This window comes from Arachis stenosperma, chromosome 2, assembly GCF_014773155.1.
Source record: "Arachis stenosperma cultivar V10309 chromosome 2, arast.V10309.gnm1.PFL2, whole genome shotgun sequence".
Lineage (NCBI taxonomy): Eukaryota > Viridiplantae > Streptophyta > Magnoliopsida > Fabales > Fabaceae > Arachis > Arachis stenosperma.
Genome location: NC_080378.1, coordinates 5350083 through 5411030, shown reverse-complemented (window position 1 = coordinate 5411030; position 60948 = coordinate 5350083). Strand labels below are relative to the sequence as shown.

At 32.9% G+C, this 60948-nt stretch overlaps 6 protein-coding genes and 1 pseudogene across 8 annotated transcripts; 4 read left to right on the top strand and 3 right to left on the bottom strand.

Annotated features, from left to right (window-relative positions):
- The first annotated feature begins 237 nt into the window (after positions 1–237).
- On the top strand, positions 238–2817 carry LOC130962132 (uncharacterized). 2 transcript variants are annotated; one of them, XM_057888232.1, is made up of 3 exons: positions 238–1037; positions 1146–2111; positions 2272–2817. In XM_057888232.1, the coding sequence occupies exons 1-3, from the start codon at positions 336–338 to the stop codon at positions 2629–2631; spliced, it is 2028 nt and encodes a 675-aa protein (XP_057744215.1). In that variant the 5' UTR covers positions 238–335; the 3' UTR covers positions 2632–2817. The 2 variants fall into 2 exon arrangements, with proteins under 2 accessions (XP_057744215.1, XP_057744214.1); XM_057888231.1 differs by having other exon boundaries at positions 1146–2174.
- A 5806-nt stretch (positions 2818–8623) lies between these two features.
- Positions 8624–10835, bottom strand: LOC130962430 (uncharacterized). Its single transcript, XM_057888647.1, has 6 exons — positions 10597–10835; positions 9635–9699; positions 9351–9390; positions 9138–9163; positions 8909–9054; positions 8624–8794 (listed from the first exon to the last, which is right to left on the bottom strand). Exons 1-6 carry the CDS (start codon positions 10641–10643, stop codon positions 8624–8626), a joined length of 495 nt encoding a protein of 164 aa, XP_057744630.1. The 5' UTR covers positions 10644–10835.
- A 9625-nt stretch (positions 10836–20460) lies between these two features.
- LOC130960473 (vacuolar-sorting protein BRO1-like) lies at positions 20461–22932 on the bottom strand. Its single transcript, XM_057885873.1, has 3 exons — positions 22177–22932; positions 21088–22092; positions 20461–20991 (listed from the first exon to the last, which is right to left on the bottom strand). The coding sequence occupies exons 1-3, from the start codon at positions 22873–22875 to the stop codon at positions 20659–20661; spliced, it is 2037 nt and encodes a 678-aa protein (XP_057741856.1). The 5' UTR covers positions 22876–22932; the 3' UTR covers positions 20461–20658.
- Positions 22933–29934: 7002 nt separating this feature from the next.
- On the top strand, positions 29935–37513 carry LOC130962180 (disease resistance protein RGA2-like). 2 transcript variants are annotated; one of them, XM_057888307.1, is made up of 4 exons: positions 29935–30082; positions 30286–30297; positions 33795–36218; positions 37286–37513. In XM_057888307.1, the coding sequence occupies exons 3-4, from the start codon at positions 33816–33818 to the stop codon at positions 37373–37375; spliced, it is 2493 nt and encodes an 830-aa protein (XP_057744290.1). In that variant the 5' UTR covers positions 29935–30082; positions 30286–30297; positions 33795–33815; the 3' UTR covers positions 37376–37513. The 2 variants fall into 2 exon arrangements, with proteins under 2 accessions (XP_057744290.1, XP_057744289.1); XM_057888306.1 differs by having other exon boundaries at positions 29959–30297.
- A 9040-nt stretch (positions 37514–46553) lies between these two features.
- LOC130962429 (putative disease resistance protein RGA1) lies at positions 46554–48313 on the top strand (annotated as a pseudogene).
- Positions 48314–49390, top strand: LOC130962427 (disease resistance protein RPV1-like). Its single transcript, XM_057888646.1, has one exon. The coding sequence runs from the start codon at positions 48314–48316 to the stop codon at positions 49388–49390; it is 1077 nt and encodes a 358-aa protein (XP_057744629.1).
- A 1080-nt stretch (positions 49391–50470) lies between these two features.
- On the bottom strand, positions 50471–53468 carry LOC130962426 (uncharacterized). The gene is made up of 8 exons (XM_057888645.1): positions 53433–53468; positions 53294–53333; positions 52436–52805; positions 52284–52349; positions 52053–52186; positions 51753–51856; positions 51401–51501; positions 50471–50557 (listed from the first exon to the last, which is right to left on the bottom strand). The coding sequence occupies exons 3-8, from the start codon at positions 52598–52600 to the stop codon at positions 50471–50473; spliced, it is 657 nt and encodes a 218-aa protein (XP_057744628.1). The 5' UTR covers positions 52601–52805; positions 53294–53333; positions 53433–53468.
- Positions 53469–60948: the final 7480 nt, after the last annotated feature.

Below are 60948 nucleotides of genomic sequence, written 5' to 3'. Positions count from 1 at the left end.
GCCTCGAAGACTCTTTTTATGTTTCTAGTGGATTACATTTTTGTTGGGCAATGATTATCCATTCGAAGGTGCGTCTTTAGGCCCGTTTATTAAGCAGAGAGAAATAATTTGTTGTTGGACAACTTAGGAAGAAGAAAAAGGGTCTGACCAAGAAAACAAAAGAGGAAAAAGGGAGAAAAAAGAAGAGGAAAGTGGAAAAGGTAAAAAAACCTTGAATAGGTTAAAGTGTTAAACCGTTAAAAGGGGAATGAGAGGGTGCGGAATTTACAAATCCAATTCCGTTTTTGATCGATTTTCTGATTCCTAATCTTACCCCATCCTGATTCGCCGTCGCCATGAGCAACGATAATCAGAGGTTGTTGAACCCGAACCCGAACCCGAATCCAGAAAGGGTGCTGGCAATCCCAGTGAAGAAGAGTAATCCGGTGGAGCTGTACCGGCCGTTACGTAAGTTGGTAGAAACAAAATACTCAGAGAGCCATGCAGAGAAAGTTGAAAGCGTTCTGGAAACCCTAAACAAATGCCGCAGCGACATGGTGAAGCGAGGGGACCTCTCCCTTCCCGAGCTCCGTGACTGCCTCATCCACTACTTCAAATGCCTCTGCATGGTTGAGCCACTCTTCACCGCTATCTCCTCCGACTCCGAACCTATCAACTTTGTCTGGTACGACGCCTTCTACTCTGAGCATAACAATGGAGTCAGCTCGCAGCCCAACAGCATCCAATTGGAGATGGCTGCTGTTGTCTTCAACCTTGGCGCCGTATGCAGCCAGATTGGGGCCTCTTCCGACCGCACCACCGCCCTTGGTCGTCACCTTGCAATGGACGCCTTCAATGCCGCCGCCATATTCTTCTTGAAACTCTGGAAGGATCTCGCCAAGGACGTCTCCGCCACCCTCGACTTGACTTTCCTCTTCGCCGAGAGTCTTCACTGCCTCTTCTCCGCTCAGGCTTTGGAGCTCAAATCACAGCAACAACTCAAAGACAACAGCAGTTCGGCTTTCGAAAAATATAGATGTGCCGTTTCGTTTAAATCGGTCAGTTTTGCCCCTAGACTGATTTTACATTTTATTTTTTTTTTATTTTAGATTTTCAATATGATGATGATGATGATGATGATGATGATGATGATGATGATGATGTAGGCTTCTGAGCATTATCAGAGAGCGTATGATCTGATAGTAGGTGATTCGGTTGCAACCGAGCATGTCCACAAATTTGACCAAACCTGGATAACTCATCTTCATCAGAAGAAGGAATTCTTTCAAGTGGAGGCACGTCAGAGGCTATCATCCGTCCAACCCATATCCCAGCCACTTAGATCATTCTCATCTATCTGTGCTCTTGATCATGATGCAGAATCTGTCAATGAAAAATTAGTTAGAGCGATTTGCTGGCGTGTGGACCTGTGGATGCCCAAGCTAGAAGGAGTATACCTTGACCTCGTCCTTTCCGAGGACAGCCCTTTCAAGATTATGGATGGTGGAAAGCTGGTGGCTAACCCATGGGACATGCCTCCTCCTTATCCAACATATGTTGCAATCCCCTCATCTTCGTCTTCGTCTTCGTCACATATTCTGGCATTGCCTTTGAAGAAGAGTGAGCCGTTGGACCTCTACGAGTCCTTGCGCAATTACTTTGTCCTCAAATACTCTGAGAGTGTGGCAAAGAGTGTAGAAGGCCTTCTCGAATTGCTAAACAAATTGCGTAGTGAAATGCTGCGTGATGACCTCTCTCTACCCTTGCGCCGTGACTGCCTCATCCGCTATTACAAATGCCTTTGCATGATTGAGCCTTTGTTCCCCATGACTTCCTCATCCAACCCACCTATCTTTGTTTGGTACAATGCCTTCAACCCACAACAGAACTCTTCTCAGCACAACATCCATTTGGAGAAGGCCTCTGTTCTCTTCAACCTGGGAGCCCTCGGCTCCCACATTGCTCTCTCCTGCGATCTCACCACCATCCAAGGCCAGCGCATTGCCATAGACGCCTTACATGATGCTTCATATTGGTTCTTAATACTAACGCATGAGGCTGAGAAGGCATCTGCCACCATTGACTTGTCAATAAGCTGCACCCAGATGCTGCACGAGATAATAAGCGCGCAGGTTGCTGACTTGGAATGCAATTTTCCTCAAATCCGTTATGTATCAGTTTGTGGTGGATGTCCTGTATGAATCGTCATCTACCTTTTCGGTTGATCTTTTCTTACCGCATTTTATTTTTGTCAATCTTGATTTCTTGAATTGTTTGATTGGGATAATGTAGGTTTTTGTGCTTTATCGGAAAGCTTTTGACATGTCGACATTGGGGCCTTTAGCTGAGACTCGTGTTCAATCCTTGATAGCTCAACATCTTCTGTCGATTATGAGAACCTGCGTTATTGAATTTGCTCCTAGTGATGTCACTGAACAATTTCTTGTAGGATATTGTAAGGCTGCACAATTTCTTACAGGGTATCGTATTCCAGTGGGATGTCAACCACCATGCTTGGACCTTCTCTCCAAGACTGGCCCTGTCATGATTAAGGATGGAAATCTTGTGGCCAACCTTAGTGGCAGTGACATTCGCATTGGAGGAGATGGTCTCCCAGGAGACCACAGTAACATGGCCATAGACCAAAACTGAACAATCTTGTTGATGTGTGAATACTGAATAGATTCCTTCTTATTCTTCACTAATTTGTAGTGATTTGTATGCCTCTGATTTCGTAGCCTTTGTTCGTTAGGTAGATAGAAGGTATCAAATTTTGTGACATGTGGTAGTAAAGGGAGTGATTTATTCTTTTCTTTTATTTTAATAATGTATTTATTTTGCTTGGTTCTCCACGAATTTTCAATCAAATACTTTGGTCATAATAAATTTTTATTATTTCAAAAAAATTTTATAATTATTCTTGTCAGACAAATTTATCTTCCCATTACTTTTAAAGTCTTTGAAAACCAGTGTTTCCTTTGAACCAAAATTTGGTGGATTATTCTTGTTTTGCAAATAAAACAGTTGTGAAATTACTGTGAAGAGAAGGAATAGTCTCTCACCCTTTCTCTAATTTATTTTCTATTTTTTCCTTTGGAAAATAGCAAATTAGGTATTTCTTTTGTTTGGAATGTGGAAGAGAATACATTTGTGTGGTTTTATTCTTTATTATAACAAATTTTCTCGTGTTCTTGTTTGAGAATTGAGATCAATTAATCATTTTTGTTCAAAACTATTGCTTCTATTGTTATTCAAATCCTTCAAAATTTATTGTTTGTATCTACACAATTTTTCTGATGTGCTGCTATCAGATCCATTGATGAGTTCGGCATTGTTCATTGTGATTTTCTTACCTAACCAGGTTGAAGGTTCACTGGTCATTTTGTATTGTTGGTAAACTAGTCATGATTAAATTAGTTTGATGTCATCTGGTAGAGTCATTTCTTTTCTGATGATATCTATTTGTATAAGAACCTGGGTAGTCCCAAATTCAAAGTAAAAAAAACGAAAAAAAAGAAGAGGAATTTCTTCTTTGGTATTAAATGATTTTCTTGTTAGTTTTTTTTTTTTTTTTATATGTACAAAATCCAATCTTATTGTGTGTGGATGCACATAATTTCTTCTACTTTTTGGGATTTCCCACTTAGTCTTTCCGATTGTATTTTGTAAAGCAATTGCCATTCTCTGGATGATGATGAGATTAACAATGATATTGATGGATCATGATTAGTCAATTCAAACTTTTTTTGGCTTTAATTCACTTCAGTAAATTGTTCGGTTCATGGTTTACACTCAAATTTATAAAATATAATTGAACTAAGAATCTCTTTTGTTGGCTCCTCATTAGAGTTGTTATTAACTATAATATCTTTTTGTTTTAGCCTTCTTATTATTCATTATCTGCAACCTTATATAAAAATTCATAATGAATTTCTTTATAATTCTATTTTGTAGATCCCTCTTTTATTCTAAATGGTTAATTATCAAATCTAATGTCCATTTTTTATAAATAAATATATGACCCCTTAAATGTACCCAACTCATTCTTTAGCAAGCATGTATAATAGAAGGTGAATTTGGTAATATTCTAGATAAATAAATAAAATAAGTCAATTTGATTAGATTTTATTATTGTTGTGGCATTGTTGATTGTTCTCTCCATTTTTTTTTTTTTGTGGCAAACAGCATACTCAATTTTTTTTGCTTTTGGGAAGTAATATTAACTAGTGTATAATCTATTCTTAATATATAAAAGTAGATGGATAAGTTTTTTCACACTATTTTTAAGATATGTTTTTTTTTTCTACTAATGCCATGTCAGCAACATTGTTTACTTGGCAAAATTTTAGAAACAACCATTCAATTATTATTTCCAAATCAGCAAAAAAATAAAATATACAAAAAAAACTAAAAAACACCAATAATTAGAAATTAATAGTGTCGGACCAAATTTGTAACCTACAAAGACATTGAATCCATATTCTTATATTTATTATATCTTATCGTTATAAACAATACAATAAATTTATAACCTAATAATTAATTTCTATAAATAACTTATTAAATGTAATAAATATCCATATTACAAATGTCATAATAATATTATTAATCATAATAAATTTTACGTTTTAAATATTCAAATTTCATACTATTTGACCTACTTATATAAGTCTCTTATCACCGTTCCTTTAAATAACATCAAATTTAACACAAAAAATTTATTTCTGAAATACACAACATCTCAAATTTACTCGAGCATCATTCTTTGGACAATATCACCAAACAAACCGACGATTTATTTATCAAAGTTTGCATGGTTCGTCTATGGAAAACATTAACACCCACTAATGAAGAGGAGCCTCTTTGCTTAGAAATGATTATATTAGATGAAAAGGAGACAACTATATTTGTGGCACATATAATCAAACACCACAATTGTGGCACACTAAAAAAAATTGTTGAGCACAATTGCTTCAAATCTAATGACACTCTAGAAAAATTTGTGCAACCTCACACTTATATTTGAAAATTATGGACGACCTTATCCTTTTTTGCAGAGGCTTCAGTTGGACAGGCTGAGATTATTAATAAAGTGTTAACTGCCTTTTGTGATAGCTCTGGCCAAAAAGTAAATAAGGAGAAGACTCATATTTTCTTTTCCGAAAATATTGATCACACTGTCAATGATGACATTAGGAGGGTCCTCCAATTCTCTATCATGCAGGACTTGGGAAAATATCTGGGAGTTCCGATCATTCACTCCAGAGTCACAAAAAATACTTATAATGATATCATCATCAAGCTTCAATTGCGCTTGAACAATTGGAAGGCATCTTCCCTCTCCTTGGTAGGGAGGTCAACCCTGGTGAAATCTGTGCTTACTTCCTTGCCTAGTTATACTATGCAAATTGCCTTTCTACCTGTCTCTACTTGTAATATGATTGATTCCAAATGCAGAAACTTTCTATGGGGGAAAACAGAGAATGTCAAAAAGGTTCACCTGGTTAGCTGGAAGAAAGTTAACATGCCGAAAGTAAAAGGCGGCATGGGTATCAGGCATGCAAGAACCTTAAATCATACTTTCATGATGAAGGTTGGCTGGGGTTTGGTTGAGAGAAGAGATAGTCTTTGGTCCAAGGTGTTGAGGACTAAATACAAATGCGGTAACGACATCATGCCTAACATCAGGAGGAGAACCAAGCATTCAAATATATGGAAAGGGGTCTATTCAACTTGGAAAGATGTCGAGAGCAACACGACTTGGCATATTGGAGATGGTGCAAGCATAAACTTTTGAAACCACAATTGGATGGCAAAAGCAGGACCTTTGGACCAATACTCAAAAAAGATAATTAACCCAAATGATTATAAACGGATGTTACATGATTTCCTCCTTGTTTTAGGTGATTGGGACTTGGAAAAGATTCGTGAATGGATCCTGGAGGACTGGGTCTCTAAGATTGCTGCCATGGCCCCTTTATCCCCGTGGAAGAATGCTGATCAGGCTGCCTGGGATCCTAGTACAGATGGAATGTTTACTGTGAAATCAGCTTATGAAACTTTGAATACGGACCTCACTGAAAATGATCACGTGTTTCGGTTTATTTGGGACTGGAAAGGGCCCGAGAGGATTAGAACTTTTTTGTGGCTACTGGCTAATGATGCTCTTCTTACTAATCACAACCAACGAAGGAGGAACTTGACTAGTGAAGCAAATTGCCCAAGATGCAATTCCAATGAGGAAACTGTCTTACATGCGGTCAGGGATTGCCCTACAGTAAGGTTAGTTTGGCGAGCTCTTCTATCCCACCAGAGAAATCAACACTTCTTCAGCTTGGATATTCGTGATTGGTTATGCTCAAACCTAGAAGCTAAGGACTCCTGGCCCATTACCTTCGGTGTTGGAGTTTCCTCCCTTTGGTATCTCCGGAACAAGTTTGTTTTTGAAGGTTCATTCACTATGCCAAAAGATTTTGCTACCTCTATTATGATTCGTGCCAAAGAGATTTCGAACTGGTGCCGAAAAAAGTCATCCCACGCTCGATTAACACCAACTCTAAGTTATGCATTAGATGGATTCCTCCTGATGAGGGTATTATTAAAATAAATGTGGATGGTTCGGTTTTTGCTCAGACAAATATTGCTATGTATGGGGGAGTGTTCAGAGATTTTATGGGAACTTGCTTCATGAGTTTCTCATGTAATCTTGGAACTTGCTCGATCATGCACGCCGAACTTTGGGCTATTATTAAAGGTCTCCAAATTGCAGCTGCTAATGAGATGAATGATGTGATTATAGAATCAGACTCGCAAATGGCAATTAAGCTCGTCTAAGAAGGTTGCCCTCTGTTGCACCCGTGCTATTCCCTACTGCAAGACACTAATATTCTGGTCCGACGAATCCATCACGTGAGTATGTGCCATACCCTCCGTGAAGCAAACTTTTGTGCGGATGTCATGGCCAAGAAGGGACATCAACTTGGAATTGGTTTGCATTTATTTGATCATCCTATTTCTGAGCTCTATCTTCCTATGCTATTTGATTGTGCGGGATCTTATAGGTTTAGAGGCTCTGCGTAGTCGGGTTCTGTTTTCTGGTTTTCGGGGTCCTGACCCCTCCCCCCACACCAAAAAAAAAATATTTGAAAATTGTTGAGCACAATTGCTTCAAATCTAATGACACTCCAGAAAAATTTGTGCAACCTCACACTTATATTTGAAGTCAAAATAAATGATTTTAATCGAAAAAAAAATTCAATAATACACTGTTGCCAAGACATCATTTTTATTTCTAATTTAAATTATTCAGTGATTATAAAAACCAACTTCGCCAACACTAATATTATCAAGCGAATATCACATACCCATCAAGGGATTAAGGAGAAAGAAAATCATACAAATTCAAGACACACATTCGGAAAAAGAACATACATGCAATGATAGAACAAACAACACAATAAAAAGTGCATACAACTTAACAATTCATAAATAACATCCCTTTATAAGAACATACGACAAAAAGCAAAAAATAACTCTAATAACAACCAATAATAAAGAAAAAGGAAGACGAGCTCCACATAAGAAGACTAAGTCCATCAACTAAATAAATGCAAAAATCAAACCACCAAATAAAAGTGTCACTTTGTACAACTCCAACGTCCAAATCTTTTGTATTACAAATTATTTTAAATAAAACATATTTTAAATTTAACTTTAGTTTACACATATTTAATTTAATTCTACAAAATATAACAATTTTTAATATTTATTATATATTATCATTAATTTACTGCCCCACGCATCGCGCGCAGGTCTCATTTTAGTTAAGTAAACTATTGTAGTTTTTCCTACAAAGTTTATTGTTAGGCTGTTAAATATTTTATTTTAGTTAGTATTCAATTTTGTGTATCTTTTTTAACATTTTATGATGTTTGGATATAAGACATTCTTTTTAACTATTTATAAGACTAAAAACTTTATACATATGCTAGAACTTTAAAGACTTAAATTAGCCTCAGGGCCATATTAGAAATATTAAGATTTGATATATATATATATATATATAGAGAGAGAGAGAGAGAGAGAAAGATAAATAATCTCTAATTAATCAAATTTAGTTACAAATAAATCTATCATTTTTTTAAATACAGAATACATAGGACTTCTATAAATTATTACCTCCATTTTTCTATTTATAATGGTTTTAAAAAGATAATTTTCATAAATAAATCATTTGCACACAAATATTACCCAAATGTCTTAAAACGAATTGCACTACAAGTTTGTTCCCAATAGATTTAAGAGTTACAGGAGTATCAAAGCTTATAACTTTCTTATATACCAAAAGTACCAAGAAACTGGCAACATAGACACAATGGAGTTAAATCATCCAAAAAAGAAAAAATACGACATAACCTCCATGTCCATCATCATTTCCCTATACAAAACCCAAAGCAAGAACATATTATGAGCCAGTTTAGGAGAACCCTTTGTATAGAGAGACCCTTATGTACCTATCAAGATATCAAAGCTGAAGCAATGGTAATACACTCATGCCATTACAACCCCAAAGATGGACAACAGTAATAACATCATCCGGGCTGGGAATGGTTGCTTTCCGTTTTTCTTACAACCTTCAACTGCTCTACTCTTTTGTGCCTTCTTCCTTAGAATTTGAACCCTTCTCCAAAAGAGCCTTTGAACTTGTGTCGCCGGGCTCCGCTTCTGATGCCTGCTCGGGAGAAACTTGTTGAGAAAGCTGCTGCTCCTGGTTGTACTTCTTCACATACTTAGGAACATTTTCCTGAATATTGCCCTGCATGGAAAAATTATCAAAACAAGGGGCGTTAATGGCGAAAGTGGGATACAAATTGTAGAGACATTGCTAAATTCTATCGTGATTCATGAAAGGATAATGCAATAGACTGACTTGCAATTGAAAGAAAGGGAAGATCTTGCTAAACGCTGCTTCCCAGTGGTGGTGGTGTTTATACTGCCGATGGTTGGGCTGTTGTCCATAAAGAATGAAGTGCAAGAACACACTATGCCTAGCTCTGATTTGGTGAGGCAAGACAACTATCTTCCAAAGAAAGAAGTATGACAAGAAATGGAAAGAATTAGAATTTGATTAGAATACGAAGAAGATACAACGTACTCACCATGAATGAAAGAATCCCCAAGCATGCTGCATTCGTAAATTAGAAAGTTCAGTATAGACCATCAGAAAGCTGTATAAAACAGTTATCAAACATCTACTATTACTATCAGATACAAGCTACTTGTGTAAAAGGAAATAACCACAATCCAAACGTTAAACCATAAGATTAAAAAACAAATCACATCCAGAACTTCATAACTGGAATCAATCTGACCTTGCAAAAGACCACATAGGATTCCAACCTTCAGGATGAACTGCAGCGGCAACAAGACACAGAAATATTAAATCAAAACCAGTATCTCATACTGTAAATTGACTTGTGCTATATCAGATAAAAGAACTTATAATCACTCAGATAAACAAATCTTTTTCTGCGTCAAGAACCGTCCATTAGGTTATAGTCATGCTACAATATAGAAAGCACACATTGAGTCGATATCATGATAAAACACATTTGGAAATGAGAATTGACAAGCATACAGTAGCAAGAAGGATCACCTGATTCCAGGAGGCTTATATGGGTATTCCGGAGGAAACTTGATTTTTTCCGTAGTAATGTCCGCCTAACAAGAGGAAAACATAACTAAGAATTGATAGCAATACATAAGCTTGGACATTTTTGAAATAACAAATCTCAAGAAACACAGGGAACACAAAAATGTTACAAATGTTGGTAGTAGGTTCTAAGGAAGACAAAGCACACAGAGATAATAACTCACTTCATCACATATCTAAAATTTCTTCAACCAGCTTGTGTCTCTACCCACTGAAAAGAAAATGGGACTTTTTCTTTTAGAGCTCTGTGAGAGTTATGCAAGAAACAAAGTCCCAGATTTGAGAGTGATAAGAAAAGAAAAAACAGGGATGTGTTTAATGATAAGGCTTTCAATTGGAAGCTTGAATGATTTTTATATCTCATAGCTATAATTTGAGTTGTTTATCATGGGTTATCGTGCATGGATTGGACATCTATATGAATAATTCTTCATGGCCATGAATCGTTGAGATTTTTCTGAGACCTCACTGTGGCTTAATACCCCCTTGACAAGTTGATGTGAGTTGACCAACCCCTTTAAGGCTCACAGTACCTTCCTGGCCAGTTCACAAACTCTCATTCTCTAAATTGAGACATCAAAACAAATTCAATAAAATGTTCACTTAGCATAAAAGATGAGCGTAAACTTACATTTGCAAAAGTAAACATAAAGAAATTGATGAATGACGATTAAAAAATGCTCAGCTCCCAAATCAAAAGGGCTTCTTCCTTTTTCTTTCATTTATGACTTCTTCGTTCAGTCACAAGCTAAAAGGCATCTTTCAATAACATATCACAATGATCAAACACACTAATTGTCCAAGAACCATTTCCAACAAACTAAAATCACATATTTATAGAATTTCTAATCAAACTAATACTCTGAAGAAAATTTATTCATTGTCCATTTGGAAAACGGCTTTACCTTAACATATCCAATTGTTGAGTCCGTTTCTGCTTTGCTTTCCTCATAATCAGGCTCCGGATCGGTAAAATTAAAATCACCACCTATTTGGATTTTCTCCTTTTGTTGTATAGCCCTCCACTTCAGCAGTTCTTTCACCCCGAGTCCCCTGTGTTTACTCTTCATCATCATCTCACGAAAATTCAAATTCATATTCAAATGTAACTTGTATTTTCTATCCAACTACAAAATTGATTATTCTACAAATAAAATAAAATAAAATAAAGATTGTGCTACGCTGCAAGACATGCATCAACCAAGTAAAAATAATCTTGTCCTCATGTTTTAATCCCAGCTACAATAGATGATCAATTCTAACAATTCAACCACCCCAAAGAACAAAAAGGACAGAGAGAAAAATTCATTCTTGAGTACTGGTGCGGAATTTACAACCCACACTACTTACCGGCAAGTGCACCAGGTCGTACCAAGTAATACCTTACGTGAGTAAGGGTCGATCTCACGAGAATTGATGGATCAAGCAACAATGATTGATTGATTGGTTTAGTTAGACAAGCAAAAATTGGTTTTGAGATGTTCAAAAGATTTAAGTTTGAATTCAAAATATTAAAAGTATAAACAATTAAATAAATTGGGAATAAAATATGGATAAACAGTTAAGGCTTTAGAGTTATCTATTTTTTCGGATTAACTTTTTTTACTAACTATTTTAACTATGTAGGATTTAATTTATGGCAAACTATATGTGACTAGACCCTAATTCCTTAGACCTTTCTAGTCTCCTCTAAAGTTTATCAACGGCCAATTCCTTGGTCAATTAATTCCAATTAGAGGGTAAAAATCAATTTTCAGTTTTCATGCCACAAAAACTCTAATTACCCAAAAATAAGGGGATTATATGTCACGTATCCCATTAAATCCAAATAATTAAAATTTAGGAGAATATGTTTTCAAGCTGTTGTTCAAGTATAGAGCTTTTCCAAGTTATACAAGAACTCAAATAGAAAGAGGGTCATACTTCCGTTCCACCCAAATTCATAAAATAAAGAGCGAAAACAATTCTTAAATTATAAATCCATACATAAATTAAAATAGAAAAAGTAATAAAATTAATCCATAGAAATAGACAGAACTTCTAACCTTAACAATGGAGGATTAGTTGTTCATGGAATATAGAATGTAAATTTGTATAGAATTTCCTGATGGAATTCCTCTAATCTAATGTTGTACCTAATAGAAGAGAAGTCTCCCCTTTTTATAACTAATCCTAATTAATTTAAAATCTAATTATTTAAAAATAAAAATAATATCTTTTCCTAAAAGATAAGATTTGAATTTAAATTCGAATTAATTAATAGATCTTCAGTTGATGGGTGGGGACCACTTGCTTTGTCCATTCTGCAACTTCTAATCTGTATTTTCTGGGCTGGAAAATGGGTCAAAAACAGCCCAGAAGTCGTAACCAGCATTTTCTGTATTATTGCAGATCGCGCATGTGACGCGTCCGCGTCGTCCACGCGCTCGCGTCATTTGTGCAGATTCCAGTCCACGCGTTCGCGTCAGGCACGCGATCGCGTCATTGCAATTTCTCCATTCCGCGCGGTCGCGTGAGCCATGCGTCCGCGTCGGTCTTCACTGGTTATCTCTTTGGTTTCTTCTTCTTCTCTGCAGAAACTTCATCAAATTCCTCCGAATGCTACCTAAAATAAATAAAATTTCACAAAACTCAAAATAGCATCCATAGTGGCTAAAATATAATTAATTCTAAATTAAACTCAACAATTTAGATACAAATTCACTAGAAAAAGATAGACAAGATGCTCACGCATCACAACCCCAAACTTAAACTGTTGCTTGTCCTCAAGCAACCAAAACTAATATAGGCTTAGGATGTGAATTTGCATGAGAATGAGAGTTCGATTAAGCTCATGTCTCTTTTTATAGTGGGTTTTATAACTGTAATCCTGAATAGGTTTGGCATCTCACTCTCCTTTGAATCAAGAATGTTATTGTTATTCAGAATTAGAATCCGGATGATATTATGAATTCTCTGATCTTTACATTTCAGTTTAATCCTTGGACACAACAACATTTACTTTAATTTATTTTTCTTTGGTGCTTTGCACCTTAAGCCTAGCCGTGACTTTAAATGTTTTGTCTCAAGAGTTACTTGACACAGAAACACCACAAGCACTTAACTGGGGAACTCCCTTTGAGTTCTGATTTTTCTTTCAATTACTCCCAGACAGTGGTGCTCAAAGCCTTTGGCATACTCTGTTAAACGCAATTGATCTCGACTCTAAGTGTTTTGTCTCAAGGATTACTTGACACAGTCACACCACAAGCATATGACTAGGAAAATAACTCTTTGAGCTTTTAATCATGTCTGACCTCCTTAGTCATTGATGCTCAGAGTCTTGGACCTTGCTTTTATTTTATTTTATTTTATTTTTCGCTATTTCTTTTGCTTCAAGGATTAAATTTTTATTTATTTCAGAGAAGGCATAATAATTCTCTAAATTCCTATTCCTTATACATCAACATCTCTTGATTCAAATTCAAATATACACTGTTCATATCATGCATTCAAAAATCACAGAAAATACCACCACATTTAAGTAAATAAGACTATTCTTAGAATTAAACTCAATTTCTCATGCAATACATCACTTCTTTTTTTTTTTTTAGATTCAAGTTCAGTGAGTGGTACATGAAACATCTTTTCAGCATATTCAAAAAAGGAAACTAAACTAGTCCTAGGATTCTAACTAATAAAAGATCATGCAACAAACAAAGCAAAATAGCAGAAAGCCAGAACATAACATAGAAAAAAAGAGGGGAGGAATAAAAATGAAAGGAACTCAACCACCTTAGTTATCCTAGCGGTCGCTTTCTTCTTCAGGTTGTGCTCCTCCGTGAAGATGATTCACCTCCCTTTTGTGTTTTAGAAAACCCATAAGCGCAGCGTCAACACCAAACTTAAAGGTTTGCTTGTCCTCAAGCAAATAAGAACCGAAAATAGAAAGAGATAAATATGATGAGAAAAAAAAAGAAAAATAAAAGGATAAAAGGACAAGAGAGAATTAGGATTGGGAGAGAGAGAGAGAAAGAAAACTGGGCGGCGCAAGCGACGCGGACGCGTGCAGCACGCGTTCGCGTGGGCCGCGAGATTTCCATAATGACGCGTAAGCGTCGGGCACGCGTCCACGTGCCCTGAGTTTTGTGCGATTCGCGCAAAGCCAGCCGCGCGCCCGCGCGACTTTCTTTTCAAATGGCTTGGGAGCCAATTATTCATACGACGCATTCGCGTCATGCATGCGAACGCGTGGATGGCCTTATGTGCAATTGACGCGGACGCGTCAGTCACGCGTCCGCGTGACCAAATTTGTGCTTCTAGCACACTTCCTGCCCCAAGCCAGTACAACTCTCTGCCCAAACACTCTTTTACGTCGAATTTGCAGGTCACGTGTTCGCGTCAGTGACGCGCTCGCGTGGATGGCGAAAATCACAAACGACGCGAACGCGTGGGGTACGCGATCGCGTGGGCTTGTTTGTGCGAAAGGCTCCATTCTTGCGCCACTCCCGCGCAACTCTCTGTTCATTTTTCTTTTTCACGCACACCCATCTGACGCGTACACATCAGCGACGCTTGCGCGTCGTGTGCACGCTTTTTTTTTTTTAGCTTGAGGTGTTCGGTTCCTGTGATAAAATAGCTGCATGATCAGAAAATTAGTAAGAACTCAATAAAAATAAAATAAATGAGAAAATAACTAAGGATACGAAAAAGAACGATCATACCACGGTGGGTTGTCTCCCACCAAGCACTTTTAGTTAAAGTCCTTAAGTTGGACATGTGGTGAGCTCCTTGTCATGGTGGCTTGTGCTTGTACTGATCCAGGAATCCCCACCAATGTTTGTAATTCCAATGGCTACCGGGATCCCAAACCAGGCGTATAACGCCTTTGAGCAAATTGAAACAAATGACAAGGCCCCAAGAGAGTTGATTGTGAAAATGAATTCCAGGGTCCCAAATCTTGCTTTTACGTCCGTCTTCTTGTGGATCACCATTATTTCCACCTGGTGACAAGCAATCTGAATTCTCACAGAGACATCCAAACAACCTTCTAGACCCATTTAAGTGAGCTCTGCACTAATCCTTGTACTTCAATTTGGAGCATGCAACCATATTGAATCTTGCTTGACATCCCTTGTCACGAACCATCTTCCTCTTGCTCTTAATGCCACAAAGAGCTCTAAGTTGACCATCCGTCTCTAGTAACCCATATTCAAGTGGGAAAGTAAGGATTAAGGATAGGAATTTTACCCACTTGAATGTTGTATTGGATGGTGATGGCTTTGGAAGAGGTCTTGCAAGCTCCACTCCCTTGTGTTCTTCTTTGAATTCTTCCACCTCTTTGCAAGCTTTCTCAATTTCAACCTCTTCCTCTTGGTAGCTGTCTTTTTCAACTAACTCTTCATTGACCTTGGTCTCAGAGCCAGCTACTTTACCACTTTTCAGTTGAATAACCTTGCACTCTTCTCTTAGGTTCACCATTGTATCACTTGAAAATGCACTTGCAGACCTCTCAAGTAATTGCTTGCTCATTTGGTCCATTTGCATTTCCAAATTTCTAATGGAGGCTCTGGTTTCCTGCATAAAACTCATCATCATCTCCCAATTAGGATCTTCTTGGGATTTAGAGTTTGCCTGCTGAGTTGGTTGAAACTGGTGGTTATTAAAATTATTCTGTTGAAAACTACCCTGAGCACTATGATTAAAATTTTGTGGCCTCTGAGGTTGCTCTCTCCACTCAAAATTTGGGTGTTGGGTGTTGATAGTTGGGACTTGCATGCCACTCATCTGTTGAGTAAGTAGACTTAATTGCTGAGTCATAAGCTTGTTCTGGGTAAGGATAGCATTAAGAGTTTCTACTTCCATAACACTCTTCTTCTGAGAAGTCTCAATATCTGATGGTGGCTCTTGATATGGGTAGAAAGATGATGGTTCTTGGTAGTTGGAACATGGAGCATTGAAGTTTCTTTGGTTTTGGCTTTGTCAACCAAAATTTTGATAGTTCCTCCATCCACCATAATATGAATCACTACTCGGGTGTGAGTAGTAACCCATGTGATTTCTCTCCATTATTTTTCCTCAGCACAAAACACCAAACAGGATTAAATGCACCATGTGGTTAACAAGCAAGCAAAGAAGAAAGAACAGAATTCTAAAAATTAAAATAAAATTAATTGGGGAACATCAAACTTAAATTCAGAAATTAAAAAAATATTAGTACTATTTATTTATTAATTTTTTTTAAATATATATATTTTTAAATTATAAAAATAAAGGAAAGAAAAAAAAAGGTACGGCGTGAGAAAAAGGGGGGGGGGAGTAAACGAAAAATAACGTAAAAGAGAAAAGAAAAAAAATAACGTAAATGAAAAAAAATACCGTCAAAATATTTTTTTTTTTAAATTCAAAGCAATTTTTATTTTAATAAAATTAAAACTAAAACGCCTAATCTAAACAATCAAACAACTAATAGTTGTCAATCATAATCAATTCCGGCAACGGCGTCAAAAATTTGGTGCGGAATTTACAACTCACACTACTTACCGGTAAGTGCACCGGGTCGTACAAAGTAATACTTTACGTGAGTAAGGGTCGATCCCACGAGAATTGATGGATCAAGCAATAATGATTGATTGATTGGTTTAGTTAGACAAGCAAAAATTGGTTTTGAGATGTTCAAAAGATTTAAGTTTGAATTCAAAATATCAAAAGTATAGGCAATTAAATAAATTGGGAATAAAATATGGATAAACAGTTAAGGCTTCAGAGTTATCTATTTTTTCGGATTAACTTTTCTTACTAACTATTTTAACTATGTAGGATTTAATTTATGGCAAACTATATGTGAATAGACCCTAATTCCTTAGACCTTTCTAGTCTCATCTAAAGTTCATCAACTGCCAATTCCTTGGTCAATTAATTCCAATTAGAGGGTAAAAATCAATTTTCAGTTTTCATGCCACAAAAACTCTAATTACCCAAAAATAAGGGGATTATATGTCATGTATCCCATTAAATCCAAATAATTAAAATTTAGGAGAATATGTTTTCAAGCTGTTGTTCAAGTATAGAGCTTTTCCAAGTTATACAAGAACTCAAATAGAAAGAGGGTCATACTTCCGTTCCACCCAAATTCATAAAATAAAGAGCGAAAACAATTCTTAAATTATAAATCCATACATAAATTAAAATAGAAAAAGCAATAAAATTAATCCATAGAAATAGACAGAGCTCCTAACCTTAACAATGGAGGATTAGTTGCTCATGGAATGTAGAATGTAAATTTGTATAGAATTTCCTTATGGAATTCCTCTAATCTAATGTTGTACCTAATAGAAGAGAAGTCTCCCCTTTTTATAACTAATTCTAATTAATTTAAAATCTAATTATTTAAAAATAAAAATAATATCTTTTCCTAAAAGATAAGATTTGAATTTAAATTCGAATTAATTAACAGATCTTTCAGTTGATGGGTGGGGACCACTTGCTTTGTCCATTCTGCAGCTTCTAATCTGTATTTTCTGGGCTGGAAACTGGGTCAAAAACAGTCCAGAAGTCGTAACCAGCATTTTCTGTATTATTGCAGATCGCGCATGTGACGCGTCCGCGTCGTCCACGTGCTCGCGTCATTTGTGCAGATTCCAGTCCACGCGTTCGCGTCAGGCACGCGATCGCGTCTTTGCGATTTCTCCATTCCGCGCGGTCGCGTGAGCCATGCGTCCGCGTCGGTCTTCACTGGTTATCTATTTGGTTTCTTCTTCTTCTCTGCAGAAACTTCATTAAATTCCTCCGAATGCTACCTAAAATAAATAAAATTTCACAAAACTCAAAACAGCATCCATAGTGGCTAAAATATAATTAATTCTAAATTAAACTCAACAATTTAGATACAAATTCACTAGGAAAAGATAGACAAAATGCTCACGTATCAAGTACCATAAAAGGGATTAGCATATACCTTATTTTGTTTATAGACCATCTTCATTGCTTTCATAGATCATACAAAAGCCAATTAGGAAAGTATCCAGCTTTAATCATGAGAAGAATATGGCGACCAAGACCTAGCCAATAAGGCAGGTCATAACCACGTGACGGGAAGTGCAAATCAAAAGATACTCTTGATGTTGGAAAGAAAAAGAAGATAACACAAGTAGGCAAGCTAGCATTTACAAAGATATCCAAATGCTATAGCTACCCCAGCATGGCCCTACTAAATAGTTACAAATGGCCATATATACATATAAATTGTTAAAATAAGTAATCATCGCAACATATTCTAGAATCAGATCAAGGAACTAAAGAAAATATATATTTCTTACACTCATGAATGAGACAGAAGCAACAAATTTATAAATCAATAAGCTTAAACTCTTGTAATTGTACATTAGCAGGGGTGTAAAGCTTTTAATGACAATATATTTAGGTGTAGGTGTTAATTCGTTATTATAATTGATATAAACTTGGTCAAAGGGTGGTTATAAGATTTGTAGGTTATCCTAAATAATAGGATGCATTGTCTTTAGATAATCAGGCCACTTTAGAGCAAGTGCAAACTGCATATATCATAATAGAACAGCTGGCATTAGAAGTTAAAATAACCAGACCAAAAGAAAATAGTCAAAATACAAAGCTAAGTAACTAACCATCGCAACAGCAGACAAATAACATCTCATGATCCTAAATATGAAACCCTCAAAAGAAGAAGGGGGGGGGGGGGGGGGGAATGTGGGATTCTATAGTAATTCGCTTGGTTTCCTTGTTCTATAGCAAATATATAAATCTTAAATTCTACTGGTCAAAAAACTTACCACCCCTGAACATGTTAAAACCTGCCCTAAGTAAACTCTTTATCATAATTCATCTCCACTTCATGTTGGATTTGTTAGTAATGCAAAATTTGCATATACTATTTAATATAACTAAAAATAGAAGCAATAAAGTAATCAAAATGAAAGTTTAGGTCCACTATGTTCAGTAAATCCTAGATATGTTAGTTAATCTTCTGGCTACAACGAATACATTCCCCCTGGTCATGAAAAGGTCTATACAATGAAGTTATCGTCAATACCACGTTTCAAGCATCCTAGCAGACATAATAAAGCGTATAATATGAAGGAATACATTGAAACGTTCTATCTACCAATACGCAACAAAAACTAACAATGGCTACGAGATCAGAGGCATACAAATTAGTGAGGAATATTATGGAATACATTCACACATCAACAAACAAAATTACGAGTATAATATAGGAAGGTTTTCACATATACCAGTATAGTTGACTGGTATATTGGTATCTATCGATTTTGGACTGTTGAAATATTGTATAAAATATGTGGAAGGCTCAGATGTTGCAGAATAATTTCAGCGTGCCATTAGCATTGTTAAGAGTAGGGTGAGGAAATAACGGGATGTCCCCTTAACCGAAGAATGAATTTTAGAAATTGTAGAACCATGCCCTTAGTATAGGTACCCTACCATAGCGGCTTAATCGCTCTCTGTAGGCAGCTTCGTTGTAATTGCAGGGCCTGCCCCGTGTGACTTAGGTGCGGAATTAACGGACCATAGTAATTAAGCCAGAATTACGAAATAAATTACAGCAGTAGGAAGACCTAATAATTTTTTCATTTTTTTCAGATTAGGGATTAGCCACCTCAATTCTCCTTCCCCTATAAGTGAACCTCCCACTTACTTACACAGTTACACTATCTAATACCCCTTTTACCAGGCACCGACTCCAATTTTAGGAATAGCAAAATATCTGCACTATTAAATGATTTTAATAATAAAATATATTTGTAATTTTTTTAATAATTATTAAATAGTTTTATTTAATTTTTATTATTAATTAATTTTTCATATATGATTTAATTTTAAAATTTATTTTTTATTTTATAAATTATCATTGTTTCATCAATCATTATCTATCCTATTTTTAGAATTATATTGTTAAGTTAGCACATTGAATAATTAAAAATTAAATTAATGATAAATTAAAAAAATTAGTAATTTTAAGATAAAAAAAAATAAGATTAGTTTTCAAATTAAAATATAATTAAAAAATTAAAATAAATATTAATAGAACTTAATGATAGAAATCTAAAAATAAAATAAATGATAGTTGATGAGTTATAAAATAATAATTTATAAAATAATGGATAAATTTTAAAATTAAATAATATATAAATAATTAATTAATAATTAAAATTAAATAAAAATTATTTATAATAATTAAAAAATTTAAAAATATATATTTTATTATTAGAAGCATTTAATAGTCTAAACAATTTGAAATCATCTAATCATTTGTTTTGGCTTCCTCCTCCCTTCTTCCTTTGCCACGTCTTTATCTCCGATAGTCGAAATTCTCTATCATTGTTTCGTATTTGCCACCTTATGACCATACCAAAATTTTGACCTTTTATTTTTTTTTTCCTATTTCTTTTGAAAATACATGCTTTCTTCCCTTAATCACAAACCCTTATTCAGTTCTTCGTCCTCATTTTTTTTATCAGGGTGAGAGATTAGAGATTTTGTAACATCATAGCTCAGAGTGTGGTTTAAGAACCCTAATCCTCATTAAACAATATAAAAAAACTTCGAATATAATTCATCCGAATTTCGGTCCAACTTTGTCATTCTCCATATTTTGAAACTACCCGAACCAATAAGCCCATCAGCTCCAAGCCATTCAAAGTTGTCGCCGATCAACCACGTAACAATATTTATCCAAATAGTCGATGCTTTTTCACTATACTTTTGGTTATTTTACTTACTTTTTATGGGATTGTTTCGGAATTTTATGTCACAAAACAAGACAAAAATTTTACTGGGTACCGTGTCGTACATGACATATCGCTGTACCATTAAAGCAAATGGTATATGTGAAAATTTTCCTATAATATATTCACAAAGAGTTCTAGTATCAACGAACAAAATTCCAACATCCATCTTAAAAAAGAAAATAAAAAGTTCATTCCTAAACTTGTTTAGTTTTCCTCCATGGGAGTGTTCCCGGACAAGTTCATCTCCTCCAATGCCGATGTTACTGCCTCTAAAATTGGCCACAGTATTCCATCCGTAATCTTGTCAGGGCCAACCTCGGAGAGAAGGTTCAAGCATGGTGTTTGACATGCCTCTTGAAGCAGGGATTGAGCCTCACAATACCCTGAAAGAAATAGTTCAGTGACATCAAGACCAGTTTGAACACGGCAGGTTTTCATCTTCGACTCAATAAATTGAGGTATCGAGGATTGAACAAGCTTCCCAGCTAAAGGTCCGAATGTCATCAGATCATAAATTTTCCGATAAAGCAGAGAGACCTACATCATCCCAATCACACAATTTAACAAACCAATATTGACATCATCAATTGCGCTAAGAAAAAATCAACTGAAAAGCTAGATGATGATACATACAGGATATCCACCACCATGGGAATGGGAATGAGGAAGCTCGCATTCCAAATAAGCAATCTGAGAGGTTATTATCCGGCGCAGTATCTGGGCGGAGCTTATTGACAAGTCAGGGGCAGATGCCTTCTCAGCCTCATGCGTTAGTATTAAGAACCAATATGAAGCATCATGTAAGGCGTCTATAGCAATACGCCGGCCTTGGATGGTGGTGAGATCGCAGGAGAGAGCAATGTGGGAGCCAAGGGCTCCCAGGTTGAAGAGAACAGAGGCCTTCTCCAAATGGATGTTGTGCTGAGAATATTTGATTTTTGGGAAGAAGGCATTGTACCAAACAAAGATAGGTGGGTTGGGTGCGGTTGTCATAGGGAACAAAGGCTCAATCATGCAAAGGCATTTGAAATAGCGGATGAGGCAGTCACGCCGCATGGGTAGAGAGAGGTCATCACGCAGCATTTCACTACGCAATTTGTTTACCATTTCGAAAAGGCCTTCTACTCTCTTTGCCATGCTCTCAGAGAATTTGACTACAAAGTAATTGCGCAGGGACTGGTACAGGTCCAAGGGATTACTCTTCTTCAAAGGCAATGCCAGAAGATGTGACGAAGACGAAGATGAGGGGATTGCAAATTTTGTTGGATAAGGAGGAGGCATGTCCCATGGGTGAGCCACCAGCTTTCCACCATCAATAATCTTGAAAGGGATGTCCTCGGAAAGGACGAGGTCAAGGTATATTCCTTCTAGCTTGGGTATCCACTGGTACGCGCGCCTGCGAATCCCTTTAGCGAATTTTTCAGTGACAAATTCTGCATCATGATCAAGAATACAAGCTTGGACAGGTAGCTGGGATTTGGGTAGGATGGATGATCGCATCTGAAGAGCCTCCTCCTCACAGAATTTCACCTTCTGGTAAAGATGAGTTATCCAGGTTTGATCAAATGAGGAGACATGTTCGATTGCAGCCGAATCACTTTGTATCAGATCATATGCTCTCCGATAATGCTCAGAAACCTACAACATCATCATCATCAATTCATCATCTTCTCATCCAATTGAAAATCTAAAATGTAAAATCAATCAAGAGTCAAGACTGACCGATTTAAATGAAATGGCACATCGATGTTTTTGGAAAGCCGAACTGTTGTTGTTGAGTTGTTGCTGTAAATTGAGCTCCAAAGCCTGAGCAGAGAAGAGGCAGTGAAGACTCTCGGCGAAGAGGAGAGTCAAGTCGAGGGTGGCGGAGACGTCCTTGGCAAAAACCTTCCAGAGTTTCAAGAAGAAATTGGCAGCGGCATTGAAGGCATCTATTGCAAGGTGACGGCCATGGGCGGTGGTACGCTCGCTAGAGGCTCCAATCTGGCTGCATACGGCGCCAAGGTTGAAGACAACAGCAGCCTTCTCCAATTGGATGCTGTTGGGCTGATAGGGAACCCAACACTCCTTCCCAGAGGAGAAGGCGTCGTACCAGACAAAGAGGATGGGGTCGGCGTCGGAGGAGATAGCGGTGAAGAGTGGCTCAACCATGCAGAGGCATTTGAAGTAGTGGATGAGGCAGTCACGGAGCTTGGGAAGGGAGAGGTCCCCTCGCTCCACCATGTCGCTGCGGCATTTGTTTAGTGTTTCCAGAACGCTTTCAACTTTCTCTGCATCGCTCTCTGAGTATTTTCTCGCTACCAACTTGCGTAACGGCCGGTGCAGATCCACCGGATCAGTCTTTTTCACTGGGATTGCCAGCATCCCTTCCGGATTCGGGTTCGGGTTCGGGTTCGGCAACCTCAGATTATCGTTGCTCATGGCGGCGGCGAACCAGGACAGGATTTGGAATCAGAAAACCGACGAACGTGAATTGGATTTGTAAATTTCGCACCGTCTCATTCCCCTTTTATTTTTTTGGGTACATCCCTCTCATTCCCCTTTAACCTACGAAGCTATCCAATAATTGTTTTCTTTTTTTACTAAAACGGGCCTAGAGCCACACTTGCATTGGAGATCCTTGTTCAACCAAAATGGAATCCACTAGAACCATATAGCAAAAAATGTGGAGGCCCAAACACAAAATTTACTCCTGTTTTTATATATTTTTCTACAATTATCTTCTCAAATTTGTGTATTATTAATTAGCTTTGTGCCTTATATTACATATTTAAATTATAGTTTGTGAACTTTAATTTGACCTAATAGAAAGTAGAAACTCATATTTTCCTTTGGGAAATTTCAGAACCGTGCATTCGGATCACTGCTTTTTAATGTCCAAAATCTAGAGTTTATTAGTATTTTTATTTTTTAAAGAAGGAAAAAGAAAATAATGAAAATATTTGGTTATTTGGTTATAGTTACTTGACTGTTTCTTATTTGGTGTTTGTTTGGGATTTTTTTTAATTTAAATTTTTATATTTTTTAATTTTTTACTAATCTATATATTTTTTTATTGTGTGTGTAAATTTAGATTATTTCATGGTCGGTCATCTAGAGGAGAAATACAAAGCAATAACATTATTCCAAATTATTAATGATGATGAAGAGTTGAAAAGTGACAAAGTTAATAAGATGAAGACTCATTTATATCTAGTGTGATTTATTTTATTGCTATATTGTAGTGTTGTAATTTCTTGATATTGTGTTAAATTTATTTAGTGATTAAACATTAGTTTTTTAATTTATTGTTATTTGATATTTATGAATCTTATGTTTATATTTTCATTTGATAGTTACTACACATTTAAGTCTTTTTTATAACTAAATTAGTTTCATCTTTGGAGCGTGAAAACACGCTCCAACTACATAAACGTTTTCGCGTTTTTCTCCTGCTCCTCCTCATTCTTCTTCTACTTCTTCGCGTTTCTCTTCTTCCTTCTTTGCATTCCTCTTTCTTCTTCGTGTTTCCCCTCCTTCTTCTTTATGTTCCTTCTTCTTGGTTTTATTCCTCTTAAGAGAGTAATAAAAAAAAATGAAGAAAAAATGAAGAAAAAAAAAAGATGAAAAAGAAGAAGAAGACAAAGCTGAAGATGAGCAAGAGAATTTCAAGTGAAATGAAATCAAATAAACTTAAATTAAACTAAGAAATGAACTGAAATTTCTTAAGGAATAAAAAATTTGGTCAATACTTAACGGCAGCATCAAGTGAACCTCAGTTAATTCATTAATAAATCGAAATTAGTTCAGATTTGAACAAAAACTAACTAAACAAGCACACATAATCAAATTCAGCAAATTCAAGCGAAGCGAAACCAAACGAACCTAAATTAAACTAAAAAATGAACCGAAATTTCTTAAGGAATAAAAAATTTGGTCAATACTTAACAGCAGCATCAAGTGAACCTCAGTGAATTCACAAATGAACCGAAATCAGTTTAGATTTGAACAAAAACTAACTAAACAACCACACATGAACAAGTTCAACAAGTTCAAGCGAAATGAAACCCAATGAATCTAAATCAAACTAAGAAATAAACCGAAATTTCTTAAGAAATAAAAAATTTGGTCAATACTTAACAGCAGTATCAAGTAAACCTCAGTTAATTCACAAATGAATCGAAATTAGTTCAGATTTGAATAAAGACTACATAAACAACCACACATGAACAAGTTCAACAATTCAAGCGAGACAAAATCAAAGGAACCTAAATTATATTAAGAAATGAACCGAAATTTCTTAAGAAATAAAAAATTTAGTCAATACTTAACAGCAGCATCAAGTAAACCTCAGTTAATTCACAAATAAATCGAAATTAGTTCAGATTTGAACAATAAAAGAGAAAATTTTTCATCTCAAATAATTAAGGTTATTATATTTTTCATTTCTCAAACTCGCTAACACTCAAAACGACAAAAGAAAAAATTCTTCAAAACAAATACTAAACATTCTTTTGTTCATATTTGACCTCCTTTTTAACTTTTTTTAGTTGTATCCCATATACATTGCAAATTTTACTTCCTTCAATTTTTGACCAAGATTTGACTAAACTTTTGTATATAATGGTGGTGAATGATTTTTTGCAAGTTGATTTAATTATCTAACATTGTCTCCTTTAAATCAATTTTGTAGAATTTATCATTCCAAATATCTTCTTCAATTTGTAAACTAAATCGGTCTTCAATGGTTTTGTAAATATATCTGTAATTTGTTCTTTAGTTGGACAATACTTGATCACAACTTCTTGCTTATTTACCAACTATGTGATTTTGTGAAATCGAATATCAATATACTTCGATCTTTCATGGAATACTGAATTTTTGCAAAGTGCAATAGCTGACTTGTTCTCGCAAAATATTATTGTTGGAGTACTTTGTTTCTCATTCAATTCCTCAAGAATTCTTCTGAGCCAAACTGCTTGCGTTGCACAACTTGCTTCTGCTATATATTCTACTTCTACTGCAGAGAGTGCTAGTGCTACTACTGCTTGTTTCTTTGATGACCATAAAATTGCACCAGAACCAAGATGAAATGTAAATCTCGAAGTACTTTTTCTTATTTCTATATCTTCAGCCCAATCATAATCAGTGTAACTGACAAGATTCACTTCATTAGTATTTTCATAAAAAATACCATCACTTAAAGTACCTTTGATATATCAAAAAATCCATTTTGTCGCTTGCAAATGGTTAGTACAAAGGATCTTCCATAAATCTGCTAAGCAAACTAACTCCAAACACGATATCTGGTCTGGTTGCAGTTAAGTACCTCAGACTTCCAATCAAACTTTTGTAATATGTAGGATTTACTATCCTTTCTTTATCTTCTCTTAGTAACTTGAACTTCTCTTCGGCTGGAGTAGAAACTAATTTTGAGTGCTCCATTTGAAATTTCTTCAAAATATTATTTGCATATTTCTTCTGAGAAATAAAAATTTTATCATCTTTTTGAACTACTTCAATGCCAAGAAAGTAAGACATCAAGCCCATATCCGTCATTTTAAACATTAGTTTTGTAGTGTTGTAATTTCTTGATATTGTGTTAAATTTATTTAGTGATTAAACATTAGTTTTTTAATTTATTGTTATTTGATATTTATGAATCTTATGTTTATATTTCAATTTGAGAGTTACTATACATCTAAATCTTTTTGACAACTAAATCCAACTAAGTTGGCTCAAACCCAACAAAAATTAGTTTCATTAGTGGAGCGTGAAAACACGCTCCAACTACGTAAACGTTTCCGCATTTCTCTCCTCCTCCTCCTTCTTCTTCTTCTACTTCTTCGCGTTTCTCTTCTTCCTTCTTCGCATTCCTCTTCCTTCATCTTCGTGTTTTTCCTCCTTCTTATTCCCGTTCCTTCTTCTTGATTTTATTCCTCTTAAAAGAGTAATAAAAAAGAATTTTGAAAAAATAAAATAAGAAGGAGAAAATTAAGAAAAAAAGATAAAAAAGAAGAAGAAGACAAAGCGGAAGATGAGCAAAAGAAATTCAAGTGAATCTCAGTTAATTCACAAATGAACCGAAATTAGTTCAGATTTGAACAAAAATAAACTAAACAACCACACACGAACAAGTTCTACAAGTTTAAGCGAAACAAAACCCAATAAACCTAAATTAAACTAAAAAATGAACCAAAATTTCTTAAGAAATAAAAAATTTGGTCAATACTTAACAACAGCATCAAGTGAACCTCAGTTAATTCACAAATGAATCGAAATTAGTTCATATTTGAACAAGCAGTAAAAAAAACTCAATCATCATAAAAAACACATCGAATTTATTTCTGGATCCAGATGAACCTCAAATAAACTAAGAAATGAATCGAAATTATTTAATAATGGCACCAGAGAAGATGAGAACCAATAAAGATGTTAACAACATAAATGTTGTTGTTGGTGGTGATGACGATAACGAAAGAGAAAAACAACGAAAAAGGAAAAGAAGAAGAAGAAGAAGAAGAAGACACAACAGCAGAAAAGAAGAAGAAGAAGAAGCAATGGTAGTAAACGTGCGCGTGTGAATTTAAAATATTTGGTTGGACTTGATTAGGATTATGACTTGAATGTAGAGATTTATTCTTTCAATTTATGTATGGATGTGATGCTTTTATTGTAAATTTTAAAATGTAATTTGATGGTTATAAGGGCAGCTGCAGGAACATACCTGCAAAGACGGGTTAAGGTTTAGTTTTTTACTATTCGCGGGTAAAAGTGAGGCGAGTAGTAACTAGATTAAAGCCGGGCGGGGCAGGGTGAAAATTCGCCCCCTTTGGAAAAGTTTAAGAGATAGGATATTAGTTGTTTTAATATAAAAACTCTGTTGTAATTTTAACTAGTCGGCCTAAACTCTGCAAGCAGTGACTAGTTTCCTTTTGATTATTGTGTGTATATATATATATATATGACTTGTTTATCTTATATCTATTACCTTATATATCTTGGAGCTTTTGCAAAGTCTTACATACTTTGTTTTATTCATGCTTGCGCGCTTTAGTTATCGTGTGTGAATATTTCGCGCTTTGTATCTCTATTTTATACGTCTTTGATCTTCTATTCCTTTCATCGGGTTTCTAATTTTATTATTTCTTGATTATATACTGTTTTATCGTCCTTAGTTTATGGCTATGGTAAAACTTAGGGTGATAGGGTGCGTGTTACACAAGATCAATCGAATCAAGATAGATTTCGACATCTAGTATCCATGATAAGCAGTTGTTTCCAGATATATCAAGAGTATTAAATTTAATATGAGAGACTTTTGACATAATAAAAATTTAGTTCCTGAATCTTCCTAAATTTTGATCAAAATTTCGTGCTGATAACGGGTTGTAAGATAAATAAATAAGGAAGAGAAAATAAATATAAAATAAAAAAGTATAAATAGAAGACTTTAATATTAATATTTACCAATACTATTATCTCACTGTAATAAAAGTGATTCATATATTTACTAATTTATATATGTTACTGTTTATACCATAGAGAGACAGAGAAGAGGGAGAATTTATATATTATTGTAGTGAGTCCGTTGCCAAAGACGTTGTCTTTTATTTATACATGCAACAAATTCAAATATTCAAATTTCATCGGGCATCCATTCTTATCGTAGCATAAACGAATTACTATGTTAAATGATAAATCACCAATAAAATACATAAAATATCAATATACATAAGGTTAATTTATACAGAGTACTCTTTTAAACCAGAGTACTTTCTTTCAGTCATTTTTTAGTATTTTTTTTTATTATAATTTTTTACTACTTATAACTTTAATAAAAGTTTTATAATTAGTTTTTTATTTAATTTAGTCTTTTTAATATAATCAATAATTTATATTATAAAAAATAACAATAATAAACATAATATGCAAAAATCAATAATAAAATTGTATAAAATAAAACAAATAAATAAATTCAAATTGCATAAAAAAATAACATGCATAAAAAATAGTAAATGATAAAAATAATCAAATAACAGTTACAGAAAATTTTATAAAAAAAACATCAAAATATACATGAGAAGCTAAAAAAACACCGTAATAATAAGAAGAAAAAAAAAGCAAAGTTATCTTATAAAAAATGGGATCCAATGGGACCCAAAAAAAATTGGGGATATATGTTGGATATGATTCTCCCTTTATAGTAAGGTATCTTGTGATACAAATTGGGGATGTATTTAAAGTCCGATTTGCAGATTGTCATTTTGATGAATCAAAATTTCCAACATTAGGGGGAGAGAATAAGCTTCCTGAAAAGGAACTTAATTAGAATGCATCATCCTTGATGCATTTGGATCCTCGATCAGGGCAATGTGAACTAGAAGTTCAAAAGATTATACATTTGCAAAGAATAGCAAATGAATTGCCTGATGCATTTTCCGATACAAAGAGGATAACCAAATCTTATATACCAGCAAAAAATGCCCCAATTCGAATTGATGTCTCAGTCGAACAAATACCCATTGAAACAAGTTCACGCCAGAAGCGTGGCAGGCCTGTCGGTTCCAAAGACAAAAATTCTCGAAAAAGAAAAGAGGTAAATACTATTCCTCTTGAAAAAGACATAGTAAAGACACATGCAGTTGTCTAAAATTCTGATATAGTTTTAACGCCAGAAGATGTTCAGGTACCTGAAAATTGTGAAAATGACGAGATCTCGATAAATTATGTCTTTACAGGAGAAAAATAGGACCGAAATAAGACAACTGTCAATGAAATATTTGCATATAATGTGGCATTTTCCATTTAACTACTTCACCTATTTTCATAAATTTACCTAGCAATTCTCCTCTTCTCCTTATTAGGATCATGAATCTCATTATATTGGAGTCTAACTGTTATCTGTTACAACCAAATCCACAAACAACCATAAACCTAAATAAGTGAACAAATCTAGCGGTCACTCAACGACATAGAGAATAAACCTGTCGTGCCGTCATGTGTTCGCCATCGCCGCCCACCCGTCGCGACATCACGAACTCGTCATTAGAGTAGATTAATAAAAACGATTAATAACTACATTAGAGTTGATCCATTTAACACTAAAATAAAAAAAAACGAACAATACATGGCATGTTACTTTTTTATTAATCAAATAATTGTAATTCAAATTAATTTTAACAAAACAACTTAAAATTATAATTTTAATTTTATCGCATCCATGACACGAATTATTACGCTTGTTTTTCAAGTTATTTTTACACTAAAAGAAAATATCAGTAATTTCTCCAACATGTGAGTGATCATTTAGAATGAGAGCATTAATTGTCTATCCTGAAGTAGGTGGTCCTTCTTTAATGCTCTTGTTTTTTGAAAGAGGATCAGTGCATGAAGGCATGATTAGGAATAGTAAGTCAATTAAGTATGTGAATGTGACCCCCATTACACACCTTATCTTCAATTTCTATAGCTTCATACATATAACTCACCTCTCATGATCTCTCTGTCGGAAAAAAAAAAAAAAAAAAAAACTCTTCTTTGTCTCTCCATTGCTCACTTCTTCAATAATATTCACTAATTAAATTTTCTTGCACGTAGTACAAGAGTATCCAAGCAAGCAATAACCAAAAATTTCACTACTTGAAGGGTTTGTTTTCTTATTTCTTTTTTTTTAATTTATATTTATTTATTATTATTTTTTTAAGTTTACTAAACTCAATATGTAGTTTCCAAATGCAACAAGTTTCTAATAAAGTTTTTATTTTTTAACATTTTTTTGTGGGAATTTCTTCGGTGCAAAATATATGATGAGCTGTTCTTTGATGTTCTTTGGCTTTATTCACACTTCAGCAACGTCAGGAGGTATGATGTATTGATTAGTTTTTAAAATAAGAATTCAGATTTGAGTTTTCAATTTTAGTTTCTAATTTTCAGTCTTAGTTCAAGTGTAAGGATTTAGATCTCATCTTCTCGTGCTTCTTTTGTTATGTTTCAATTTCCACCGTTTATTTAATTGTTTTAAAAGTAATGAAAATTAAGTACTAATAAATAAATTAATATCAATAATGGTAGATTAAAGCATGAAGAAAAAAAATACAATATCATAAATCTTCAAATGGGCAATTTAACCGCTTAAGTTGTTAAGAAGTTCAAAAAAATGCTAATTTCTGTGTTTTTCAAATCATTGTTTAGAATCGAAATTGGTTTGGTTAATCCGCGACGTTTTCAAAAGCGTCGATATGTTGTTTTGCAACAGTTTAAAACCGTCACAAATTCATAAAAAAACCGTCGTTATTCGACGTGTTTTTTGTAGTATAAAATCAATTTGGTGAGGATAAAAATTAATCGATAATAAACTAATAAAAAATCGAAAAAAGCAGTCAAACAATTGATTAATCGGTCGAATTAATTTGAGTTTTAGCGATTAATTATTTTAAAATAAAAAATATAAAAAATTATTTTATATAAAAATTATATATTTTATTATATTTAATTTAATGTAGTTTGAGTCTGATTGGATTTTTAAATTTTTAACTTTGTTGATTCGATTATTGGTTTGGCCTTCAAAACTTTTGTTTCAAACTGTCCCTTTTCATAAATATTTTATCAATTATATTAAATGTACATTAAAATTTGATACTAAGATAGAATATACATTGGAATAAAAAATATATATTAAAAATTAATTAAATTATATATATTTATACATAAATACATAATGATTACTTTTAATAGTTAATTTTAATGTATAAAAATATTTTTAATATTTTATATATTGACAAAATAAAGACTAATTTTGGACAAAATATTAATAAAATCTCTTTCTTGTATTATTTGACAAGTTCATCAGGATACTGGATTGCACATTTTAAATAGGGTAAATTACACATAAACTAAAGTTTGGGGGATAAATTATTATCATTTTAATTGCTTCCAAGTTTATATTAACATTTGAATTTGTTGATGAAATTTGGACTGAGATTTGTTTTAATATCTTTGCCCTTTGGTCGAAAGTTAAATTATTGCAAGCAATCAGATAATTTCAGTTATGCTATGAATTTTGAGACTGCTTTTGAAAAGGGATTTTCATGTTTTTTTTATACTTAAAAAGTATTTTAAATTAAAGAGAAAAAGACAAATAAGTCCTTAATCTTTTGATCTATAGATATTTAAGTCCTTAAAAATTTGAAAATATATTTAGGTCATTGACTTTTTTAAAATTTAGACATATCAATCCTTCAAGTTCACTTTGGTGTGTCAAACCTAATGAAAAAATCAAACGTGACTCCCATTATACTGATCTGATTGATACGGATGCATATATGAGAGAGTTTTTAAAACAGAACAAATTAGACTTAGAGATCAATGTGTCCAGATTTTAAAGAAATTAGAGACTTAAATATATTTTTAAATTCTCAGGAATTTAGATGTCTACCGACCAAAAAGTTTGTCCGTATGTTTTAAGACAATGGCACAAGAGAAAGCTGAAAATTATGCTAAGTACGAGTAAATTTTTAAAATAGACTTGAGAATGATATTATGTACTTAACTTGTCCTTGAAACTTTAGTTACACCAATTCTGTATTTAAGATTGACAAAACACCACCACCTTAGTTTCTGATATTTTTTTCAATAATAATGTATTGACATGTTTTGATGAAATAAATTTTTAGGGACATGTTACTTTATAGTTTAATTATGTATATCAGTATGATGATAGATTGATTAATGACATGTGATATAATGACGGATTGGTTAATGATACGTGGTATGATGGCATAGATAGTTATATCATATGTAATAATATTATTCATGTACTGATATCTGTTATCATCATTATAGATGTATTAAATTGGTCTTTGATTTTGTACTAAATGACTCGTTTTAATTTTTAAAATTGAATGTCGTACACTAAATTAGTTCTTTTATCATTTTTTCTCATTTTTTTATAAATTCAAAATTCTTAATATATTTAAATATACTAATTTTAATTTTTATTTTTTATAAGTTATTTAACTACAAGTATTTTTATAAAAGATAAATATTAGAGAGCCATCAGAATATTATTTTTAGTTATCACTTTTAGCTATCAACCTCTTTTAGTCTAGTAATACAACAACATATACTTTAATCCATACTTTTAAACATTAATGGCTAACTATTGACTAAAATAATAAATTCTAATGATTCTCTAAAAAAAAATTTTAATTTTAAAATTTAGTTTTAATCATACAATTTTTTTATAATAATTTAATATCAATAAATTTTGTAATATAAAATTATGTTATTAATAAAAGAGCTATATTGATTAATTGATTATAAAATATATTTTTTATTTTAGTCCAGAAAATGTATAGGAACTGAAAATATAAAAAATATGTATTTTAATTTTTAATTTCTTATGAGAAACACGCATATTTTTAGACGAAAATAAAAAATGTGTATTAATCAATCATATAATTCTTTTACTAAAATAATATTATTATATATCACAAAATTTATGTGTATTAAATTATTATAGAAAAAATTTTGGATAATTAAAACTAAAATCTTAAAAATATTTTATAAAAATACTTGTATTTAAAAAAATGTGAAAATATGATTGAAATTAGTGCATTCAAATATATTGAGAACTTTAAATTTACAAAAAAAATGAGAAAAAACTCGTGAAAGACTAATTTGACGTACGACATTTAATTTTAGGGATTAAAATAAGTCATTTGGTGCAAAATCAAAGACCAATTTAATGTATCTATAATGATAACATAACAAATGACACATGAACAAATATAATTGTGACACGTGACATAAGCTGATACGTGGATAAATAATATTGTGACACGTAGCATTACTGTCTATGTTAAGATACTATGTGTCATGAACCTACCAGTTATCATATTATTAAATATAGCCGGATTATCATATGATATGTGTAATTAACCATGTGCTAACTGACAAATAATCTTACGATAAATGACAAGTATGGTAATTAATATACTGGTAATGCTGGATGATTGAAAAGTGTATTAAAAGAGGGTGTGATAAATAGTAATTTGATTTGAGTCCTGTTTTCTCCAATTTAATCCAATGACACAAGTTAAAATATTTTATTTTTTCTTTTGGAAGCAAATTTTCATATTTGTCATTGCATTTCAAGTTTGCCATTTACCATACGCTCCTTTAATATACTTTTCAATCAACCAGCATTAACAATACATTGATTACCATATGTATAACTTGTTACAAGATTATTTATCAGTTAATACATGGTCATTCTTAGCCAGCCAAAGCAATATCATCAGAAAATTCAGCATATATATATATTCTTGGCGTCTAACGTTACTTTTTATTGCCATAAGGTTCCACTCATTGATTCTTCAATGGCTGAAGTTGTTTCTAGTGTGGCATCAACACTCTTGGCCAATTTAGCAACAAAATCGTTCCAAGAGATTATTCTAGCATATGGTCTTAAAGATGAAATAAAAAAGTTTGAAAGTTCTTTGAGAACCATCGATGCATATCTCATAGATGCTGAGAACAAGCAAGCAAAAAACCACAGTATAGATGAGTGGTTGAAGCAACTCAGAGAAGCATTTGATGATGCTGGTGACATACTAGACGAAATAGAGTATGAAGCAAAACGTAATGAAGTGGTCAAAATATATGGAAGCATTAGCATAAAGGTCCGTCGATTCTTCTCATACACAAGTAATCCACTCGCATTTCGCATCAAGATGGCCCACAAAATCAAAGATATGAAACAGAAAATGGATGAAAAAATAAAAGAAGGGAGAAACTTGGGTATAATTGAACAACATGTCAACACTCCAGCTCTGGAGCATAATTTACCATGGCGAGAAACTGCTTCTTCATTGTCTTTCCGTGTGTGTGGTAGACTTGAAGAGAAAGAAGAGATTATAAATTCATTGATGACACAAAAATTAGAAGCTAACAGTATTGATGTGATCTCAATTGTTGGGATTGGAGGTTTGGGAAAGACTACACTTGCACAAATGGTTTACAATGATACCCAAGTGAAGGCGAATTTCGATACTTTAATGTGGGTTTGTGTTTCTGACGATTTTGATGTGAAGAAGCTAATACAAAAAATTATTCATGCGGCCTCAAAGAGAGAGAATGTGGTGGATGCAAATTCTAGTTTGGAATATATGATATCTCTTCTCAATCAAAATTTACATGGTAAGAAATTCTTACTCGTGTTAGACGATGTTTGGAATGAAAACCACAACAAATGGGATGAATTGAGAACTCATTTGTTAGAAGCAGCTGGTGACAAAAACAGCAAAATTATAGTGACCACTCGTAGCCAAAAAGTTGTTGACATTGTGGGAAGTAATCTTGTAATGAAATTAGAAGGACTTCCTGAGAATGAATGTTGGCGGCTGTTTGTAAAATGTGCATTCCAAGAAGAGAAGGAAGAAGAGAAGTACCCAAGGCTAAAGCAAATTGGGGAGCAAATTGTTAAAAAATGCAAAGGAGTACCCTTGGCTATAACAACTTTGGGTTGCTTGCTTAGATCAAAATCACATGATGAAAATCAGTGGAGAAAAATAATGGATAATGAGGTGTGGAATCTCAGTCAAGAAGAAACTGACATTTTGCCATCACTCAAATTGAGTTACAATCACTTGCCACCACAAGTAAAGCAATGTTTTTCATACTGCTCTTGTTTTCCAAAGGATTACGACTTTCATGTTATTGAGTTGATTATGTTCTGGATGGCTCATGGACTCCTCCAACCTACACGCGAAGACGAAGATGCAGAAGATATTGGGGAGTTATATATTAAAAAGCTTGTTTCAACATCTTTACTTCAAATTCATGATGGAGATGATCTTTTCCGCCTCTTTGATTTCCAAAATTTAATGACATTTAAAAGACTCAAAATGCATGATCTTGTACATGATCTAGCACAATTAACAATGAAAGAGTCGAGCAAGACAAGAACCATTGTGCAAGAGGGACAACAAGAAGCATCAATAGAATGGGCCTCTAACAAGTTCAACTATCTGAGGGTGTTGCACCTGAGAAAAGATATGGAGTTGATGAGCTCGTTGCCTGATGATTGCTTTGTCAAAATGAAGAAGCACTTGAGATATCTCTATCTTGAAAATTGTCCTAATTTAAAAAAGCTAACTGATTCCATTTATAAGATGCAAAATTTGCAGAGTTTGTACCTTGATGAGTTTCCCAAAAACATGAAAAATCTCATCTATCTTCAATATTTGTTTTTGATGGGAATCAAAATTACAAGTTTGTCCTCAATGAATATAGGGTGCTTCCAACAACTCAAATTCTTGTATCTTCAATGTCCAAAGTTAGTGTCCGTACCAAGTGTTGTTGGTCGCATGACTACTTTAAAGAAGCTGGGCTTTCTTTGGTGTGAAGAGCTGATAAATTTTGAGGATGAAGAGGAAGAAGGAAAGCAACATGTGGTAGTAAATAATTTAAACCTTCAATTATTTTTAATCATTGGATCAAAAAAGTTGAATGCTTTACCAAAATGGCTTGAAAGAGCTACTAAATTGCAATATTTGAGTATAAGCATAACAGGGATAAAATCATTGCCCACAAGGTTGTCGATGACTTCTCTTGAAGAACTTTATATCTATCATTGTAAAAATTTGTCATCTCTTCCCAACATGGATCAAACTCATCATCTTCAGTATTTAGTGGTATATGATTGTCCCGCATTATATGCAAGGTACAATAAGGAGACAGGTCCAGATTGGTCCAAAATTGCTCATATCCCATATTGTAAGGTTAGTTCAAATAATTTATCTCATAATATTACAAATCTAACTATACTGGTTTATTATTATTATTATTATTATTTCACTTTATGCATGAATAATTAATTGTTGGATGTTTAATTAAACAATTAGAGTTATATCTTATTTTTCCTATAATAAATTCTAAAACTTTTTAAATTGACAATCTAAGTTTCTTTCTAAATAATTGTGTATAATTTATATATAAAAGGTATGGCAGAGTGAACTAATTAGCCCTTATAATATGGAATACTTTCAAATTTTGAAAATGCAATATAATATAGGTTATTAATTTATACTTTATTTCAACTTTGAGCCACACCCTAGACATGTTTCATTTTAATTTTAAGAAAATAATGATATTAAGATATTAAAATCAAAATTTTTATTAAATGAAATAAAATTCCTTCTGTTAGTCTGTTAGTAAAAATTTTCCAAAGTTAGTTAATCATTGCTTTTAATTATTAACTATCCAAATGTACATTATCTTTAATTATTTAAAGCCCGTGCAATATTCGTCAATAAAAATTAGCTCCACCAATTAATTATGTTTGCCATTAAATTTTCACGGCCTAGTGACACAATTATTAGTCGTCAATTCAATTTAGAAGTAGTGAAGAAGAAGAAAGCAGTTCTTGTCAATTGTTTGAATTTCTTTTTAATAATCTTTCTAAATAAAAACATCAAATCGATTAACATTATTATGCCTGCAGCACATATCTTGAATTTTAGGTATGAATCTTAATATGGTTACTAATGGTAACTCTTTCAATCAGTACGTATTGAAAAACACAATAAGCTAATTATTATGTGAAATACAAAGAATGAATAATTCTTAACCATTTGAATATTGGTTCTACATTATTTAAAATGAGCACAAAATTTTATTATTACTGTGACTTTAGGAGTTGATGCATGAATCTTTATTTTGAGACAGTGAAATACTTTTTTTATTGTCAATTGACAGAAAATAGAAATTTAGTATATATATGCATGCTTGAATTAAAGCTCAAGTTATTTTCATAAGCACTAGTCTGATCTATTGGCCTTTATTGCAGATTGATGAAGATGATGATGATGATAATGATGATGATGATCATGATGATGATGAAGAATTTATGATGATGATGAAGATGATGATTGAATAAAAGACATGAATGAAGAAAAGAAATGATAATAATAGCATTATCTTTATGTAATATAATGGTTGTGTTCTAATAATTGCTTTGTAATTGGCTACTCAGATCATGTCTTTAGCTACAACTACTTTATAAATGCTTTAATTTCTTCGGTGTTACAGTTAAAATTTTTAATCACATTTGATTGTGCAAACAAATTTTAGTTGTTGTAATTACTTTTCTTTTGATTTACTAAAACTTAATAGGAATTTTTGGATTTCTTCAATGAACGACAAACAATAAAACCACAAAATATATATGACCACAAGAACATCTGATCTAAGCTTAATAAAATTTATTAACCTTTTAGTAGCTTGAAAATTAGAGACTTATAAAATATGGTAAAAAATAATTAAAATAACAAAAGGATTATTGAAACCCTATTAGTTAATATTAATATATTTGTTAATTAGCTCTTAATGATTCAATTTTGGGTGGAATATATATATGTAATGGTTTTAATGCTAAATTAATGTGCAGAGTGTGCCTCCACCTGCCGAGACTGCCAAAGTTATAGTGCATTACTGCAATGTACGGATCCATAAATTTTTGCAAATGCATTGAATTGAAAAAGTCATATCATATGTAAAGTCGTTGGTCCTTAGAAGTTATAAGTCCCATTTTTCATGTACGGAAAATACAAGTTACTAAATAAATTATTTGTATAAAATATAATATATATTAAAAATTTATCAAATATTAATTCAATAAAAGTTTAGGGTTTAAAGATTATATATAAGTTGACGGATATAGAAGACTCGCCCAACCTCATTACTCTCCTCTCCACCAATTCACCTCTCATTATATAACAGTTGACTCACTTAGCCAAAATAAATTATCTCTCGGTTAGACTTTTATGTTAAACATTTATTTTCGGATAATAAGCACCCAAATAAGTGTTTTAATAAGAAAGTGTTAAATCGGATCTGTTGGTTTTTAATAAATTTTTTTTTTTTACAAGTTTATGAAGATTATTTTTATTAGAGATATTGATTTTTTTATTGTTTTAAAGATGATTAATATATTTTATAATAATATTTTTTTATTTAATTAAACTGAAAAAAGGATTTGTGTTGTGTATTCAAATTTTCTGGAATGATACAATATAAAAGATATTTATAGGTACTAAGAAAATCATAATAATAAAGACGTAATCTCCTATAATAAATATTCAGATATACTAAATAATACACTACAATAATATAGACTATTTTTTAAGATTATTACGTGTCAAAAAAAATTAAAATTCGTCAAAAAAATAAATTTTGACACTATTTTAACTGTAAAAATATGTTAATAAAAGTTTTGTCAAAAATAGTATTTTTGACATATAAGTAATTGTAAAAAAGTTTTAAATCTTATTTTGATAAATATTGGCCGTAAAAAATAATTTGTTAAAAAAATTTGAGAATATATTTTTTGTGATACTTATTAATCGTCAAAAATACTATTTATTTTGACACTTATTGACCATAAAAAATTCTCAACAAAAATTTTTAACAAAGAATGAGATGAGATCTTGAAACTGAAGAATAAACTGAGATTTTGAAGATGAAAAATGAGTAATATGATCCTAAATTGAGAGTAGTGTGATGCCAAAATTGACGGAGCTCAACGAAGAAAAAGAATAATGGAATAAGTTGAAAATAAATAAGTGTCAAAATTGGGGAGTAATTTTCTACAATCAAATTATTCATCAAAAAACATAAAAAATTTGACATTTGTGATATTTGTCAAAAATATATATTAATTTTTACACTTAACTATGGCCGTTAAAAAAAATCATGTTAAAATAACTCTCTTTTCTTGTAGTGATACTAATTGATGCTAATTGATCCTAATTATATTCTAACATTATTAAAAATTTATTTGTCTAACGTAGATGTTGAAAATTTGATTGAAAATGATAAATTAAAATATGTCATATGAAAGTAATTTTTGTGGACTTATAATAAATAAAAATTTTTAAAGACTAAAATATTCAATCTAAATTTTTTTTAATGACCAATTTAGGTATTTATTCTTTACTTTTCTTTATCTTCTCATCATCTCATTTTATCTTTAAAAATTTTGTTAATTCAGAACTTTTTTAATATTATTTTACAATTTAATATTAATATTGATAGTATAAATATTTCATAGTCAGCCAATCATATTTGTTCTTTTAAATAACTATTCATATAACTAATATAAAAAATAATTATTCCCACAAAAAAGAAAACACTCCATTTATATTCTTCTTAATCCTAATTTTAAAAAAAAAACATGCAGACGCCTCATTCTCCTACACTGCAGGCCGTCAACTTCCATCACAGACCACGTCCGCGCTACCGTCACCTCCTCCAATGCTGTCGCGAACGATGCCATCGCGCCGTGTTGCTTCCGCTTTGAGGACGTCATCCACCACGGTTGAAAAGTCACGCTGAGTTGTACGCGCTCTTCTCCTGCACTGCACAACCTTCCATTCCGTCGCCACCACATTATTGTTGCGCCGCGTCGTTTGCCTCTTTCTTCACGTCGCGTCAACCATCTCCGCCGTGACACCGCGTCTCTTCCTCCTCCTCCATCGTGTCTTGCCTCCTCTTCCTCCTCTTCCATCACGCTGTTGAGTCACGTCCCATCTTCCAAAAGTTGGTGGATGTTGTTTCTTCAATTTACTGGATGTTCCTTTTATTCGAGATTGGATTTTTTTTTACTTGAGAATGGATGTTTCTTGTCCCTGCACCAGCAATGTCAATGGCGTTTTGTGTGGCGAGACGGCGATCTGTGCAACGAGAATGGCGGCACATTGCTCGACGGACCACACGCACAACTTGTGCAAAAAATTTGGCGAGAATGACGACGCGCTATGGTGGCAGCGATGCGGCAGTCTGAGCGACGGGAATAATAGTGGCGCACTGCAGCGGCAGTGAAGCGGTGGTCTGCATGAGGAAAAGGCCAAAGCTATGAGAAAAAAGGTTGACGGCACTGTGTTTAGAGAGCAATTAATTTATCAAATTTTTATTATTCAAAAACGTAATTAATATCAATTAATCAGATTCTGATTTTGAAAATAATTTAAAATTAATAAATATTAAATGAAGTTGTTTACTTGGTCTAGAAAATAGAATATTACAATTACACCCTTATTCAATTTCCTTAGCAAGATTCTCACCTAATAACTCCAATATTCATTACTCTCTTCAACCGTTTCTGATCTGTTATATATATAATCTCTCCAGCGTTAACCATCATCACTTCATTAGAGTGTCACTTTAATTCCTCCACCAAAGCGCCCATTCTTCCCTCCCTCACCACTTGCCGCCGCTGTGTCATTCTCCCAAATAACTTTAATTTAATGGTTTGCGTTTCTACTTTCATTTCTGGCACTTCATTTTTGTTCTCTTCTTATTACCATCAACTGTTTCCTTTCAAAAAACTGATAAAAGTTTCCGGTCTTTATAGGAAGTAGGAAGGGTATAAAATTATGCCTTTATTTTTAGGGCGGTGTCTTGAAATGAAAATTACTACCTTTACTTGATATTATGGTTACGACAATTGATCCAACTGGCCAGTTCAACTTGATTAATTGAAGATTGATTATTAAATTAATTTGGTTCAAGATAAAAATTATTTAATAAATAATCTGTTAAAAATTAAAAAATTGGATAAAAATTATTTAGTAATTAATTAATTTAAAATAATAATCACAAAAAATTTATTTTTTAAAAAAAAATTATATATTTTATATATAATATATTATTTTATTATATACATAGGTTTTAACTCTAATTAAATCTCGGTTGAATATTTAAATTTTTTGAATTTTTAATTCTATCGGTTTAATAACCGATTTGATTTTTAAAATTTTGTTTAATATTCAAGTTCGCTCAATATAATAGAGGAAAATATAATATTTTTCAGTGAAATTCATTTTTATTTAAATATTACAATTTTCTAATAAAGTGTAACACCAAAAGTAAAACACAATGTATTCTCTTTTTTTTTCAGCTTCAACTATGGTGATATGTTAAACTTCATCAACATTAAGCAACAGGGCAATATATTCTTACAATTTTAAATGCCAAAGCATAGTTCATCTTACAAAAGCTATTGAGGTAAATTTTTCTATTACCAATTCTCCTGCCATATTATATATATCATGAGGACTATAATATTTTCATCATTATTAGTCTCGTTTAATTTTGACTTTGATTTATATATGTTTCCTATATTTTTCAAGATTTTACAATAGTTCGTTTTGATATATACTTCCTTATTACAGTTATAACATTTGAACTTTCTTCTTCATTAGCTAGGATTGCTTTTACTTGATTTTAATCATTGTTAATCATGAATGAAATAATAATTTTCGAGTTCATTTCATGACCTTAATTCAAGGATCTGAAACGGCTCCAATCAGAAACGATTCTTCTTGTGAGTGTTTCAGCGTTTTAATTATAGTATGTGAGTTTTAAATTAAATTTCATAGATAAAAACTTTTTTTTTTCATAGAAACTTTCCTTCTTTTGCAAGTTAACTAAATACAAAACTTAAAACAAAAACGTATAAATTGGAGAAGTAAAACTTAAAGATTAAAAAAATGTGCAAAATGTTGAATACAGAGTAAAATACATTGATTAAAAGAGCAAACAAAAAAAAAATGAAGAAGAATAAATAAATAATAAAATGCAAGTTTCTATTTTGAGTTAAGAAAAATTATTTCAAATTCTCAATTTTAAAAATTATTTTAAATTCTCAATTTTACTATGTGGCGTAGAGAGGTTGAAAGTGATTTTACAAGAAAAACTTATTTTTAAGTATTTTCTAAGAAGAACCGAACTACTTTAAAATTTCTCCTTCAAGTTCTATTTTAGTGTCAAGATAGTTATGAAATGGATAGTCACATCAGTCTTCAAATTTTAGTAAAAAATCGTTCCTATTCCTTTTCTTAATGTCTTATTTAGACAATTTTAACTTGTTTAAACAATCTTTTGGAAGTATATAAGACTATTTTAAAATCTTTTAGATGTATTTTTGTTGTTTGTATACTTTTTTGTTGAATTAGAGTTATCCAAAAATTTAACATGGGTATATATACATATTTCATTTGATATGGGGATGGCATTGAACTTCATGCACATCATGCTTTGATAATTTGAATTTACATACAACTTTTTGATTTGTTGATCGGATAATTTCACTATATTCATTTGTTTTGCGATTAATTATGGTAAAACCAATGTTCTGAAAACCGGTTCGAACCGGCCGATCGAATCGGTCAAACCGTGAACCGGACGCTGAAGCGATTCAGATAATAAAAAAAACCACAGAATTTAAAAACCGGACTTGAACCGACGAACCGGTCAGTTACTGGTCGGTCGAATCGAACCGAGACCCGGCCGGTTTTTTAACCTTGCAGCAAAACGCCACCGTTTTGTGTTGTGGGAACCCTAATTCCCTTCTCCCCTTCGCAGCCTCCACTTCGTCCAGCCTCCAGCTTCTCAGTTCTCATCACTCCAGCCTCCCATAGAACAGAACAACACCCACGACTCCACGAGGCCCTCAACGCACTCACCGCCGTCGCACTCACCTCAACGCACTCACCTCCGTCGCGCCTTCAGCACCGTCACGCCATCACCAGCGTCGCGCCGTCAGCTCCGTGGCGCTGTTGGGTCCGTTGCGCCTTCCGATACCTCGTGCAGTCAGCACCTTCCCGCCGTCAGCTCCGTCGCGCACACAGCTCCGTCGCGCCCTCAGCCACTTCGCATGTCACCTCCGTCGAGCTCTGCCTCTGAGAAAGCAATAGAGAAGCGTTGAAGCGTTGAAGCGTTGTCCTTCGAGCTTTGAGAGAAAGCAATAGATTTCCTCATTTCTAGGTAATTTTTAATTTAGTTATGAACATGATTTTGTGATGAAATCTGATTCTGATGAGCTGAACTCTGATGAACTGAACTCTGAGTCTCTACTCTCTGAAACTGTTATGAACTGATTTTGTGATTTCATTGATTCTGATGAACTGAATTCTGATGAACTGAACATAGCTGTATCTAGATTGTTTGATGAATGGCCTATATGGTCCAAAAATGCTCTTACTGAACGCTTGCTTGATATCGGCTTAAGATTTACACATAGCAAGCTTAGAAGGTGACTTGCCCAAAATCTAGTCATTGGCTTTTTAATTTGCAGCAATTGAAATGCTAGATACTTGTGCAGTAACCTTTTATTCTTTATTCTTGTAGGCTTTTGTCTAGAATTTCCTACTACTTTTTCAATGGACCATTTCTAAGGTTCTGGATCAAGAAAGGATATGATCCACGCAAAGATCCTGATTCTCGCATGTATGACTTACTCCTTATTTGTAAATTTCTTAGTATATTTGTCTGTAGCTATTATTTAGGAGTTCTTTTCAGCATTAGAATCTTATCTGGGACGGGATTGTTTTTTATATAAATATTAATAGTTTATACTTTTCTCCAGGATTTTGAGAATGCAAAATCTTCATCATGTCAATTAGTCCTTATAGGTTTTGTTATGTATATATATATATATTGGATCTGATCTGATCTTCAATTAGTCCTCATTGGTTTTGTTATGCATCCTAAAACTGGATTTTTTCATTTACCTTGATATAATAACATTTGATTTTGGTGGCTGTCACTTTCTATGATTAGTATATTGTTCTTTGTGCTGTTTTCTCATTTCTTAAGGCATTTGTTTTATTTAGGCTAAAACCTAGATGGGAAGATATATGCACCTTTCGAGCATTCCCTTACAAGATGCAGACATCTTTACAGTTATTCGAGCTTGTTGATGATTATATTCAATCAGAAATAAATAAGCCTCCATCACAGGCATCTTGCACTGTAAGTTTTGTGAACCTTTATTGAATATTTCAACTCAGATATGTAAGTTAGCAAAGTACTCTACTCTGCTCTTCATTCCCCTAGCATGAGGTAGAGTTCTATGTTAACTATGGATGATATGGACTTTGTCCTTTTTTTCTTCCTCCTTCCTCTTTGATTGAATGAGCAAATAGGTAGCTGTTTTACTCCATAAAATTTTCTTCTATTCTGAAATTTTGTGCATATTGATGTTGCTATGTTATGTTTGATTGGTTATTTTATTTTTTGATTTTTGAATTTCTATTTGAATGAGATTATACCATTTTGGTTTATGTAGTATTTTTAATTTGAATGATATTTTAAAGTTTACATTAGAATATAATTATATTTTCATGTGTTTATTTATATTTTATTTATTATTTTATTATAAAACGATTTTTTCGATTCAACCACGGTCGAACCGGTTGAACCTACAAACCAATGAACCAATAGCTAGAGCGGTTCAATGATCAGTTCGGTTTTCAGAACCTTGGATAAAACTAAACCATAAAAAGAATAGCTTATATTTTGTTAGGATGTTATTTAATACTAGTGGATTAATAGGCCTGATTCTAAAAAAAGGACCGAATCAGCCGATCGAAGAAACTGACACCAAATTTGATTTGATTCTTGAACAAAACTATCCTATATTCGAACTGGCGGCAAAAATCTCAAAATTGTCCAAAAACCGGTTAATTTAACGGAATCGAAATCCGATAGTTCTAGGATTTAGACTAAAAAGACATTTTTTTATTTAAAAAATGATGAATGAGAGAAAGACAGATCTTCAAATCTAATAAAGGGAAGAGGCGTGTACATAACGACAACGAAGGGAGGAGAGAGCTAGGCCGAGAGTCTCACGAGAAAAAAACATATTCAAACAAGTTGGAAGCACAAATTAAAGGTGTAACGATGATGAACTTAGAGGTGGATGATAACGTGAGCAGAGGGAGAGGCGGAGCTACGACAGTGATATTAACATATTACATTTAGTCTAAATTAATGTTTAATGTTTAATGTTTTTATCCTAAATTATACATATGATATTAACATATTACATTTAGTCTAAACTAATATATATAATTAAAAGGATATATTACTTTTCAAATAGAAAAGAAAATTAGGAATTTATCTTAAATTGATAAGTATTTTTGTATAGTTAATTTTTCACTACAAAGATGGCGTCGAATAACAACAGTTTATTTTAAAAATTGTGGTGGTTTTAAACTACCGTAAATTCATATATCAACAAACATATAATATATATAATATCATAAATTTTACTCATATATAAATCTTGATCTTGGAAAATTGGATTGGTACTATATTTTTAATTTGTATATTTTTAAATTTATATTAAAATATATTTATATATTATTTTATTTTAGTTTGATTGTTTTAGGTGTATCACAGTTGAATCGGTTGAGCTTTTATACCGATGAATCAATAATTAGAGCAATTTAAAAATTCAATTCGATTTTCAAAACCTTGTTAATCGAATTATTATTAATTTATATTTAATTCTTCTTTATCTTATATTAAAAAATAAACAATAACTTTTAATGAAAAAAAGCTACTAAAGAAATTATTCTACACTAATTTCTCTAAAGAAGTTATTCACCATCAATGTTAGTGGGAAGACAAATAAAACAAAACAAAATATAAGAAAAATATTTATTTTGTTCTAACTTGTTATTAATAACAAAGATAAAAATATTATGTGAACTCTCACATCGGTTGAAGAGAGAAAGAAAACATGTTTTATAAAAATGTAGATATCTTTTTTTGGGTGTATTTTGACAAGTGAATATTAGAAAATTATGTAGTTAACCCTATCATTAAGAATAAAATCATAAGTTATGGAACATCAAATTAGATAATATCCACAAATAGATGGGTTAGACTGTTCAAATGGTACTACAGTTGGTATCAGGCTTGATGTGTAAGTGAGTGGACTGGGCTGTTAAAAATTGTATTAAAACCAGTGTCTGTATTAATGTGTCAACGAGGACATTGGATCCCATTAGAGAATAAAGTGTGAAGTCTTACATCGACTCAAGAGAGAAACAAAACATGCCGTATAATTGTATAAGGATGTGTTTATGGGTGAATATAGGAGATTTGTTATCATTCTTACTATTAAAAACAAAACCGTGAGGCATGGAACATCAAAGCCGATAATATCCACAAGTGGATGAGCGAACATCAGAGTCGATAATATCCATAAGTGAGCAGACTAGACTCTTAAAAATTGTACTAGAGTTAGTGTTAATATCCACAAGTAGATGGACTTAGCTGTTACAAATGGAATTAGAGTTGGTGCTTGGATTGATGTGTCAAGGAAGATGTTACACCCCATTAGATGGCGGAACCCAAAGTCATATATCGGTTAAAAAGAAGAATAAAACATGTCGTATAAGGATGTGAATGTATGGAATTTTACCATCTTCCTACCATTAAAAACAAAATTACGAGGCATAAACTGTGAAAGCAAATAATATCCACAAATGGGTGAATTGGGCTATTTCATATTGTGTTTATTATTTATTATGCATCCATTAATTAGCAACGCGTGTATTTTAATTTACAAGTGCTTTTGCACTATGACCCTTTGTTTGTCTAACAATGCTTTTTAATGTCAATCTTTTGCTTCAGGATATTTTCATTGATTTTCAAATGATTGAAATGAGTCTTGAAGTTGTCCCTTAAGCAGGTACACTTTTGGACAAGTTAGCATCAAAAGCATACCAAGAGATTTTTCTAGCATTGGGTCTTACGAATTATGTGGACAAGCTTAAACATTCCTTGAAAATAATCAATACTTTTCTCATGGACGCTGAGAAGAAGCAAGCAAATAGCAGCAATATAGCTAAGTGGTTGCAGCAACTCAAGGAGACATTTGATGATGCCAGTGACATATTAGACGAAATAGAGTACGAGGCAAATCAATATGAATTGGTCAAAATCTATGGAGGTTTTGGCACAAATTTTTGCCGATTCTTCTCTAATAATTCATTTTCATTTCGCAACAGAATGGCTAAGAAAGTCATAGATATGCATCAGAAGATAGATGAAAAAGCTGAAGAAGGAAGAAAGTTGGGTATAATTGAACAACATATCAATGCTCCAACTATTGATCACAATTTACCATGGCGAGAAACTGCATCTTCGTTGCCCCTACATGTTTGTGGTAGATTTGAAGAGAAAAATGGGCTCATAAAGTTATTGATGAGACAACAAACAGATGCTAATAATGTTGATGTGATCTCAATTGTTGGGCTTGGAGGTTTGGGGAAGACCACACTAGCTCAAATGGTATATAATGATATTGAAGTGTCAAAGAATTTTGATATACTAATATGGGTGTGTGTGTCTGACTCATTTGTTGTTAAGAGGATAATATTCCAAATTGTTGAAGCTGCCTCAAAACCACATAGAGTTGAACAAAATTCTAGTTTGGATGTTTTGAAATCTCTTGATCAGAAATTACATGGTAAGAGGTTCTTGCTCGTGCTAGACCATGTCTGGAATGAAAATCTCTCTGAATGGAAAGTGTTGAGGGACTACCTATTCACGGCGAGCAGTGATAAGGAATCGAAAGGCAGCAAAATCATGGTGACGACTTGTAGCAAAAATGTTGCCTCTATTATGGGGAGCAATTTTCAATTTGAGTTGAAACTGCTTGACAAGGGTGAATGTTGGAAACTATTTGTGAAATTTGCATTCCAAGAAGCAGAAAAGGAAGTAGAGGAATACCCAAGGCTTAAGAAAATTGGAAAAAATGTTGTTCAAAAATGTAATGGAATACCCTTAGGAATAGTAACCTTAGGTTGCCTTCTTAGATCAAAATCCCATGATGAAAATGAGTGGAAAAAAAATAAGTGATAGTGAGGTGTGGGAGTTAGATCAAGAAAATAGTGCTATTTTGCCATCATTGAGATTGAGCTATAATTACTTGCCACCAGAACTAAAGCAATATTTTTCATATTGCTCTTGTTTCCCAAAAGATTATCCGTTTGTGGTTATTGAGTTGATTATGTTTTAGATGGCGCATGGACTCTTTCAACCTACAGGCGGAGACGAAGATATAGAAGACATTGGAGAGTTGTATATTAAGAAGCTAGTTTCAGCATCTTTGCTTCAAATTGATGCTTCTTCCTACTCCTTTAATTTGAAAAATTCAATGACATTTAAGAGACTCAAAATGCATGATCTTGTGCATGAACTTGCAAGATTAACAATGAAGGAGTCAAGCAAAGCTAGAAGCACTGTTCAGCTGGGGCAACAACAAGAAGCATCCATGGAGGAATTGGCCTCTCACAAATTCAACTATCTAAAGGTTTTCAACTTAGAAGAGATGAAATTCATTTCATTGCCTGATAATTGTTTTCCCAAGATGAAGAAACACTTGAGATACCTCAATCTAAAAGGTTGTAGTAGTTTGAAAACACTCCCTAATTCCATTTGTGACCTGCAAAATCTACAATGTTTGAACCTTCCTAAATGTTACAACCTTCAAGAGCTTCCAAAAAAAATGAAAAATCTCATCAGCCTTCAATATTTTTTTCTAACTACCCAAGTTACAAGTTTGTCCTCCATGAACATAGGACACTTTCGACAACTCAAATTCTTGTTTCTTTGGTATTGTACAAAGTTAGTGTCTGTACCAAGTGCTGTTGGTCGCTTAACTGCTTTAAAGAAGCTAGTGATTCATTGGTGTTTTGACCTGGTGAATTTCGAAGGCGAAGAAGAAGAAGAAAAGAAAAATGTGGTAGCCTATAGTTTGAACCTTCAAGTGCTTGAGATTAATGGATCATTCAAGTTGGAAGCTTTACCTGATTGGCTTTACAGAGCTACTAAGCTGCGCTATTTGAGAATATGGGGAGGAAGAATGAAATCATTTCCCACATGCTTTCCAAGTGATTCTCTTGAAGAACTTCGTATCATTTCTTGTAAATTCTTGACATTTCTTCCCATCAACATGGATCAATTCCATAATCTTCAATTCTTAGAGATAGATGATTGTCCTATACTAAGTGCAAGGTATAACAAGAAGACAGGTCTAGATTTGAAAAAAGTTGCTCATATCCCATATTGCGAGGTTAGTTTATTCAATTTCTGATGCTTTTATTCATATTGCATGAAGATTTCTGATGAAAATTAATTAAATGGTCAAATTTATGTCTGAAAGATTAGTTACTTTTTAAATTAGTTTTTGAAATATTTTTTTAATCAAATTTAGAATTTTAAAATTTTAAATTAGTTACCTTGATCTTTTCATTTTCATTGTTTATGGCGTCAGAATTTGTTGATATGAAAGCTTAGGTGACACCACAATACACAACTATTCACTACAAAAAAACTTGGTAATTACGGCGGTTTCTTAAGGTTATTACGGCGGTTTGAACCGCCATTATTACCTTGAACGGCGCTAAAAAAAACCGCCATAATTTGAAGCGCCATTTGGTTATTACGGCGGTTTTCGAAAAACCGCCACAATTACCTGGTTAAAACGACGGTTTTTGAGTTGGGTTAAAACGGCGGTTCAAACCGCCGTTATTACCTGGTTAAAACGGCGGTTTTTGAGTTGGGTTAAAACAGCGGTTCAAACCGCCGTTATTTCCAGGGTAAAACGGCATTTTTTTATTAGTTAAAACGGCAGTTCAAACCGCCATTATTTCCAGGGTAAAACGGCATTTTTTGTTTGGTTAAAACGGCGTTTATGAACCACCATTTTTACCTTGGTAGAGTGACATTTTTAGTTGGTTAAAATGGCATTTAAAACCGCCGTTTTTACCAGGTTAAAATGGCATTTTGAACCGCCATTTTTACCCTGACGAGGCATTTTTATTGGTTAAAATGGCATTTAAAACCGCCATTTTTACCGAATTAAAATGACATTTCATGCTGTTTAAAATGGCAACTACAAACCGCCCTTTTTACCGAATAAAAGTGACAATTTTTATCGTTTAAAAGGCAATTTTTACAGTCATTTTTATCGCAATAAATAAATAATTTTTTGATTAAAATTTCCCAATAACAGAAAATCATAATCCATAAACAAAATATTATATAGCTCATGAACAAAGTATTAAACATAATATATGATTTTTTAGTATTTGAAATAAAAAATAATAATTTGTATACAAAGTATCAAACATAACATGATTTTTTAACTATAAATATACAACTATAACAATTTTTAATATATACACAAGACAACGTTCACTGAAACCAAGTTTTCATTACGTAAATTCTTGTAAAATCTTTGTTCCAAGTTATCAGTAATCTGCCAAGAAAAAATACCAGAAAAAATTAATAATGACAATTCAATATTAAAAATAACTAAAAAGAATCAGAACCTAAATTAATTCATCAATATTTATTTATATATAAGATATCCCAAGACTGAAATTAGGTGAGATTGTACACGAATAAAAAATAATATACGAAAGAGAGTAGCTTGAAAACTTAAGATTTACTACATGGGTAATAAAAAATAGAACAAATTTAGTTGTTAAGATATACAAATTCAATAGATAGTATAAAAAGGATCAACTGACAATAAGGACAATTAATAACACGTTACTAGTTACTACGAGCTACAAGAATGTGCTCAAGACAACTCTTATACGGATCAAAATTAGGATAATACTATAGTGTATTATATATTTATATCTTTCAATGAAAAATAAAAATTATTTATTTAATAAAATATCACTAAAAATAAATTATGTATAATACACATTCTCTATCAATTTAATAAGAATCTTCACTCTTTAATCAATTCTACTTTTCACTAAACAAATTCCCAACAATTCAATGAGTAACATGTGCTCTGCTTTATCACGCAATCTTACATTGAAAATCATGCCCTTAAGAATTTAATGATTGAATAAGAGATGCACAACCCCCATGATTTATACATCACCGCCTAGAACACCTTCTGAGTGCTTGCGATTTTGTCTTTCTTATATAAAACCAGTTTCTTTCTTTTTAAACTATGAGAATATAGAATAACTAATCTATAAATTAATTTATAAGCAGCTCAAAGATGTAGAAAGAGAGTGCAAATAAAGGTGTGGCTAGTGCTATAACATGAATAGTTGATAGAGAAGACCACAATCAGAACCTGTGATCCTTCAATAGCTTCCAGAAGGCCTGCTGATATAGGTCCTCCTTTCTGGAGCCTAGTATCATCCCTGAAGGCAACTATGCCGTGTCTGCAGAGAGCTGCATAAAGATGATTGGTGAAGTTGAAGCGAGTTTTCCCTTTGAAACTGACAAACACGTCATATTTTCAATTCTTCTCAAGAGACAAGGGGCTTTGGATTCTTATATATTGATAATTAATTAATTAGTATTTGATTGTTTAATTATTTATTATGTCCAAAAGATAATAGGGTAGTTAACTAATGCTACAAACAAAATCTTTGAAGATGCTTAGACAGTGAGCATACATAATAAGAACACACGAGACTAACCTCTCCCACTATACTTTTTACTTATGGAGTCGCTTGTTTGAACTGAAAGCACTGATCCTGAGATTTTGTTAACCTCATACAGCAATACAGCCAAGAATGGGAAACTGCAATTATGCCAACATTAGAAGGGTGATCAACAAGTGTCCATATGAATAAACCAAAATATCAATTTATACATTTTGGATTTGAAACCATCTTAATGCTATGCTTGAGTACGATTTCATATCTAAATGGCAATCTATTATTTGCACAGAAGAGGTAGCAGTGTGTCTATTACTATGGGGGTTGGGAGGAGCATACCATGTAGTGATATAAGTGCTGAGTCCATGTAGTTGACCAGTTATATAGAGTTGAGTCCATGAACAAGTGCATATATCAAAGATCCAAATGTCATTATAGTAACGTTTTTCTCCAACCCCTCTAATGATATAGACCTGCATATCATGGAGAGTTTAGAAAAATCCATGACAAATTAAACTATAAGAGTTCCACAAAATGAAAATCAATATCAGGCAATTAATGAAAATCTGCCTTGGTTCCAATGTTTACTGCAGCATGACCTGCCCAGACTCCTGGTGAAGAACCTTGAATTCTCAACTGCCATATGAAATTTGATCTTTAATTGTTCGAATTTCGAGAAAATTATTAGCAATTCCAACATAAAAGTTAAGAACTATACATACTTTAGACCAAGTCATTATTTCCATATCAAGAATATCAATGTTTCCATGGTACTGATAACCTGAATCTCCACCATATACAATAAGCTTGTTCCCAATGGCAATGGTACTATGACTGTCCCTAGGGACAGGAAATTCACCTTTCAACTCAGGGCAAGTCCATCTCATGGTTCATAGTTCAAGAATGTGCAAATCATTCAAATAGTTTGCTCTGCCTTCCCCACTACCACCAAAGATCACTAGTCTATAGCCGCCAACAAGCACGGCCGTGTGGCTCTCCCGGGGCGAAGGAGGTGTCCCTTTGCATTCAGAACTAACCCACACTCTAGTGACAAGATCAAGAATATGCATCCCTCCACAACAGCCCTGAAATCTGGACACAAAAAACATCTTATAATATTTAGTGATATTATTATTATCTCGTTATTATGGTTGTTCTTAACAAGTTCAAGAAGGGGAAAAAATGTGATTTTCTTTGTTTAGTGTATGTTTTGTAAGGCAGGGAGAAGATGAGAATTTAAAATTTTAATTACTATATTAAGAAAGAAGAAAAGTCATGGTAATTACATCTGAGCATGTATTGTTCAACTAATTACAGAAGTGTAAAATTAATTCAGTTTATTCTCTCTAGGGGAAAAAATCACATGGTAAGAAAGATTTAAGGAAAATACTAAAATTCAGAGAAGAAAGTGCTTTGGTTCCTAGCCATAGATAGCAAATAACACAGGGAATTTGAGAGAGAAGTACTAAGAACTCATGAAATTCAACGAGTACACTGCAACCAACAAAAATAGTAAAAAAACATGTCCAGGTTAGAAAACAGAGCTCCAAATTAGTCATCTCCAAATTATACTTGTTCACCTTTCTTTCAACTTCGGATCATGTATTCTTGGGCAAGGTCCTGCAGCAATTTTATGCAAATATAAATAAAAATCAAATAAGTAATAAATAAAATATTACAAGCAAATAAAATCCATAAAGAAAGGACACAACAGCGCACAAGGATCCTGCTTGGTGGGCTCTAGGGAGAATGTACACAGCCTTATATTTAAATCAAACTATTTGCACTAAGGCTCACCCACCCTCTTGTAAAATTGAGAATGTTCCTATAAATAAACTTCTAAAGAATTAATTAACTAACCTCATGAATCTAATTATGATGCCAAGCATAACACTACAAAATCAAGTCATTACTTCTTTACTTTTATTAACTAGGATTTCATTCAAGTGTTTCCTTAGGATGACAGATATGAAGATAAAAGAATATAAACAAAGTCTCTAAAATTTCTTCACAAGAGAGCAACAATCTAGATGACAACAAATAACTCAAATTTCATCATCTGTCATAGAATCCATTAGTTATGGTCAACTCTCATCAATTCTCAATTCTCAGCAAGAAGCAACATAATCAACAAATAAAACTCACCAAGATCGCTACGAGTGTTGACAAAGAGATCATGAGGGCAAAACCGCACCATGTAGAATCCACAACTTCCTTATTGTCCCACATCACTTCTTTGTACCCTTTCCTCTCTTCCTCCGTCAAGTTGTGAGCTTTTTCCACACAAGAACAAGAAACACACACCAAATTATAGTAAGAATGAGGAAGTAAATGATTTTGGGGAATGAGAGTATAAAATTATAGTAAGAAATCCAACTGCAGCAAAATATTTCAAACTCAACAATAGCAGGCATAAAAAAATAGATAGCATGAATAAACAAGATGTTCTTGACAGAATTTACAACAGCATGTGGTCCATAAGCAACTAATGAACCACCGAAAAATGGTTCGCTGTAAGGAAAAGGAGCATGTGCTTGAAATCAGAGCAAAAATAGTTATTTAGAAGCTACAACTGAAAGCAGCAAATCTATAAACCAAGAGCTTCACGTACCATTGAGTGAGTACTATTGACTTGTTCGCAATTGAACACAGGATCAGGATGATTCAGTAAGAGGAATGGCTTCATTTAACCCTCCACATATGCATTAGCTGACCTGAAAAAAAAAAAGATTAAGAACTTAGAAAATGAAGTGTATATGTAATGTATAACACGTAATAGGATTTAAATCAATCCATTCAATGCTCTAAGCACATAAAAGAGTGAAGGGACCTCAAAGAAGTTCTCTTTTCTGTCATATCTAATGAACTTACCGATGTACAAAAGACTTCATTTTCATTATTTATAAAATATATCCTTAAATACAAATTAGCTAATATTTATAAAAATTAAAAAAATAATTAAAAGGATGAATTAATTAAGTGGTAGAACTAACTTTTCAAGTCTATTTCTGAACTTAATCAAATACTTCTCGTTATCTTCTTCAGAAACCTTGTAGATCTTGTCAACGATCTGTTGTCTCTCATTCATATCAAGCTTCCTCACATCAACCTCCCTGCAGAACTATATTATCCAACAAACATTTTCAACTTGTGCTTTTATCAATCATTCAAAACTAATAAGAAAACTTGTGCTTTAATTAAATTTGGAGCAAACTTTAGATTACTTTTGATTAGTTATCCTCTCAAATTATTTGAATTTCAGTTTTCTTCATGGCATGGATTCTAAAAAAGAGCTGAATTTGTTTCATAGCTACAACAACAATAATGAAAAGTATGCCACCAAACAAAGATTGGAATTTATTAATCTCATACTGCCAGAGACAAAAGGAAAATGAAGATTAGCTACCTCACATTTAGATCCCCACACCATATCTCTCAAAACCCTAACAATCATACAATTAAGATGTCATGCGTAAACCTTAATTATTAATCAAATTGAACAATCAACACAAGAACAAATAGTAATTAATTATATTACTATATCGCAAAATAAAAATAAAAAATTAAAGAAGGGACAAGAGAAAGGACGAGAGAGATCTATAATACTTATAGAAGAACTGAGGAAGTATGGGAGAGCTGTGCTTGTTCTGCTTGTGATGGCTTTGATTTTAGAGATCTTCAATAGAGAGATGTCACCAGAGAAGACGCTGAGGGAGGCGCTGAGGATTTTGGCGGAGAAAGCGCAGAACTAGGACGGAAAGGAGAGGAAGCTGGAGGTGATGTCACCGGAGGATATTACCACGGGAGGAGATGTCGCCGAAGGAGGTCGTCGCCGGAGAAGATCCGAGATCCGAGATCGTCGCACTGGCTAGGAACAGTGACTATGGGAAACAACTTCGACAGTGGTAAAGAAGGAGCGTGTGGCTTGGAACTTTCGACGGTTGAAGACGAAGCAGCGGTGGTAACGATGGATTGAGGAGGATGACGAGGGAGAGATAGAAGCGAGATTAAGCCCGCTGTTTAACGTATATTCAGAGTGTTTCAGTTAGGGATTTTTTTTCATTTTATATATGTATGATAATGGCGGTTCAAAACCGCCAGAATCACTAGAACCGCCACCAAATAGAAAGTCAGTTACGGCAGCAACAAAAAATGTCATCATGTTTGGATACTACGGCGGTTCTTAAAAACCGCCGTAATATAAATGCCATTTTAAATCATTTTTTTTGTAGTGATTGTCTTATTAATTGACTACTAATATAATAAGTTTATGAAATTAGATCAAATTAGTCTCAAACTGAGATATTTCAATGCCTCAAAGTTTCCTTCAATTTGGGATTGATTTGACCAGATTGCACAAACTTATCATGTTAGCACCTAATTAGGATGGTTAGGTATATGATGTAGCCAGTGTGATGTCATTTAACGTATCACATCAGTAAATTTTTACACCATCAGCAATAAAAACGATGAAAGGACTAATGTGACTAACTTAAAATCTTTGAATAACAAATTTGAACATCTTTCAAAAACCAATTTAGAGAACGAATGATTTTTTATAGACGAATTTGATCATTTACTCGTTTGCATACACTTACTTGTTTGTGGCTATATTTATTATTTCATATATCATCTCTAATAGCTAGTAGTGTACCCTTGAATTTTTGCAAATTGATGGGCAAGACCCAAATGATGAAGATGAAGATGGAAGAGGTGCAATAAAGATCAAATACGAAGAGAAGAAAGGGAAATAAAAGCATTATCTTTATGTGTAGTGTCTTTTGTCTAATGATTCTGTTTTAATTGCTTTGTTTTGAGTACAGTTCATGTTTTTAGCTACAAAACTCTATCCTTTATATAATGTTGCATTATTGTTTAAGACTTAAGTAAAGTATTCGGCCACCTCAGACTTGAGTTTGAAACTATGAATTTGTTAAGTTTGAATTGTTCTGAATGTTACTATAGGTTAATTCGATTTTTAATTGGATGTTATAGTTTAAAAATTTTCCAGGTTTTGATTGCATAGAGAATTTAATACTACTCAAGTATCTTATTTCGTTCATCCTTTAAGAAAAATAGTCTTATATAAAATATTTTAGGCTTAACTAAGTTTTTTAGTTTTTATGAAAACAAGTGTAATTACCCGTGTCATGCACGCGATAAGATTGAAATTATAATTTTAAATTATTTTTTTAAATTAATTTGAATTATAATAATTTGATTAATAAAAAAATAACATGTTATGCATTGTCTTTTTTTATTTAGTGTTAATTGTATTAATTCTAAAATGGTTATTAATCGGTTTTAATAATCTACTTTCTTCAATAAATCAGATATATATACTGAATGTGATCATAAATAATATAGTAATAGTTAAATTCACCAACAAATATATTGACTATTATCACACTATAAAACAAATTAAAGGTTATTAGCACTTATAAATCTATAAAATCGCACTGTCTTTGATTCGTGCAAAGCTTTACTTATCAAATAAACTTAAAATATGAACAAAAAATATTTATAAAATGGACCTAGCATCACTTAAAAGAATCATGGAAAAAAATCAACTTACCTTATTATCCATGAGAACCATTTCTATGTAAGTCGTCTTGTTCTTGCCAAATTTGGATGGAACTTTAATTTCCATAACCTTGTATATTAATTTTGTTAAATAATTATATATATACATATATATATATTTCAGTAGTTTTTCTTAACATATATACATATACATAAATAATTTTATACATATACATAAATAAAAAATATATGAATTATATTTTGTTAAACTCTATGTTACCGATTATTAAAAATATTTAAATCACATATATTAATTATTTTTTGTTATAATTATTTTGTTTTACATATATAATTATTTTTTATTCTACAATCATATAATAATTCTTTATTTTTTATATCCATATATATTCCTCAATCCTAACCCCATTTATACGCATATTAATAGTTTTTTTTATAGTGATGTTTTAATTTCTCATTTTTATTTTTTTCACGTATATTTTTTTTAAATAGTGATGTTTTAATATTTTTTTCTTTTTTTTAAATACATTTTTCTTAATAATTACATTACTAATCTGAAATATAAAATGAAAAAAAAGGTGATACATATATCCAAGAAAGAAAATAAACTTAAAAATAAAAAAAGAAATTTTATATTAAAAAATATAAAAATAATATATTCAAAAAGAATAGTTGTAATATATAAATTGAGTCAACAATTTAAATTTCTCTAAAACTCATTTAATCAAATACCAATATTAGAAATAAATTACTTAAATAATATTTAATCTATTATAGTCCTTAGACACGTATAGATTAGAGTCATTCTCGTAACGACAACCAACTGAAACAACATCGTAAGTTCGAACATTTAGAATTCGTACAAATTTAAACCATTCCCTTGTTTTTTAAAACTTTCTGTATCCCTGATAGAGTCGAATCGTAATTCCTTTTATGGAAAAAGAGTTACAGAGGTGGCTTTGATGTGTTGGAGACCGAAATCCGAAAGTCACTATTTATATTTGAGTGTGACACCCATTAAACCCTAAAGGCCAAATAAAATAGTATCTCTGATTTTATTCTCATTTAATTCTAAATCAAAAGTAATAATGACTTATTTAATTCAGCATTTATGATAATAAATGAGATGACCATTATATAAGTTGAAGGTTGTAGAAGGCTTAGAGAAGGGGGTTTGAATCTATGACCTTTTTTTATTTTAATGAAATGACCCTTTTAAAACAAACTTGCAATCAGAATCTGTTTGAACTCAGCAGCGAAAAATTTATGAGACAATTTCTTTTTGTCTCATGAATATCAGAAAACAGAACAGAGTAGGAAAGAGAGAAACTGACACCATCATGTATTCTGGTTCAGTTGCCTTGTGCAATACAACCTACATCCAGTCTCCACCACAACAATGGTGGAATTTTTACTATAGTTAAATTATTACATACATCAATTCCACAGGATTGACACAATCCTTTTACACTCAAGTTCTAACCTAATTTGACTTGGCTATGCTAACACTCAACTATTCACTCTTAGTGATCACCCAACTAAGAAAGCGGTACCTCATAGGTACAAGATACAAGACACAAAATCAACCTAAAGAAATCTGAAATAACTCTAGACTTTTCACTCATGTGTATCTCTCTGCCTTTTTCACTCTTAGGCTCTTTTAATGACTCTCTCATTCAGCCTTTTATCTCAAGAAATTACAAAAAAATAAACATTAAAAAGTAAATTACAATCAGTAAAACATGAAGAAGATTGACTCTTCAACAGCCTCTTTGCTATGTGATAAACCAGATTTGCAAGCCTCTGATTCAGTTCCTCATTCTGGTGGAATGCTCATTTAACTAGGAAGCACTGTCCAAGTAGATGAACTTCTTCAGAGAGCTCTTCGCAGAACATACACCTCAAGAACACTGGTTATCTCTCCTTAATTCTGAACGAAGAAAAATCTTCTTTTATCTTCTTGCATGTTGCTGGGTTGCTCTCCCTAGGTCAATTTCTTGAGCTCTGTGCTTCACCAACCCACCATCTCACTTTTTTCCATTAATCCTTAGAATAGAAACTTTGGTTCTAACCTTCTCTTGTTGATCGAAAACCATAGGAAAGCAGAAATAGATATCTTCAATGGTAAACTCAGATCTTGGCCATTGAGAAACTACTTGATCCCCAAGACACACTTGTGACCGTAGATGCACAGTAGTGGGAGCAGAGATTATTTTTTCCATGTATCTCAGAATGGATAGACAGAACGTTGAAGATGAAGAGAAGAAGAAATGATGCATGTATAAGGAAATGAAAATCACCTTTAGCTTCTGACTTCTTCTTGATACAGATTGATGTGGGTGATTAAACTTCAACCTTTTGCTTAACTTTCTCTTTCTTGCTTATTTTGGTGAACACCTTAGGGAAGAAGCTTTCTTTCTCTCTCTCTAATTTCTGACCAAGATGAAAAAGTGAACGTTGCTTTTGGTGTGAGAGCAAATTGGAGGGATCAGCTTGGAGTGATGGATACGGGTTTGGATCGGGTTTAAATCAAGTTCAGCCCTTTGGTTTCTTGCTATTTTTCTTTGGGCTTTTATTGGTTTGTAGCCCGCCTGCCTTGTTTTTGTTTTATCCAATTCGGGCTGCAGCTGAATATTGAATTTTTTGCCTGCATCACTTTAACTAAAATAATCAAAACTAATTAGTTAATTTGCCCAATAAATTGATGTTTGTCATCATTAATTAATTTAGTTAATTTCTTAATTCAACAATCTCCCCTTGATGACAAACATAATTAAACATTAATCAAAAGGAATTGAATTTTAGTAAGATTAAGAAACTTCCCTTTGAATGATGTTGCTTGCTTTTCTGTTACTCCTCCTTTTCCTTTTCAAGGGTAGCTTCCCCTTGATTTATGCACTTCTTTTTGTTCCTGTTTACATTATGCTTATAGAGAGCACAAAAAGAGCTGCATATAATTCAACTTTGACTAAGAGAGTTTAAACAACCAGCAATACCAAACTAGCCCAAAATGCAACATGTCATGTCAAATCTTATGCCAAAAATTCACAGCAGTAGCAAATATTTGCAAATCAAATTTTCATGCCAACAACATTATAGCAGTAGTAATCAATGTTCACAATCACTCAACATTCACAATCATGCGCTATTATTCCCCCATTTGTTATCAAGGGTAGACAATGAGCAATATCACACCAAAACATCACCTTAATTTCTGCAGGAAAGCGTTAGTGCAAAGGCCAAAGTATCAAATTAATTTAAAAGTAAGTGCAGCAGTAGTTAGGATATTACAGTCATCTAAGACCAAAAAACTAGTTCAAAAGTAGCAAAAGAAACAGTTTTCATCAGACAAAAAGAGAGCAGACAGCAGCAGCTTCATGAGACAAATCTAGGCATCTGAACCATTTTCCTCCGAATCAGCTTCCTCATCAGCATCAGTGGCAGGATCTCCATCCTTTTGAAGGTTATCAATGAACGTCATGAACACAATCACTCTATCTCTTGATTTCCAGAGGAAATTCTCATGCTTGCTTGCTAGCTTCCTTTATTCCTTACTCATGGCAATCATGTGATTGGATTGGGAGACAAACTCTTGGACTACATCTTTGACAACATTCAGCAGAGCATATTTTTGTCCAGTGGAGATGGAAGTGCCGTCGGTGGAAGGAGGAGGAGAATCCTCTGGAATGAACTC

Coding starts and splice junctions, on each gene's coding strand:
- LOC130962132 (XM_057888231.1), top strand. CDS start 336: ATGAGCAACGATAATCAGAGGTTGTTGAACCCGAACCCGAACCCGAAT. Junction 1,038..1,145: donor GTGCCGTTTCGTTTAAATCG/GTCAGTTTTGCC, acceptor ATGATGATGTAG/GCTTCTGAGCATTATCAGAG. Junction 2,175..2,271: donor CAGTTTGTGGTGGATGTCCT/GTATGAATCGTC, acceptor GGGATAATGTAG/GTTTTTGTGCTTTATCGGAA.
- LOC130962430 (XM_057888647.1), bottom strand. CDS start 10,643: ATGAGGAAAGCAAAGCAGAAACGGACTCAACAATTGGATATGTTAAG. Junction 9,164..9,350: donor CCTATGTGGTCTTTTGCAAG/GTCAGATTGATT, acceptor TTACGAATGCAG/CATGCTTGGGGATTCTTTCA. Junction 8,795..8,908: donor TCCCTTTCTTTCAATTGCAA/GTCAGTCTATTG, acceptor TTTTCCATGCAG/GGCAATATTCAGGAAAATGT.
- LOC130960473 (XM_057885873.1), bottom strand. CDS start 22,875: ATGAGCAACGATAATCTGAGGTTGCCGAACCCGAACCCGAACCCGAAT. Junction 22,093..22,176: donor GTGCCATTTCATTTAAATCG/GTCAGTCTTGAC, acceptor ATGATGTTGTAG/GTTTCTGAGCATTATCGGAG. Junction 20,992..21,087: donor CCCATGGTGGTGGATATCCT/GTATGTATCATC, acceptor GGGATGATGTAG/GTCTCTCTGCTTTATCGGAA.
- LOC130962180 (XM_057888307.1), top strand. CDS start 33,816: ATGGCTGAAGTTGTTTCTAGTGTGGCATCAACACTCTTGGCCAATTTA. Junction 36,219..37,285: donor CTCATATCCCATATTGTAAG/GTTAGTTCAAAT, acceptor CCTTTATTGCAG/ATTGATGAAGATGATGATGA.
- LOC130962427 (XM_057888646.1), top strand. CDS start 48,314: ATGGCGCATGGACTCTTTCAACCTACAGGCGGAGACGAAGATATAGAA.
- LOC130962426 (XM_057888645.1), bottom strand. CDS start 52,600: ATGAGATGGACTTGCCCTGAGTTGAAAGGTGAATTTCCTGTCCCTAGG. Junction 52,187..52,283: donor CAGTAAACATTGGAACCAAG/GCAGATTTTCAT, acceptor CATGATATGCAG/GTCTATATCATTAGAGGGGT. Junction 50,558..51,400: donor AAGCTATTGAAGGATCACAG/GTTCTGATTGTG, acceptor TTTTCTTGGCAG/ATTACTGATAACTTGGAACA.